The sequence below is a fragment of the Lactuca virosa genome, chromosome 1 (assembly GCF_052849685.1).
Source record: "Lactuca virosa cultivar CGN04683 chromosome 1, Lactuca_virosa_CGN04683_v6, whole genome shotgun sequence".
Lineage (NCBI taxonomy): Eukaryota > Viridiplantae > Streptophyta > Magnoliopsida > Asterales > Asteraceae > Lactuca > Lactuca virosa.
This window is the reverse complement of record NC_136426.1, coordinates 139365524-139437010: the sequence shown is the minus strand read 5'-3', so window position 1 is coordinate 139437010 and position 71487 is coordinate 139365524. Positions and strand designations below refer to the sequence as shown.

Below are 71487 nucleotides of genomic sequence, written 5' to 3'. Positions count from 1 at the left end.
GACTGGGTCCTTGTGCTTGGTGGCAGTGATACTTTGAGAGTAGATGGTTACAGTGATGCCAGCTTTCAGACGGATAGAGATAACTTCCGTTCTCAGTCAGGCTGGGTGTTTTTACTGAATGGAGGAGCAGTTACTTGGAAGAGTTCCAAGCAAAATACGGTGGCTGATTCTACTTGTGAATCAGAGTACATAGCAGCAAGTGAAGCGTCGAAAGAAGCAGCTTGGTTGAGGAACTTCATCGGGGATCTCGGAGTTGTTCCAACCATCCAGGAGCCTATGGAACTGTTCTGCGATAATGAAGGAGCGGTTGCCTTGACAAAGGAACCGAGAGATCATGGTAAGACCAGACATATCGACAGAAAGTACCATTTCATCAGACATAGAGTTGAAGAAGGCCATCTTATAGTAAAGAGGGTGTCATCTGAAGATAACCCAGCAGATCCCCTCACAAAGGGTCTGAGTAGGGCTAAGCATATTCAGCATGCTCGGAGCATAGGACTGAAAGATGATATTAGTTTTAGTAGTTAGATTAGTTTTTGAAACTTGTAACAAAGTAAATGTAATTGACTTTTGGTGATTAAATAATAAAGTATTATTTATAAGTTTGGCTACTACCTTTTGTCGATTGTTTATTATTGTGTTTCATTTTTGCATGTTTTACTTCCTGAATAATGAGATTATTCAAACTCCACAGTCGCTCGTACTCTTGGAAGTAAGTAGTGAATTAAGACTGTCATGAATTGGATTGCAGATTGTCTAAGGATAGACATGGCAATAGAATTGCTGCAATGTTCATGAGTACTCAGAAATTGAGATTTGAGTATTGGATAAACCCACGCTCAGAGTATTACTTCATGGAATTCATCACGAGTAATACTGAGACGATAATATCTTATAATCTTGAAACGAAGATATATGAGTTGTAATTTACAAGTCGGTTGTGCATTGGTGATACGAAAACGCATCAGTAACTTGGTGTTATAAAACGTATTGTCATGCATAATTTGATAAGTAAAAGATACAAGCATATGAGTCAACGTTTATTCGTTCCTTTTGCCCTAACAGGAAAAGCGATATCTGTGGGCCCCTCGATGATTTGGTGTTGACTTATGTGCTGGGCCCAGCCAAGACTAAATTGATGTGTTCGATTAGAAGTCCTACATCATCACAAATCAGGAATCGGGAAACATAGATTCTGGACAAATAGATTGATTACATTCCATGTCTTTTGTCTGGGGATATCAAGCAGAACGAAGGGTTATATGATCACTTATCTTAGGACACGTAACTGACTGGGTCAGAGTTCGGCAGCAGCTTTTTGGAAGCTACAATTTGCTGGTCAAATTTAGAAGGCATACTAGCAATTATAGTTACAAACTTATCCAAGTGGGAGACTGTTGGATTAGGTGTCTAAGCCCATAACTATAATTGGTATGTACTTGAATTGATAGCAGCACAGTCCTTTTGGGTTGCCCTCAACCTAGCAACTGGACAAGGAAATTATGAAAGGAGAGATATTAATTTATAAGATTAATAAATTAATATATATATAAATGATTTATTAATATGTTAATGGATTAATATATTAATAAGAAATCATTATGTTTAATTAATTGTTAGCCAAAAATTAATCAGAATTAATTTTGGGGTTAAAAGAATTAATTATAAAGTGCAGGGACTAGTTTGCAATTATCTAATAGTTGAGTGGAAGGCTCTAGAACCCCCTTGGAAGAGGGTGGACGAAATCTTTAGGGGAAACCCTAATAATTTCGTCCATAGGGGCTTGGATAAGGCCCTTGGGTTTGCTTAGGCCCTAAGCAAAGGATAACTAGGGTTTTCCCTAAACCCTAGTTCCCTCAACTATTTAAGGAGCCTCCTGGCTCACATTTTGTGTACTGATTCTTTGGAAGAATACCTTGGCCGAAATTGCATACTCCCTCTCCTCTCTCTTCTTCTACTTTCCTTCTTGCTAGTTTGGGTGTGATTCCATTAGAGGCATTACACTTGTGGTGCTAAAGCTTCCAAGAAGATCAAGATCAAGATCAAGGGAATATCAATTGTTTGCTATAACAATTGAAAGGTATGTAAACCCTAAACCCTAGTTTGTTAATTTCGAAATTAGCCTCTCTCCTCTAGGGTTCTTGTTTTGCAATTCAAAGTTGTATGTTCAATAGTTAAAACATAGATCCAAAGTAGGTTGCATGTGAACTTAGGAATTGTTTTCTAGTTTATTTGTTTACCTAAAACCCATCAATAATGACTGGAGAGGGTAATGTATTTTAGCTTTTGGTTACATTTGGTCACTAAATTATTTTTCGTGCATTATTAACCCTTGAACTTGTTGAAATGTATAGATTATACCAGTGTGACCGGTAATAGTAGGTTTTGCTGGTTTCCGGTCAAACATGAGTTTTCCGCTCATCTTCTCCGGTCAAACTCGATTTTCCTGCAAAATCATGGTTAGTCCCCTTTCTTGAGCAAAATCATATCCAAAATGCTCTACAGTTTCTTTCCCCTCTTTTTAACCATAAAGATTAACCCATAACCGATATATAAAGAGAAACCCCTTTATTACTTTTCAGAAGAAAAAAAACGAAGAAAATGGGGAGCAAATGGAGGAATTATACCGGAATTCATATTTTGGTCAATTTCTCACAAATATACTCTTTCTTTGGACTGTTGCTTCCAATTTTTCCCCTGTTTTGGGTGCATTTCTTTCAGATTCTTATTTGGGTCGATTTCTCACCATTGGTTTGGGTTCTTCCTTCTCCTTCCTGCAATCTTTCAATTTGTTTAAATCTGAGTTTTTAGTTAGAACATAAGAACAAAATCGAATCTTGCATTGATTAGTGAATCATACATTGTTTCTTTTAATGTTTTTTATCTTTGAACAATATTTCTGATCTTGTCTGGCATTTCTCCAGCGAGGTCATTGTTTCCTTCTTCTCTCAAAATCGATTGTAGACTTTATTTTCCCCCTTTGAGTTGCAGGTTTGATTGTCGACAGATAGAGAATGGTGTGTGGGTTTGACGGTGTAACAAGATTTAATACTTTTCTTATTTTCGATTTGCAGGTGTGGTTATATTGGCAGTGAACCAATGGTGGTTTTAGTGGGTTATGGTGGGGTAATTGAAGGTAAAGGTGGTGACTGGTGGGGGTAAGGGTGGTGACTGGTGGCTGATTTGGGAGCTGTTGGCGGTGGTCTTAGGTAGGAATCGAGTTTGACCAAATGTGTCATCGGAAGCAATGCCGGAAAATCGAGTTTGGCCGGAGAAGATGACTGGAAAACGTGTTTGGCCGGAAACAACGCCGGAAACCGGCAAAATCCACTATTACCGGTCATACTGGTATAATCTATACATTTCAACAAGTTCAAGGGTTAATAATGCACGAAAAATAATTTAGTGACCAAATGTAACCAAAAGCTAAAATACATTACCCTCTCAAGTCATTATCCCTTTATTATATCATTATAAACAAGTAATAAACACATAAATTCACATAATTCACGTATTACTAGAATAATTCATCTTTATTACTTCAAAAGAGGTTATAATGGTTGATCTGACTATTACATCACTATACTAATGCTTAGCCCAGAAACACGGGCGTTACACATAGCAACCATCCTAAAACCAGGATGAAATCTAACAGATCAATAACATAGCAACCATCCTAAACCAGGATGTGAACCATAAAAGGCTGACCTTGGTGCCGTAGACCCTGTTGATATAGTGAGGAAAACTCACCTGGCACTGCTGAAGTCCCGCGGATGAAACTCCAGCTGCTGGTTGACAGATTCCCGAACTGCCAATATCAAACAATACCCAATTAATAATTGGGTTCTAAGCCCAAGGTCCAAATCACACTCCAAAGGACCAATAGTCAAATAATGGGCCAAAGCCCAACATATGGCCTAATTTTCCAAATTGGGCCCAGACCTCTACATGGTCTTTCCTTAAGGCCCATCCAATTATTCTAGTCCAAACTCTTGGTATTCCCATGGACCAATATCACATAATCATCAAGGCCCAGTTATGGCCCACCTATGGCCCAGTTTTCCAAATTGGGCCCAAGTCTCTCACATGGGCCGTACCCTAAAGTCATCCAATAGTCCAATCACCAAAACCCAATAGGAAGGCCCAACTCAAGGCCCAAGTGAAATTAGGGTTTTCACATGAAATGACGATTAGGGTTAAGTATTCCTACTTAACCCATTAAGGACTTAATCCATTAAGTCCAATATTGCCTTATGTTAATTTGCAAATGATTATTAATTAACATTTTCAGTTTCGTAATTAATTCAAGTACGGGTCCCGATAATTCCCAAAATTAGGGTTTTATGCCATTAGGGTTTTCCAAACCCTAATTAGGGTTTCCAACCCAATACTAGCCCATTAGTCACATGGTTGGGCTGTTAGGTCAATTAGGGCTTCATTGGGCCTATTAGGGTTTCTTTGGGCCCACTAGGGTTTCATTAGGCCCATTCTGTCCAAGCATCCCAAACGAGTCAAAACCCAAACGAGGCACACCGCCACCCAACACGACGGCTGGTGGCGGCAGCCACCACCTCACGGTGGTGGTTTTGAGTTTTCTTTATTATCCTAATCTATAATTACACTTTACAGTGATTTAATCCCAAGTAACACATCAAAATAAAATACACACACAACCACCTTGTGGTGGTTGGCGGTGGCGCATGGCGGCAACCACCACCTCACGGTGGTGGTGGTGGCTTCCTTGGTTTTCTAGCCACACAAAACACACATACACACACTTCAGATTGTGATATACACTCCAACCACCCACCTGGTGGCTCACGACGGCGACAGCAGCGGTTTTGGGATGGCAGCCACTACCTCACGGTGGTGGCGGTGACTCCTTTTTGTTCCCAGCCAAGCAACATCGACCCACGCGAGCAAGCCCAGTCGCAAGTCACGCAACCACCTCGGTCGCTTTGGGGTGGCAGCATAAGGCAGTCAAATAAAAGCACTACAATGGACAACCCTATGAACGGCGACGACGAGGGAATTGGGTCAAGAAGGCGGCAACAGTAGTGTTTTGCGATGAAAGCCACCACCTCACGGTGGTGGCCGCGGTTTGTTTCTTGATTCACTACCCAGCAACACGTCACACACGCAAGAGACGACGTGAATCAACAGCCCTATGGCGACATCCGACGGTTGGCGACCTCAACGGAGGTGGTGGTGCGGCACCGGAGATTGAGGGAGTGAGAGCGACGACTGTTGTCCATTTAGGTTTAGGGTTCTCGAAGGGGTGATGGGTTATATACCCGATCCCTTAACTAGTTTCCATAATGGCAGATATAGTCCCTCCTTTCCCTTTTCTTTAAAAATTCAATCCACATTTTACCTTTTTAACCCCAGCTATCCAAAAGCTTTTCAACTTAGGTCCCGAAGTTACCCTTTAGCCCCTTGCTTCCATAATTCCTCTCATAATAAGTTCTACTAATTACCAAGCAGCCCCTATCTTCAAAAATCCTTTCAAATTAAACCCATAATTTACTAAACAGTCCTCAACCTTCAAAAGTCTTTACAAATTTAATCCGGAAGTTACATTTTAACCCCCAACTTCTATAATTGTGACTTTTAACTCCTTAAAACCAACACCTTGCTCAATATTATTGGTTTTAGGGCTTCTATTCGTTTATTAATTTGTCTATTTATTTATTTAATAAACGGGGTGTTACAAGGATACTGTATTTTTATTGGTAATAATCTCATCTCATGGTCTTCTAAACGACAAGGGGTTATCTCGCGGTCTTGTGCAGAGGCGAAATATTGTGGCATTGCCAACGTTGTTGCAGAGACATGTTGGGTTCGAAATTTGCTTTATGAGCTTAAGTGTCCGCCCACCAAAGCCACCATTTTCTATTGTGACAATATCAGTTATGTTTACATGACATCGAACCCGATTCAACACCAGTGCACGAAACACATAGAGATTGATATTCATTTTGTTCATGATCTGGTTGCTAGGGTCGCAATTTGTGTTTTTCGCGTGCCCTCTTCCGCTCAGTACGTTGACATTTATGTATATGTTTAACGAGTTCAAGTCTAGTTTAAACGTTCAAAATTCTCCTCCCGATAAAACAGCAAGGGGATGTTAGTGGGTACATTTATGTATATGTTTGTATTGTATTATTCTAGCCCATTGTAGTTAGGCTCCATTGTTTTGGCCCATGTGCCTTGTATGTATCGTGTATTATTTATACGTATCATCTAATGAGAATGAATTTCATAGGAAAATATAGATTATCAATAAAAACATGGAATTCTAAACGAATCTTCAATTTAAGCCACTAGTTTCCAATGAAATATAAATTTAGGAATTATATTACTACCTTATAATTACCGGTTGCATTTCAGTTTTGCTCGGATCTACCAACTTGGTATCGCGTCATTAAAAATGGATAATGTCACAAAATTACAACAAATATTTCTCAATTTTTCTTTAAGTCACTTATATTTTAGTTGCATTCAATAGATCAATAAACCTTTTTCTATGTCTCATTATACCATTAGAACATATTTTAACCGATGAAATGGTATTTAACAACTTATGTGACGTCCAATATGTCATTCAATATGATAGAATTTGTTCATTTATGTTCATGTAACCGTTTTATCCTAACTACGTCTTATCATGACTCAATAATAGCAACCCACGGTGAATGACACACAAGGCTGAAATCCACTCTAATGGTGTAAGTATACTTGATAATGTTCAAAATTTATAGACAAATTTAGTCTAGCATATAATAAACTTTGATGTATATATTGAGGTTGTTCTTAAACCTCATAAACTTAAATATGAGATAACATTGTTTAATTTTTAGATTTTTTTTATAGATTTAATAATTCCAATTTAGAAAAATTGTCAACTATAACTAACTAATTTGTAGGCAATATTATATAGCACGTGGTCAATGTATGGCTCAGCGAGGTAATAGGACAACGAGAATAACGTGCAAAAAACCCATCCTCGTAACCTATATAAACCATACTTTAAAAACTATTTTCCTAATGTCTCTATTTTCTCATTTTAAAAACACAAAATTTTCTTTTGTTTTTCCTTTTTTTTTAATCTCAGAAACATTTCTCATGGAGGTTCATCTTCCTTCAACGTTTTCACATGTCTACTTGGAGCCTAGAAGACAAGTTTCCGACAAGCTACATGTTTCTATTGATTCTCTTCATTGCACATAGGGTTTTTGATTTGATTGATTCTTGTTTTTTCAAAAACTCAAAACTTGTTCGTCGATCCAAGAACAAAATAATGTTGCCTGATGTGATTCTGCCACCAGAACAATGTTCGATGGTAAATACTGCATTATTCACTCGTTTATTTAAATGAATGTTCATGTCATTTAGGTGTAAAATTTTACAGAAAAACTACAAGAAAAGGCTCATTTAATCTTTCTTTCTTTCTTTTTTTTTTTTTTTTTTGTCAATGATCTATACCCAAAATGAGTAAATTGAGCTTGAATTAAAGATTTTTGAAATTTGATAAACTGATCTAAATTCATTACGTGAAAAGTAGATCATGAAACACCAACAATCAATAAAACATCCACGGTGAATTGTGATTATATACAATCATGATTACATTGTGTTTATGTTTTTTAGAAAGAAAAAAAAATTATAAAATGAGCATATAAATTTAGGGTAAAACTCTAAGGATATTTTTATTATTTTAATACTTTTAAAACTTTTTTTATCAATTTATTTCCAAAATTAGGAGAAATAGTTGGAATATAAAGGAGTTTTTAATCACTTTTTGTTCTGAAAAAAAAAAAAAAAAAAAAAAAAAAAAAAAAAAAAAAAAAAAAAAAAAAAAAAACTCACAGAACAATCTATGTTCTTTTTTTTTTTAATAATTATTTTATGCCCCAACGAAACTCAAAAACATCTACAATATTTAAGATTGATGCATATCTTTGTTTTTTTTTTCAAGTATGTATTTATTTCCATCTCAATTTTGTCAAATGTGCATGCACAATGTATATAAAATTCTCAAGCCAAAAATATAACATATACGTTATCCATTTCATTTTCAATTAGAAAAGTTTTACACCTTTTATTTTTGACAAAACGTAAACAACAACAATATGCATCAAGTTGTAAAGATGGAAAAAGATAAAAGGAACTTTGTCACATTCCATTCCAATTTCATTTTCATTCTTATCTTTGATTTGATTCTTGACGTCTAAAAGAAAAAAAGAAGGAGAAAGAAACTCATGCATGCTTTTGCTTATCTAACTTCACTACCTAATACGTCATTTTCTATGTGCCAAAATCACTATTTGGACTACTATTTCAATAATTTCAAGAATATAAACATAGCCGCGTAATGTTTAAGTAGTCTTGTAGTTCTTCGATTCTTTGAGATTGAGACTTGGAGCATTTCTTTTGAATGGCAATTAGTTTTATGCACGTCCTTTTAATGCAAAATTATGGTTCCAACTTCTCTTTCCAAATATGGGTATTTTCGTATTTTCGTACATATTCGAATGTTGTACAGTTTCACATTGACTATAGCTATATTTCATGTTTATTCACCGTTTTATTGATTTCAATCAGATTATAATTGAAGGATATGTCTACAGTGAGAGCTTAGCTGCTTAGGTTCACGTCTGAGCATCACCTCTGGTTTACCAGTTACCACCCATGTTGGTCATAGAACTAGTCGGTAGGAGATGCCCAAGGCGGTATACCTTTTGGTCATAAGCGTAGCATGGTTGGTTCAAGTATGTTTTGATAACATAAATGGTCAAGAATTCGAATCTCTAACAACTACTTAATTCCAATATAAAAATACTGGAAATTTTCCAATCCATCCAACATAAGTAAATGGTTTGAGATTTTAACCCAACTCGATTTATCAGATAAATTTGGTAACCTTCATGTTAGCTCATTTACTTTTCTCCAACATGATCAAAGTTACCTAGGTTAATCCATTTAAACTTTTTAGATTTTACACAAAATGACAAAAAAAAAAAAAAAAGTTCAAGTTAAAAAAAACATAACTAGTCATTAATAGTCCAAATTGAAATATTAAATAAATCTAAAATAAACATCATTATATATTTAATGAGTAGATGGGTTTATGGTACAACAAAAATTTCAGCACTAACTCAAGTTATTTAATTAAATTGGTTGAAAATTCTGATTTGATTTATTTTAGGTTGGATTCTAGTTGGGTTGAACCGTTGAGACTGTTGTATATTTGATTTACTTCTATAATATTTGTTCCATGGTGTGAATAGCTCCTAAAAGGTTGCAATAAAAACAACTTTTTTTTTATAGAAAGTAAACATTAGTTATAATAAACATTAATCTCGTTTAGATATTGTTGACCTTATTAAACATGAGAAACTTTGGATGCATAGCACGAATTCTTGTTCTGCTTCATGTCAAACAAAAAACACAGAATCTGAACCTGATAAGTACATATTACTGTTGAATAGGTTCATATCACTTAAAAAAAGGGGCCAAATTTATATTCTTTTTTTATCCCATCGAATTTGGTTTTAAGTTGGTCAACTTAGCTTTCATAAGGGGCACATGGTGCACATTTGACTAGAACATTTTTTCCCCTTTTTTATAGCATAGTACAAAAGGACGAAAGTTTGGTACAAAATGTGAATCGATCACGAATGAAAACCCATTGTACAAGATTTGAGAAAACATTTCATTTTGTTGAGGTTCATGTTGTTTGCATATGTTTTACAATTATATATCTTTTCCTTTTTTCATGATCTAAATGTCATTCTTTTGGTTCTTTTGTTTTCATAGGAACAACTATGGAGCCCGTTTAATGCTCAAATGTTAGAGTTTTGTGAATCGGATTTGTTTCAAGAAACCATGCAAAACTCTGAAGTTGCTTCGAGTTCAAATTGTTGCTATGAAGAACAATCCTCCAACCCACCGGATATTATCAATGCCGCCACCACCACCACCGCCAACTTCCCTTTGATGTTTGAAGAAGAAATCATGGAAAATGACATTTCTACCCCTATTGATCTCGCAAACGCTTCCCATTTCACTAACCATCAGTACCCTTTTAGTAATCAAGACCAATTTGACCTAGATTTGCTCCAAAACCAAATCCCTACTACAATCGATGAAAACAATGACACAAATGTCGCTCGTATTTTTTCATATAGTAATACGGTTTTGAATGATCAAGTGGGGCCCACAATTGGACAAACACAACCATTGCCGACCGTTTGTGAAGAGAGCAGTCTAAACTCTGTGTCACCTTTGAAGTTCATGCGGTTGAATGATTGTTTGTCTCGTAATTATTCGTTCATTGATCCATCTATAAATTCGTACGAAGGTTCCGGGATTTTCAAAGGGAATTTGTTTTTAGGAAATGACATGCCACGTCATGAACTTGAATTCCATGGAGACAACGGTGCAATCTTTGGTTGTGATCCTCCGCTACACGTTTACAGCTCTAATGAACTTCAGGTGTTTTTCGAAATGTTATTTGGATACACTTGGTTCTGAGGGGGTATATAGTTCGAAAACTGTGTAAGAGTTTCAATTCCAATGTGGATTAAATTCTTTTGGGACAGGACACTGCCCAACTTAGAGTTATTAGAAGAATAATTATTTATTTATTTATTTATTATAAATGTTATGTGGTAGTAAAATAGTAGTTATATTGTTTCTAACAATAGGTTTATGTTTGTTTTCATTTGTTGAAACTTAAAGGCACTTAGCAATGAAAGCCAGCATCTTGTAAAAGGAAGTGTGAGTTCTACAACGCCATTGGTGTCCGATATCACAAGCTTGGAGTCAGAAACCTTCAGAGTTGCCACCAAGCTCACAACTGAAGAAAGGAAAGAGAAGATCCATAGATACTTGAAGAAAAGAAAAGAAAGGAATTTCAAGAAGAAAATCAAGGTAAAAAAACCCAAGAATCATATGCTAATTCTAATTTCTATCACTCGGTATCTGATTCAGTACTTGATTCAGAGGAAGTATCAGACCTTTTCAACATTCGCAAATCGCAATCATCTCCTCTTATTTTCTGCAACAAAAATGAGATTGCAAAGAAAATTTATATTCTTAAGATGAAAATTGTAAAGAATATAAACAATTAGATTCGTGAATTGCTATCTGATACACTGATTACCTTGTTCGAAGAGATTATCAGACTAAATTCGGAGCTCTTTCTGCAGTACGCATGCCGGAAAACTCTGGCAGATAGCCGGCCACGAGTAAGGGGAAGATTTGCAAAGAACGATGAATTCGGGGAGAACAATAGAAGCAACAGCAACGATACCGATGAAAATGGAAGATCTTTCGATGTAATGTCCAATTGATTGATGATTGATCTGCATTATTCACTTTACCTGTTTACAAACCCGAAAATTTATTGAAATCGAATTTGTTCTTGTGAATCAGCAGGTTGTAGTGAAGGATGAAGAACAGAGTTTGGAATCATCGGACATCTTCCCCCATCTAAGTGGATTGAATTCATTCAAATGCAATTATCCGATCCAATCATGGATTTGAATCCATGGAGATGATGAGAGCTGGAACGCAACGAACTGTTGGTGAAACTGGATATATATCAAGGTTAATTTTTTTTTTTTTTAAAGTATTTTATAAAGTTACCATTTAAAATTAATTTAATATTAAAATCATTTTATTTAAGATATTGTTTATTTCTTATTCGCATAACTTGTGCCAAAATTACGAAGGAAAAAAAAACGTTATCTAATTTCTTTTAGCTGATCATGTAACTTTTAGTTAATCATGTAATATGTAAGGAAATTTTTGTCAATGCAACATACGTAATTATATAAGTACTCTCAACGTAAACTCTTTATTTTCATATTTAACAAAAGATCCCTAGTTTTTGCTTTGTGTGACCATGTTGTTGCGTTGTTGTAGATGATGAAAAAATATCGAGAGAAAATCAGATAAATCAAGACGAAGTTAAAAAAAAGAAAAGATAAAGCATTGTCAACAATGACGAATGGTTGCTCCATCATCAAATTTTTTGGTGCGCATTTGAATATGATGGAATTGTCAATGGAGGTTGGCTTTCTTGATTGAAGAAACAACCTTAGCCGTTATCAAAAGAGGAGTGACACAAAAACAATATATGAATAATCGACTTATAAGTAATGTAGAAATTATAAAATGAAGATGGATTTGTAATGGAAAAAAAAAAGGAAGAGGTCGTTTATGTAAAAACAGAGTTAAAATGAACTTGATAATAGTTTTTTTTTTTTCTGAAACAACAAATATATATAAAACAAACGCTGCATACTTAGCAATGAGCAGACAAGGTACATGCAATTTCAGTGCGCTTAAAAGGGGATAAATAACTCCACTCCGCTAGTTAAAATTTATATTATTACCCGTATGCTTACACCAAATTAAAGATAACGATAACATTGTTTGCAACCTCACTTATAGAAGAAATTTCCCTTCTTAGTTTTGCATTCTCATCAAAAAGCTATAATGATTCAAATGAGTTGCTTTTAACATATTTTGCATTTAACTAACAAATACAAGTAACATTAATGTATTCATCACTTTACCTATCAAGGGTTCTAGTATTCAAATTCATGTGTGTTAAAAAAAAATTGCTAGAAAACCCACGTTTGATATCAAGTGTATTCTTTGCACATAACACACAAATTAATTGGGTTAAAATGTATCAAATGCAAAGCTTACTTTCTGAAGTTTATCTTGACATATGGTTTGATTGAGTTTTTACGTGTTTGGTATTTCATATTATATATCCCTTCTAAATCGCAGGAAATGCTTAAATGAAAATTTGGTCTTGTAGTTTTTAGTTTGCAAGAATTATAATTTTGGTCCCAGTAGTGTTTTTTTACATAAATAATTCATATGTACAAACAAACTATATAATGGTCCTTAAATACGATACAATTATAAAAATGATCCATGTCTAATTATGTAATGGTTCTTGAGTATGAAAATTAGGGGTGAGCAAACCCAAACCAACAAACCGAGAAACCGACTAAAACCGACGAAACCGAAACCGAAAAAACCGAAACCGAAGAAAAACCGACGGTTAGGGTTTGAATTTTTTAAAAACCGAAAAGTCGGGTTCGGTTTCGGTTTTTACCCAGAAACTGACCCATCCAACCCGAGAAACCGACCCATACTTAAAACCGACAAACCGCCCCAAGAAACCGACCCATCCAACCCGAGAAACCGACTCATACTTGATTGTTTTTTTTGTTATAATAGACTATTTCGGGCTTTGGTTGTAACTTGTAGTAGACTATTTGGTTGTAAGACCCATGTTTTTTGAAGTATTTAACTTCAATTTGGTGTTTTTGAAGTATTTTACTTATTGCTTCGTTTTTGGAAAATGGGTTAAAACCCATGGGTTTAAACCCAGAACCCGTAAGTGTATGGGTTGAACCCAAGAAACCGACCAAACCGACCTCAGAACCCAAGAAACCGAACCGACCAGAAACCGATCCTATTGGGTTCTGAAAACCAGAAACCGAACATTTATGGGTTGGGTTGGGTTTGGGTCCAAAACCGACCCATGCACAGCCCTAATGAAAGTTACATAAATAATCCTTATGTAAAAAAAATATCCAAAATGACAAACGTATAGAAATGGTCCGTGTGTAAGATAAATTACAAAATGGTCTTTATCGAATAATGAAATTGCAGAAATACTCCATATGTAAAATAAAATTATAGTAACATCCCATCTATAAGACAAAGTTATAGAAATGGTCCTATATAATAGGAAAATTTCAAAAATTGTCCATATATAATAACGATATTACATTTCCTGATAGTTTTGGTCATTGTATTTTAATTTGCATGATTTATATTTTTGGTCCATGTAGTTTTTTTTTACATAAATGGATCCTATTTATAAATAAACTATATAACGGTCCATAAATATGACATCGTTATAACGGTCCATGTTTAATTATATAATGGTCCTTACGTATGAAAAGATTACTGAAACAATCCATGTATAATGATCTTCAAGTATAACAAAATTATAGTAACGAGATTTTAAGCCGCCCTTTGTAGTGGAAGTTTAAGCAATAGTTTTTGTAATTTTGGCGTATTAGGACTTTTAATTTTTTTTCTTATTAAGACATTACATTTTCAATGGAAAGTAAATTTTTGGCGTGTACTTATCATTAGGGCCAATGATACATCATTTGGAGATTGTTTTGGGTTATAAGAAGCGATATGTTCAAATTCGCTCCCATGTCTCAAAACCTACATGAAAGTTACAACCAATTCTCATGTTCTCATTATGAGTTTCATGAAAGTTTTTGTGCAAGCAACTTTACATTTATCGAAACATATATGGGATCAAGAAATTAATTAAAATGCTTCATTCCATAGGAATGAAAAATAAATGGAATGGAACTTTCAGTTTTGTTAATTTTCATTATCTTGTTAAAGGGGTGTTCTTTGCATTGCATTATGGAGTTGAGTTAAAAATTACAGTATAACTTATTTTTAGTTATGTAATCTTTAAGGGTAATTTTTAGTTTTATTATTTTAAATTTTAATTATATTATTTTTAAAAAAGGAATAACATATAGCTTATTGGAGGTTTAATGAACTTTAATTATGTCTAATTTTTAATTTATGTAGATAAAATATTGTTAATTATAATTATTATATATTGGATTTCTAAATATGATATAAAATATATATATTAAAATTCATTTCATTCATACAAATGAGACTATGGAATGTAAGTATTTATTCCATTATTATGTCCATTTCATTCCTTAGTTATATTGGAACAGGTTTACAATTTCATAACTAAATTTGTCAATACCATGATTAAATTGGTATAATTTTACGGAAAAAAAGTAAAGTTTTTTTTGAATTTCTCTCATTAACTAGAAATAGCTACAAATGACTTTAGAAAATAGATAAATGATTTGTTACTTTATTATATGATGAATAAATTAATTATAAATAGTTTGAATTATTTAATTAGTAATCAAAATTAATCTGGTAAAATTCCCCAGTTTAAGTTTAGAAACACCTGAGATTGTGCCTAAATCCCTCAAACCAAGGTTCTAATAGCAACTTCTAACTTCCCAAATATACTAGTAAAATTTCCATTTTTCAAAATACCCAAAAGTGATACAACCAATTGTTTTCAAAACCAAATTAACATTATAAAAAGGATTATCAAACATCATAATGACTCAAATAAAAACTGCGGAACAATCTTCAGGGGATGCTGTATGATCACGTCGTACCCTTCCTTTGGAACCAGAAGTACCTAAAACATTTAAACCACAAAACCGTAAGCATAAAACTTAGTAAGTTCTCTCAAAATACCACATACCATAGATAACGACTCTATTTCAACCCCAAGAAAGTGATATGGGCCAAATCATAGTCGTATCCCCTTGTTATGGGCTAAATCATGGTCTTTACTTATACAAGTGTCAGAGGCCAGATCCTAGTCTTTCATACAATTGCTAGGGGGAAAACCCTGGTCCTTCATGCAAATGTCAGGGTCCAAACCATGGTCTTTCATACAAATGTCAGGGGCCAAACCCAGATATTCCATGCAAGAGTCCCAAAGACAACTAACATCCTACATAGTATAGTGAGAAGACTTACCTCGCAACAATGCCGTAAACTAACAAGCTCATACAAATGGAAAACGGGTGCTACACACCTCATACAAAGTAATACAAGGTAAACCCTTAGTCTACCTTCCCAAACTATCATTTTGACTAAAAGTCAAACCCAATCAAATTTCAACGGTCAAAGTTAATGTCATTTGACCTCCACATCGTAGCCATCCTTTGGTCACGTCATGGGACCTTCTCAACAAAACAATCGCAGTTTCTATTTCGCCACGTCGTTGCACCCAATTCGTCACGTCATGACAATAAGCTGCAAACAACTTATTTACTCAAGCTCCTCTTATTCGGTTAAGTTATTAGCCCCAAACTTCCAAAAGGCTTCTAGAGGGGTCAAAAGGCTCATAAAAATCCAAAGTTTATGGACATGCATGCTCCATGCATGTCCTTTCTCAAACTAGGTAAAAAATGTGAGAAAACATACCTAAAGCTCATACATGATTACCAAAACTACACCAAATCCTAGACCCGGAAGATATAATTACCAAGGGACTAATGTAAGCCATAAAGTTGCAAACTTTATCACTTTCATCCATACACACTCAATTATGGACCAAACAAATCAAATAACCTAGATCTAACAGGAGGGTATCACCAAGAAAGGAACCTGAGAACTCACAAACGGTCCAAAAGATGCACACAAGGGTGGAGATGGATTTCTTGATGCATCTATGCATCAAACTTCTTTCTTCTACATCAAAGATCACTAAAACGTGCAAAATGATCTCCAAAAGCTTCAAGGAGGCTAGGGTTTGCTCAAGGGTGTATCTAGGAGGTGATGAAGGCTAAGGGTGGAGGAAACCTTAGCCACCACTTCTTTTAAATAAGCCTAAGCCTAAAAACTTAGGGTTTTGCCCAAACCTAGGTACCACATCGTGACCACTGTAGTGTCACGTTGTGGCGCCTTAAATGAGATACGCGTCTCATGCGACCATGCCACATCGTGGTGATGCTTCCACCACATCGTGGTGAGGGGCAGCGGGTGGTGGTTCGAACCCCAAGTGGGGGAGAACTGGTAGTATATGGCGAGGGCACCAGGTTGGGATCAAGGTTTTGTTCGGCAGCCAGGGCTCGACAGTATATACAACACGGGTGTGTCGGTTATTTGGCGTATGTAGTAGATACGCGGGTTAGGGAGCAGCTCTCAGTTTCAGAGGTTCCGGTGGTTAGAGAGTTTGCTGATGTGTTTCCGGAGGAGTTACCCGGAGTGCCTCCGGAGAGGCAGGTTGAGTTTAGGATTGATCTAGTGCCGGGTGCGGCCCCTATCGCTAAGGCGTCGTACCGACTGGCACCGCCAGAGATGCAGGAGTTGTCGTCTCAGTTGCAGGAGCTGCTGGGTAAGCAGTTTATTCGTCCAAGTAGTTCACCCTGGGAGCACCGATCCTATTCGTCAGGAAGAAGGACGGTTCGTACAAGATGTGCATTGACTATAGGGAGCTGAACAAGTTAACGGTGAAGAATCGTTATCCGCTTCCGAGGATAGACGATCTTTTTTATCAGTTGCAGGGTGCATCTTGGTTTTCCAAGATTGATTTGAGATCAGGATACCACCAGGTCAAGGTGAGGGAGGAGGACGTGGAGAAGACCGCGTTTCGGACTCGTTATGGTCATTACGAGTTCGTGGTGATGCCGTTTGGGCTCACCAACGCGCCAGCAGTGTTCATGGATCTGATGAACCGAGTCTGCAGACCGATGCTCGATCGCTCGGTCATTGTGTTCATAGATGACATCTTGGTATATTCCAAGACCCGAGAGCAGCATGAGGAGCATCTCAGGGAGCTACTGGAGGTACTGCGACGAGAACGGCTGTATGCCAAGTTCTTGAAGTGTGAGTTTTGGTTACGAGAGGTTCAGTTCCTCGGACATCTCGTTAACCAGGATGGGATTTTGGTCGATCCGGCCAAGGTGGAGGCGGTTATGCAGTGGGAGACTCCGAGATCTCCCTCAGACATCAGGAGTTTCTTGGGTTTAGCAGGGTATTATCGGAGATTCATTCGTGATTTCTCCAAGGTTGTCGTACCCCTCACTCGTCTAACGAGGAAGTGAATGGATTTCCGGTGGGGCCCTGAGCAGCAGAGGGAGTTTGAGACCCTCCAGCAGCGGTTATGCGAGGCGTCAGTGTTGACACTCCCCAAGGGAGTGGAGGATTTCGTGGTATTTTGTGATGCGTCCATCACAGGCTTAGGGGCAGTCCTCATGCAGAGGGGACGAGTGATAGCTTATGCATCGCGGCAGTTAAAGCCGCATGAGACGAGATACCCCACGCACGATCTTGAGTTGGGAGCGGTGGTCTTCGCTCTCAAGATTTGGAGGCACTATCTGTACGGGGTCCGTTGTACCATATACACGGATCACAAGAGTTTAAGGCACATTATGGATCAGCCAAACCTGAATATGAGGCAGCGCAGGTGGTTGGATGTAGTCAAAGACTAAGATTGTGAGATCCTTTACCATCCTGGTAAAGCGAACGTGGTTGCGGATGCTCTGAGCCGCAAGTCAGCTGGGTCCTCGACCCCAGTCAGGTGTATGAGGATAGCGGTGGATTCCCCGCTGGTGGGTCTGGTCAGGGATGCTCAGATTGAGGGTATGAGACCAGAGAACTGGAAGTTGGAGAAGATTAAGGGCGAAAGCGCCCGGTTTGTTCATGATAGCCGCGGATTGTTGACCCGTTACGGTCGGGTTTGGGTTCCAATGACCGGAGGGGTCCGGCAGACAGTGATGGAGGAGGCTCATAAGTCTCGCTTCTCTATTCATCCGGGAGCCACCAAGATGTACCGTGATCTGAGTTCGAGTTATTGGTGGTCAGGCATGAAGCGAGATATCGCTTGGTTTGTTGAGAGGTGCTTGACCTGTAGGATGGTCAAGGCCGAGCACCAGAGGCCGCATGGTAAGTTGCAGCCCCTGGAGATTCCCATGTGGAAATGGGAACGGATCACGATGGATTTCATCACGAAGTTGCCAAAGACGGCAAAGGGTTTCGATGCTATATGGGTCATCGTGGATCGATTGACCAAGAGTGTCCATTTCCTAGCTATACTGGAGAGTTCGTCGGCGGAGAAGTTGGCCGACCTGTACGTCCGCGAGATTGTCTCTCGCCATGGGGTTCCAGTTTCCATAGTTTCCGACCGGGATGTCCGATTCACTTCCCGTTTTTGGCAGAAGTTCCACGAGGAACTAGGTACGAGGTTGCATTTTAGTACAGCGTTCCATCCGCAGACTGATGGGCAGAGTGAGCGGACCATACAGACCTTCGAGGATATGTTGAGGGCGTGCGTCATTGATTTTGGTGGGAGTTGGGATTCCCACCTACCGCTGGTAGAGTTCGCCTACAACAACAGCTATCATTCCAGTATTGGCGCCCCGCCTTTCGAGCTGTTGTATGGGCGGAAGTGTAGGACCCCAGTCTGCTGGGGCGAGGTTGGGCACAGAGTGATGGGTCGGACATAGGTAGTTCTGCAAACTACCGAGATGATACAACAGATTAGACAGCGACTGCAGACCGCTCAGAGTCGGCAGAAAAGTTATGCCGACCGACGCCGATCTGAGCTGGAGTTTCAGGTGGGTGACATGGTTCTCCTGAAGGTTTCACCCTGGAAGGGAGTGATCCGCTTCAGGAAGAGAGGAAAATTGGGTCCCCGCTACATCGGGTCGTTCAGGATTGTTGCCAGGGTTGGCAGGGTGGCTTATAGGCTAGAGCTTCCGGAGGAGCTTAGCCGGATCCACAACACATTTCATGTTTCGCAATTGCGAAAGTGCATTATGGACCAGGAGGCAGTGGTATCGTTGGATGACATTCAGGTCGACGAACGCCTGAACTATGTGGAGAGGTCGGTGGCTATTTTGGAAAGGAAGAAGAAGATTCTGCGGAACAAGGAAATACCTTTGGTAAAGGTACAGTGGGAACATCGGAGGGGATCCGAGTGGACATGGGAGCCGGAAGCGGTGATGCGCGAGCATTACCCGACATTGTTTATTCCGACGGACTTCGAGGGCGAAGTCTAGTTCAAGTGGAGGAGAGTTGTAACGCCCCGATTCTCAGGTATTGTTTAAATAAGATTTATTTGGTGAAGCTCTACTCGACGAGTTGGTTGACCTACTCGTCGAGTAGCAGCGGGGTGGGATCGCGTGTTAAGTGACCTACTCGACGAGTCCATATTGGGACTCGGCGAGTAGGAGCTGGCAGATGAAACCCTAAATCCCGGGGTTTTGCACCCTATTTAAGGAAGCATAAGCCTCCTTTGGCCTTTTTGCAGTCCTTTGAGAGCTCAGAGAACCCTAATTCGTGTGGTGTTTCATTCTTGTGTGTGTAAAGCTTTGGAGAGGAGATCTTGTGAGGAAAGGAGCTTGGGGAAAACAAAAGGGCTAGGAGCAAGGAAGTGTGGGAGATCAGAAATCTACCTCAAATAGCATCATTTGGAGGTATCAAGTCGTCATCTTTTCTCCTTTTTCTTTCTAGACCTCTTTTGGTTGAGATCTAGGGTTTTTATGGTTTGGTTGAGATGGTAATGTGGGATATGAGCTAGATCTGAAGTTGTAACTTGTAACTTCAGATCTGTAACCTTCTTGGGTTCTAGAGTCATAAAGCTCTGGTTTTGGTCGAGAATGAGGCCCTCCTTGTGCATAAAGCCCCATTAAGAACCTAGTTTTGGCATTAAGAGCCTTATTAGTCATGCATGCACGTAAAGTTTGCAACTTTACGTGAAAAGCATGCCCTAGAAGCTTGGATCTGTGATTTGGAGCCGCTGCATGGCTCAAAACAAGTCTGTATGGAAAAAGAACTGAATGGACTCGGCGAGTCGCAAGGTTGACTCGGCGAGTCACATGAAGATGCCCGTGAACTCGACGAGTTGGATGAACAACTCGGCGAGTCCGACGAAGATCACCATAAGACTCGACGAGTTGAAGAACAACTCGGCGAGTCGGATGAGTTTTCCCTAGGATATGTATGCGTGTGCGCCCGTCGAGTGGCAAGGAGGAAACTCGACGGGTGGCCTTAGATTTTGAACGAGAATCGAAGGAACTCGACGAGTCACCCCGATGACTCGGCGAGTGGAATGTGCTTCGAGGAACTCGGCGAGTAGCCAAGGGTACTCGGCGAGTTGGGGGTCAACATGGACTGTTGACCTTGATTGAGGACTTTGACATTGACCAGGGGTTGACTGGTGGGTTATGGAGTACCTTATAGATTTAAGGACTTATGAGTATATTGTACTATGGTCATAGGTGGTGGAGCCTGTGTCAAGTGATCCGAGAATTGGAGTTTACCTTTCGAGTCGGCATCTGCGAGGTGAGTTACCCTCACTATATCGATAGGGTCTACGGCACCAAGGCCGACCCTTTTAGTTGTTATTGTTATGGTATGCTACATATGGTTTGGTCTGCTAGATCGGAATCAGGGTAGACAGTATGTTATGCTTTATGATCCGTAAGGATTGATATGTTAGTGACCTGTTAGGTCGGTACTCTAGTTATGAGAGGATTCTATGGTTGATGATCAATATGACAGATATGTTTGATGTTTGTATATGTCAATATATGATAGTTATGCGAACTTGGTTATTTGCTTATTGGTTGGGTTGAGGTGGTCCTGCTTTGTGCTGAAGGCCAACATACCCTATGAGCGGTCCGGGGAGACTGCAGGCCCACGAGGCGGACCAGTCATGCCGAAGGCTCGGGATAGATTCAGATAGACTGTAGGCCCGGTAGGGCGGTCCAGTCAGGCCGATGGCCCAGTATGCATGAATATATTCAGATAGACTGTAGGCCCGGTAGGGCGGACCAGTCAGGCCGATGGCCCAGTATGCATGATTGATTGATTGATTGTTACTGATATGGTATTGTCAGTGTGGTATTGGTATTTTGGGGGTAGCTCACTAAGCCCTCGGGCTTACAGTTTTCAGTTTATTGTTTCAGGTACTTCAGGAGATCGTGGCAAGGCGAAGGCGTGACCGTACCGCTCCTCATCCTTATGTTATGATTTTGGGACACTCTGATGGATATTGATTTGAAAACATTTTGTAAACAATACTATTTGACTTTTATTTGTGATTTAAAAAGTTTGAATTTGGCGTGAAATTTTTGGACGTTACATTGTATCCCCCAGAGTTTTATGCCACACTATCTTTTATGATTCACTTGATGTTTTGAGAATACTTTATATTCGATTATTTATTAATAGTAATGAATGAATGATTTTGTTAGATTAAAATTAAATTTTCTACTCGATATTTTTGAGACGTTGCAAAGTTTTTTTCTCTGATAATTAGACATGCATTTATCTTACGTGTTTGATATATTTCATAAAGTACCATTCTTTGATTATTCTTTTTTTTAATATTTGATGTGCTATATAAAAATTCTTATTTAATGACACTTTAATCCGCCTTAAAAATATGTTTTGATTTTTACTTTATGTATTTAATATATTAAATTATTAGTCACAAAATATGGTTGAAAAAATCTATATCTAAACTTATATATAATAAAATATACATTTTTCCTTTTGATCATATGTATTTGAAACTTTCATAATTTTTTTTTAATAATGATTATAAATTGGTTAATAATGTTAAATAAGTGCAAAACTTAAATTGTAATACTAAATTAACTAAAATTCAATATTAAAATAACTTTTTTTACTTTTTCTTATAAAATTATATCTTAAACTTTTAACATATTATACTTAACTTATTAGTTTGAGTATATAGCTCTATGCGAATCATTGTCATTTTAAAGTCTCAACTTTTGAATATTTTGTATAAAATAATTAAATCATTAATTTAAATATAACAGGAAAGGATTAATTTAAATCAAAGTTTCAGTTAAACTTAAAAGAAAATCCAAAGATTATTTTGTAAATAGTTAAACATTATAAGTTACAGTGCTAAATCCAAAATCTGAATTATAATCATAAATTAACTAATAAGATTTATAAAATTATTTTTATAACTGTTTATAAATAAATAACTTAAAATAACTTATAACAACAATAATTAAGAGTAATATTATAGAAAAATTATATTATTACATATAATATCAAAAACAATGTTTGAAGTTTCATGTAATTAATATTATTACGTTTAAAATTATATTATAATCAATGTTTTATATCAAATTAATATAAAAATTATTATATAAAAATTAACAACGTTATTATTATATTTAAATATATATATATATATATATATATATATATATATATATATTGTATTACACACAAAAATCTAACCGCTTAATTTACCTTATAAATTAACTTGAAATTGTCTTTTTATATCAACCTCAAGTTTTGTAATATCGAACCAAGCAAAGGGTTCAAATATTGACCAGCAATCGGCTACAAAACCTTTTAGGGTTTCCTCACTCGATTTACCGATACCTCCTAAATATCACAAGAAAATCCATTCAACCCGATCCATCTACTCCCTCATCTTCACTCCTCCACTGCGGCCACCGTCGACTGTTAAACCCTAGCTCTCATTCCACAATGATTTGTTCAAGTAACGTCTCTCTCTTCCTACCTCGTTTTCTATACATCATTCATTATTTAGTTTCTGTTGACCTGATCTGTTTTACCTTTTGCTGTTCTATGCTACTTTCACAGTTTCCGGCGAGGTGCCGGAAGAACCTGTTGTTTCTAAGTCATCCGGACTACTTTTCGAGAAGCGATTGATCGAAAGACACATACTGGTGAGTTCACTTTCTTTGCTAGGGTTTATCTTCTTAGTTATCGTGAATTTTCCTTTAGTTTTATTCCGGCGTTACCTAAAATTCAAGAAATTACAGAAGTTTGAGAGTAATTATAGCACAATAACATCACCATTCATACCAAAATATAACTACAAATCGACTTCGATGTCCAAGTTCGTCGACAGAGTGTGACTTTTATGGAACATAGTAGAATTTATGATAAACACTTCAAATAGGGTTAATTTGTCAAAGAAACCATACCAAGTTTAACTACCGTCATTCTACTGGTTCTAATATGTATTTGACTTTATTTGATTTTGATTAGGACTATGGAAAATGTCCAGTGACCGGGGAAACCCTAACTACGGATGATCTTGTTCCAATAAAAACTGGCAAGGTTTGCATTTCGTAAACTTTTGTTGCTTAATCTTATATTTCCACATTTTACATCTCAATCTTTACATGTTGAAGCTTATAACTTTTATGAAAAATGCATGCAGATAGTGAAACCTAGACCAGTGCAGGCTGCAAGTATTCCTGGAATGCTTGGAATGTTCCAGAATGTATGTGTTCTACCTTGTTCTATTAACAATCTTGTTCTTAATCATCTGAATTATGTTATAAACTTAGCTCTCATATGTTTGCTACTCCTTTTACTTCAGGAATGGGATGCTTTGGTGTTATCTGCTTTTGCATCAGAGCAACAATTACATACAACAAGGCAAGAGCTTAGTCATTGTTTATACCAGGTACCACAAACAACTTACTTGTTCCCAATTTCAAACCTTGTTTTATCTTTCAATGTTCAAATTGTTCATTTTCCAAGCTCATGTTTATATTATTTCTGTAATGTCAGCATGATTCAGCTTGTCGGGTGATTGCAAGATTAAAGAAAGAACTTGATGAAGCAAGGACAATGTTGTCAAGTTTAGAAAGACAAGCACCAATGCCAGCAACAACAGCAGTCTCATCAAATGCTTATGCTATAAGCAATGGGAAAAGAGGTTTTTGTTTTCTGTTCTTTATTCAGAGGTCTTTAATCTTTCTTGATTTTGTTCTTTTGTGACTTATATTTTTTTTCAAATTTTTGGTTTTAACAGCTGCTACTGAGGATGATGAGTTTGGTCCTGATGGTAAGAAATTCCGCCCTGGAATTTCTTCCAGTATCATTACCGAATTAACAGACTGCAATGCTGCACTTTCACAGCAAAGGAAGAAAAGACAGGTATCATGGATTCTGAAAGAACTGGAATTCAAGGTTCCATTCCATGGCTTGTTTGATTTTTGCATTCCGACCGAATTGGACTTCAAGATTCCATTGTATGGCATGTTTGTTTGCCAAATGGAATCCTATTATATATTTACAATAAACAAGTTAACATTTTTAAAAACTCAAATATCATTTTACATTTTTTTTTTCCTTCAGATTCCTCCCACATTGGTTCCATTGGATGCTATTGAGAGGTATACACAGCTCAATAGTTACCCTCTTCACAAAACAAACAAAGCTGGAATTTTATCTATTGACATCCATCAATCAAAGGTAGATATTTCATATTTGTAATTCCAACTGCATTTCCACATTTGTTCTTGATCTTTTTATTTTGGGTTTTTAAGAAAGATCTGTTTTGCACATCTCAGGATCTTATTGCTACTGGTGGAGTTGATATGAATGCTGTAGTCTTTAATCGATCTTCAGGGGAAATTGTATCTACACTCAGTGGCCACTCCAAGAAGGTGTTTTTCACTATTTGGTAAAACAAGTAATTTTGATTTCATGTTTTTATGTTTCTACCTTTTTTTAAAAAACTTTTATTATCCCTTTTTTAGGTCACAAGTGTCAAGTTTGTGTCCGATGGTGAGTTGGTTGTTACTGGTTCAGCTGATAAAGTAAGTTTTAATCTTTTTCTTCATTTTCCTTCTTGAGACCTTGTTTTTATAAACTTTTTTTTGTCTGTTTATATAACATAAACACATTATAATAAATAAAATTTGCATTGAAATTAAAGTTACTTGTTTTTTTTTTATTTGCAGACAGTAAGAGTGTGGCAAGGGTCTGAGAATGGAAACTATGATTGTAAGCATGTCTTAAAGGATCATACAGCTGAGGTAATAAATTATTTCATTTTACTTAAAATTTAGCATTATTTAAAATTTAGCATTTTGATTCTACTTTATGAAAAATAATAAAATTTATTTGTTTCTTAGGTGCAAGCTGTGACTGTACATGCTACAAATAACTATTTTGTAACAGCCTCTTTAGACAATTCCTGGTGCTTCTACGAGCTGTCATCCGGATTATGCCTTGCACAGGTTTTTATTTTTATTTTTTTATTTTTTATTATAAAAAATGTGATATTTATTGGCTTAGATGATAGGACTAGTAGTTTAGAATACATAGAGTGGGCTCTATGCATATAAAAGGACTCTAATGTTTTGGTTTTCAAATTCTCCAAATTTCAAAATAGACTTTAGAGTATATTACAAAAATGGTCCCTACACTTTCTGACTTTTACCATGTTTGCTTTAAATTTAAAACCTTTTTCAATTTTGGTTCTTATTTCAGTGTTTACATATCGATTTTGGTTACTTATTTAAAACCAAAATATGAAACCTTGAAATAAGGACTGAAACTGAAAAATGTTTTATATTTAAAGTTTAAACAACCATTTTATTATTTCCATCTTTTTTCTTGTTTTATAGTGTAGTGTAAAGGTGAATAAAATCTTTGAAGAGTGTAAGTGTAATTTGTGGTGGCTTGAGAGATTAGTCTATGTGATTGTAACAATTTATCATATAGTGAATTTCCTCTGTTTTTTTATAACATTTTTTTTTATGTATCTTCTGAAGCAAGATTTTTTGCAATTAATTTGAAGGTTGAAGATTCATCTGTATCCGAGGGCTACACATCTGCAGCTTTTCATCCTGATGGTCTCATTCTAGGAACTGGCACTTCTGGATCAATTGTTAAAATCTGGGATGTGAAGAGTCAGGTAAATTTCCAAAACTGCCCCTGGTTCATTGTTTTTTCTGTATCTTATATCATATTTTTGTTTTTTTGTAGGCAAATGTTGCGAGGTTTGATGGTCATGTTGGGGCAGTTACTGCAATATCCTTTTCAGAAAACGGTTACTTCCTTGCTGTAAGTGTTTTTCAAAAAAGAACCTCATGGATACACACACTGTTGTTTTAGCTTTAAATGATTTAGCAAATTTTATTTATTTATTTATTTATAAATTCAGACTGCTGCTCATGATGGTGTTAAGCTGTGGGATCTTCGTAAACTGAGAAACTTCAGGACTTTTACACCCTATGACGAGAACACTCCAACACAATCTGGTAATTAAAAATATTTGAAAGGGTAAATTGGTCATTTTACGACGCATATGGAATTTGTTTTGAGCTTTATAAAGTGTCTGATGACATTGTAATGTTTTTTTTTAACAGTGGAATTTGATCATAGTGGAAGTTATCTGGCAATAGGAGGTTCAGACATAAGGTACTTACTTACATGTTGGATGATTATAGAGGAAAGGGTATTTTGGTCATTTACAATAGTAATTAACATTACTGTATCTGTGTATGTGGTGTTGTACTTACTACAGGGTTTATCAAGTTGCGAATGTGAAGTCAGAATGGAATTGTATTAAAACATTCCCTGATTTGTCCGGCACAGGTTTCATTCATTCTTTTTTTTTTTTTTTTTTTAAATATTAATTTGGTGGGTTTATTTTTTTAATGTAAAATTAAATTATAAAATGTAAATGGCAGGTAAGATAAACAGTGTAAAGTTTGGTCCTGATGCAAAATACATAGCGGTTGGGTCAATGGATAGAAACCTTCGGTTGTTTGGTTTGCCTGGAGAAGAAAATGATGCTGCAATGGAAGCCGAATCTTGAAAAAGTGATATGATTGTTGTTTGTTTATCTAAGTGGGTCATTTTGTATTTTATTCAGGTGTAGCATTTTAAAAATGTCTCTGGATTTTTTTATTTAATGAGACAGATTATTTGTGTTTAGAATTTTGAAGTCATGTAAGAATTGAGTTTTATATGCAAAACGGAGGCTTTTTTTTTAACAAAATTTAACTTGTGGAATGTTTTTGGCCCTTTAACCTCCGACTTATTTATTTTTAGTTAATTGTTTGTATAATTATAGCTTATACTTTAATATTGTTGCTTGTGTTATTATGTTATAACAACTTAAAAAGCAATACATATTTAAATCACATAGTTGATGTGTATTATTAATCCAATAAGAATAAAATAGTTCAAATATAAGATTACAGCCCTAGTATTTCCCTTCATGATCAAGAAGCATCTCAAAAGGAAGTGGAAGATACTTTGGAGTTTTTCACTCACGTTTTCCAATTGTCAAGGTACTCTCGTTTAATTGAGATAACGATTAGGTGTATTATTTTAAATAATATGATAATTGATATTGAACATGATTTTGACAGACCAATTGAAGTTGTGAGACAAGTGTTATCCACAAATGTGAAAACAATGATTTATAATAGTAATCGGTTTCAACAATTTCTTTTCAATATAAGACGCATCAAAAGAAAAAAGTTCATTTCCATCTATGAGATCGTTTAATTGACCATTTAAAGAAAAACCATTTCAATGCGAAAATGTCTGGTATTTGTTTGAATATAATTAATATTTTTCAAATGTATGTGTAATCTATATTTAAATGTGTAATTTTCTTTTATTTAATAAAATGGTTGTTTTAATAATGCATAATTAGTTATATACAAATAACTTACTTTGGTTATAAATCTCTTATCATACAACTTATAAAACTGTTGTAATAAAAAAAATGTGGGTCTAAGTTTATAAAAATTTAATAAATATAAGGGTTGTTTTGTAAAAATTATAAAATTTAGATAAAAAGTAATATACCTAAAAATTCTTTTGGTGCTAAATAAGTAAATATAATGTTATGGGTTGGACTCTATCTTTTACACTTTCTATGAGTTTAGTGTAAGAGGCTTAAAGCTAAGGTTAGGATTGAAAATGGTTTTAGCAATAAGACAATGAAATTCTATCATGTGTTGAATTTGAAGGATTTTGACCGAGTTTTAAGTTATTTATTTGGTGGCAAGTAATTAAATGGATTTTCACATTCCAATTTCTTTAGATTTCGTGAACCTCACATGTAGTGGTATGTTTGTTTGTTTGAATCGAATGACCATGTAATATAACAGATAAGATAATAGAATAAATAAAATAACTAAATAGGCATTATATTTTACAATTAATTATATCCGACTGATATTCAGAAACATAATTTATACATAGTTTTTAGCTCTATAGTCTATACTATACATATATTTTTTAAATTATAATAAATAAACTTGTGTACACAAATAAAAATAAAAAGATATATGGTAAAAACTTATTAAAACCCTAATAAAGTGATAAGACTTTTTAATATCTTTCAGTAAAAGAAATATTATAGCTCAACTAAAATCATGAAAAGTTTTTGAAAATGTCATTAAGAGTTTGCATAAACAAAACCTGCCATACTGTAATTTTTATATAATGAATAGAAATTAACAAAATAAAAAAAATCATATTCTCCACTGATTTCATTATATATATAAAACCTTACATAAACATTCTTTTCCTCTGATTCCTCGGTGTATAAATAAATAATTAAAATAAATGAAACTCAAAACACATTACAAAACAACTATAATACTAATAAAAAAAAATGTAGATAATTACATCCCGTCTATAATTTAATTTTCAGGACACAAATTCATGACTTTTTAACGAGTCAAATCATTTTAATTCAAGGATACCGAGAAGAATGCGCAAATCCCCACAACTACACAAAAACAACAAAACAGTTAATGTCATAAACAAGTAACAAACTTTTTTTTTTTTTTTTTAACATAACACAATTGTTCTAAAAAAAACGAGAAAATGAAATCAAAATTAATTACCTCAACATTTTTTAAAGCAAATGCTTCATCATGAGCCAAACATTGATTTCCAAATGTATCACTACTTCCACTTGTTCCATGTAACCTTTTTACATAATCAGGACAAAAAAATAATAATTAATCATCATAAAGGAAAATTGTAGAAAAGACATTATTAGTATAATTTAAAAAAAAAAAAAAAAAAAAAAGAAAGAAAGAACTTACAAATCTTCATCCAAGCATAATGCAAAATTTCCACCTCCTCCAATTGCTAGCATGTCGTTTAGACACATGTAAAAGTACCGGTTTGCCCCTTTTCAAAATAAAAAATATACAAGGGCAAAATGGTCACTTTAATTAAACTTCTAGAAATAAACAGGATAAAATAAAATGCTTACCAGTTGGTCTAAACAGCCTTGGTGCACCATATAATGTTGTGAAAACAAAAGTTTCATATGTCCCCTGTCACCACAATTACCATTCAATGTTTTAAAAAAATGAAATAAATTATAACAAAAAAATTAAATAATAAATATATGAAGCTGCTTTAACTTACTTGATATTTCGTCTTGGAAGTAGGTGTCAAAGGACAATTTAGCAGCCCACCAAATATGGCACCTTTAGGATCTCCAGTTATCTGGATACATAAAAACATACTGTGTTTGACATGCATTGGACAGAGAGACTCATATAACTGATACAAAAGTCACACTTTTTTGGTGGGACAGGGACAAGGACAGTGACAGATGTCATTAGGACAAAAGTTACTTTTTTGCCCTGGACATGAAAAGACGTGAATGCCCTCCTAATCCTCATCATTGAAAATTACCCTTAAAAGTTACAATTTTTTGTTAGATCCAAAAAGGTGGGATATGGATTCGGTCTTGATCTCTCATATGTGGAAAAAGACGTTAATGCCCTTAAGCTTACCAGCAAACAAGGGCCAGAAAGATCAGAGCTTTTCCGAATAAGTGTGCGAAGTGATATGCCATGTCTCACAGTACTGCCCTTGATTGGAAACAAAAAGTAAATACAAATTTAAAAAGAATTAAAAAAAAGGAAAATTTTGTAAAGATTAAGAGGATATTATTACCTATACAGCATGACCCATCTGCAGCCTTTGACTAAATTAGGAAGGGAAGACTGAAAGAATTGGTATAAATCTTGATTAATAAAAAATGAATCAAGGGAAAAGTCAATGATAGCTTTCATTGGAGTATTTGGTTCAGTTGCATCTTCAAATTCAGAGCTGCTACTGCTGCTCCTTGAAGATCCTTGGTCTCCATTTTCTTCAACTCTACCATTTGATATTATTACTTCCCTGCTTTCGGTTTTTTTGCTTTGACTTTGTTGACCACTTTGTTCGTGAGGATTGAATTCATCTTCATCTTCTTCATCATCCTCATCGTAGGGATCTAAGGGTATGTGTTGCCATGAAATATCTTTGCTTTTCCATCTTGTTGGAAGTGATTGAATTGGCCTAAGGTTATTTCCATGGTTGTTTGAAGGAGAATCACTTGAGGGACGCATGAATGTAAGAACAGATGAGAAGTAATTTCCATCTTTTGAGTGTGATCTGGCCTACATATTAATAATCACATGTTACAAATCAACTATGGCAGATGGATTGTATTGAAACAAGAGCTAAGAAAATGTAAAAGAACTATCATCAATAGGTAGTCAAGTCACCATTTGGAACTTAACTGTTTGAGACTCTAATCAAGGAATATGAATGTTTAAACAGAATCTGTAATGGTTCGTTTAGATGATTAAAAATATAATTATAGTAGATTATGCATGTTAAGTTAAAATTCGATTGATAAGCAGATGTTGAAAAAAGTTCACTGATCACAATTATCCTTGAAAATCTAAAGGTGTATCAATGTACACTTCATCACAGATCTCCCCTCAATTTCAATCGCGTGAAACACAAAACCTCAAAATGACAATCTGTTCTTCTTGTCTGTATAAAGTGATTCAAGATCTCAAATCGACAATCTCTGTTATTGGACATCCACTTTCCCAAATAACAATAACAATGGCATCATTAGCTAACAACAGTTGAACAAACTCACCAATTTCTAAACCAAATCGATCTACTTTATAAACCTAACACCAGGTTCACAGAATTTAAAAAACGAATAGGAAGATCATCCATCTCCTATTCCATAAAATCAATTAAATAAAAAAAGTCGATACGGATTACAGCTTTCTAGTACCAAAATCGGAATCCAAACAATGCACACATTTATGTAGCGTGAGGATATGATACAAATAAGAAACAAGGTACCGTATGAGGTTGAGGAGAATCAATGGAAGGTGATGAAGGTGAAGATGGAGAATCAGAGAAAAGATTTGTCAGCTTGTCTGTAACTCTGTCTTTCCATGAATGCATTGCGGAAGAGAGGGGAAAGAGAGAGAGAAAGAGATAGATGTGATTATGATTATGATTGTTAATGGAGATTTTGAAACCCTAGAAACGGAGAGAATGTAGGTGGCGATGATTCAGGGTGAAAAGGGAAGAATTGTGTTTCGTCGGTGAACAGCAAAAGGAGACCAGAGGCATGCCAGCTGTCAATTAAAAAAATAAAAAGAAAATGGAAAAGCGATATTTTGGTCATTCTTTTTTCTCAAGCTGAATTTACATGTACGCCAAGGTACTTATTGCAATGCACTCCATGTTTACGGTGGTGGAGTGGTCACCGACTCACCGGGCATCCCTCCATTCTTCTTAGATTGGTCCATTTGTTATATTTTTTTTTATGGTTGGTCCTTTCAAACATTAAATCTGATTTTTAAGATAGATTTTAACAAAGCTTTTGATATTTTTCATTGGGGTTTTTTGAATTCAGTTATGGAACAAATGAATTTTAGCTCTAAATAGAGAGGGTTGATTAAAGGTTGTCTTTCATCTGGAAGAGCTTCTATTTTGGTGAATCGTTCCGCTTCGAGAGAATTTGCGATCCAAAGAGGTGTGAGGCAAGGAGATTCAATCTCCACTTTCCTCTCATTCTTGCCATGGAGGGCTTTAATATTGCTATGAGTGAAGCTTGTCGTCAACATTTGTTCCATGGTATTGCTCTTCCTAAAGATGGTCCTATTCTATCTCATCTTATGTATGCGGATGACGCTCTTTTTATTGGTGATTGTTGCGACATGAGCTCAGGCCGTCGGGTCTTCTGTGTTGGATCCGGATCGGAGATCTGAAGGTGGTGCCGTCAGCGAGTTTTCCAACGAGATACCTAAGCTGCCATCACAGCAAAGTCGTTAGCGTTGCCCCAGAGACAGTGCCCCGGGAGCAAGCTTCGACAATCAAGTTAGATCGGTTGGTAGAGATGAGATGGTTCTCCCTAGCTAGAGAGAACCATCTTGGTGTGTAGGGTATGTGTGTTTGGCCATGGAGGTTGGTCTCCCAAGGTGGGAGATGTCTGAGGGTGAAAGAGGTCCTAGGGAAAGGTCCCAAAGGAAGCTCCCTCTCTATGGAGGAGATTATGTTTTATTTATGGGGGACAATTAAGTCAAGGGAGAGTTAGGTCAGGCCTTGGGCCATCCCAACTTAGGCCCATCTAGTAAGGAGTTGGGCAAGAGCGCCCGACGAGCACCAGGCGCGGGTGCCAGATAATGTTGGAAGGTGAGCGCTCCCGTAAGTTGATCAATCGGTATAACGACATGGAATTACTGATAAATCGTATTTATAGGTTCATAATAACGACTTATGACCATAAATATAAGTTACACTGAAAGCGATAAATGTAGCTTAACTTACAAAGGTTTTAGCGAAACTCGAGAAAAATACGCCGACAGGACTCTGAAATCGAAAGCTTCTATTCATTGGAATTTTAAATCTAGTAGAGCCTCGCTAAAATAAGAAACTCCAAAAAAAAAAAGTCGGTCCTATAGCCGAAAAACGATCTAGAGAGAAATAAGAGTGAAGTTGGTGTGGGATAAGTGAATTTCAGAAGGCTATATATAGGCAACAGCAAGACGCGCCACACACCAGGGCTGTGCTGGCTCCTACGCTTGCCTGCCACATGTTGCGATTAGAATGGGCCACCCAAGGCCCTTCTAGAACATGCCATGTGTCGTCTTTGTGTGGTGTCACGTTTCGCAACCGTGTGGTGCCATGTCACCGCGTCTCTTCGAGGAGGGGAGCGGCCGACTTGCCATGTGTCGCCTCTGGAGAGTGCGTCATCAATACGCGCGGATTTCCAAATTTTCAAAATGTCGTAGCTTCTTCATACGAGCTTCGTTTTTGACGTTTTTTATATCCCCGAAAAACTCTCGACGAGATCTACAACTTTCATTTAGACTCCATCGGCTAATTTTGAATTTAGTTATAAAGCTATATTTTTAACAGACTTAGACTGTTAAAGTCCGTTAAAAATTCATAACTTTATCATATGATATTCGTTCTCCACTGTCTTTATAACGATGGAACCATATAAACGGGATCTTCAACTCTTGTTTAGATTGTGTGACATCCCATAATTTAGGTCATAGACCGCGAACGGTTAAAATACATTAAATCTCTTTGTAATTTAACTCATTGAGTTTTAGCGCATCTAATGTAAAATAAATGAGTTCATTTCAAATATTATAAGATAGCAGATGATACTTTACTTTCAAATGTGTAAACCGTCAAACGAATCAAACAGCTCAAACTACAATACTGGTTAATGCATCTGAAAAAAAAAACTGAAAATTCATATTAAGTAGTTATGTGCAAAGCAAACATTCAAATCTTATAGTACATGTTCCCCTATTTCTGAAAATATAAAGAACGTCCAAAACGGAGTTCGTATGGAAAATCTTATAGTACATGATTAGGAGCCCCTATGCCCATGTTATTTTTCTCACTTCTTCCTTCCTCCACCCATACTTCATTGTGTACACTATTTGCTAAGATTACAAAGTGTGGAGTAGGGTATGGCCTCAAGTGCTTGGGTGCATACATCCCTAGCTATAAATAGAAGGAATTGGAGACTCCAATCCTCACTCAATTCACAACTTCCATATCCCAAAACCTCTCCATTCTTTTTCTTTCTTGGTTAAACCACCACCAACCACCATAGAGTCACCCTAAAACTGTTTGTTTCGAATTATTCCCATGTTGGGGATGGTGATAAGGGATTTGGTATTAGCAAGCTTCGGGATCCTTGAGGAATTGAGTTTTGGACCCAGTTGGAGTTGGATAATGTAATTCAAATATTTTGGGTATTCGGTTTGTATTTTGGAATCAAAGGGCATTTCGGTAATTTGTCAGCTCGCGCTTTTATGGAAAGTGAATGTTCGTTCAGGATATCTTATGGCTGGTATGAGTTGATAATAGTGTAGAGCGTCTCGATACCTTTTAATAGATATAAGGATGGTCGAAATCGGGGTTGTATCGAGAAACTTATGATCTTCGGATGATTTAGGGTTTGGGGAAAACCCTAGTACATGGGGCGTACCAAGGTGGTACGCAGGGTGTATCGAGGCGAGGGAGGTTACGCAAGGCGTAGCTGGAAGGACGTTTAGCGTAAGTGCGAAATTGGGTCGGGGTGCGAGACCTCGTACGCTGGGCGTACCAGCGTACAAGGGCCAGGTTGAAAACCCTACTTTTCATGGTTGTACCCTATATAAGCATAATTTTAGCCTCTTTCCTTCATTTCTAAGTCAGCCCCCACCCTCTCAAAACCCTAAATCGATCTTGTAACCTCTTGATGGTGTTATTGAGCTCTTATAAGGTTTTGGTGCACATGTTGCCCTTGGGAAGGAAATAAGAGAAACTTGAAGTTGTTTGGCTTGGTGGAAAGACCCTGGATCCAGAATCATCACCTTGTGGGGAAGCTTTTTGAGCAACAAGTTTGCATCTTGACCTATGTGTGATTATGTGACAACCCGGAACTTCTATCTTGTACAATTAGTCAATTATATCAATGTTAAATTCGATTATGTTACCTTTTAGCATTGTTTAAGGGTTCGTTTAAGTGTTCTAAGCTTGAGTACAACCAAGGTTGAGATTAGGGATGAGTTATCAAGTCGTAAAAGTAGCAAATCGGGCCATACACTCCTTTAGGAGGAGTGTATGGTCGTACACATGTACACCCCCTTATGGCCGCACACTCACCCCTATATATAAGAATAGATCCCCTTCCTTCATTCCTTTCTCATCTTGGCTGCACACTACTCCCTTCTCTCTCAAGTTTCTTCAACCGTGAACTCTTCAAGGCTTCAAAAACGTGAGTATTCCATCCTTTAGCTTGCTATACTTGAAAGACTTCTTGATTCAAGCCTTGGTTCATCAAATTCCATCATGTTCTCCACCCTTTGAAGGAGTACGGCCGCACACCTTCGTAAGGTTGGTCGTACACCCCCTTAAAGGCTCTCCAAAGTGAGAGTTTGGCCCCTATCTTCTAGTTGGACATGATCTTAGCCTTGATGCACCTTAAAGTCGACAACTTGGACATGAACATGAAAAGTGTACGGTCGCACACCCCTTTGTACGGCCACACACATACCTTAGGGTCATACACCCACTTTGATGAACATTTTAGGCTTCAAACTTGCATTCAACCAAGCATGGCACCTAAAACACTCCTTGGATGCTAGTTAGAACCTTGGAAACGCCTCAAAAGCGCATCTCATCATGAGTGTACGACCGTACACTCATGGGCCGCACACTCATGGCCGTACACACCCCTAGGGTGGCCGTACACCTCCCTCACTCAATCGTATTTGATTCTAGCACTTAGTCCAAGTGTTTCCAAGTCCTTAGGGTGGTTTCCTATCATGTCTAAGTCGTGAAATACCCTAAATTGAATCATATATGTGTTATTACATGATAATTAGGATCCAATTGTGTTCGAGGCTTCATTTGACACTCAACATCTCTTATCGATCCTTCATACAAACCACTCACTCGAGGTGAGTTCATACCCCTACGCTTTTACGATTTTTAAACGTTTTTAGGGGGAATATGTAACGCCCTGTTCTAAATTACTCAGTTATAGAATTTCAGAGGCCAAGGCTAGGGGCGTTCTAGTCTTTTAAGAGTCCTAGAGGTATTATTCGAGAAGGTTTTGGGCCGGGGAGTGTTGTTAGACGCGTAGAGCTTCTCGCCACCTTTCCGTGGATATAAAGTTCATCGGAAACGGATATAGAATGAAAGAGTTATGACACTTTGAAGATATTGACATTTATGGCCCTTAATGGAAAAGTTGACAAGGCAGTCCCTAGCATGCATAAAGTGCACGCGTGTTTAGCTGGGTACGCCCAGTGTAAGGCTGGTGTACGCCCAACGTAGCGGGGCAAAAGATCGTGGGTTTTTAAGGCGTACGCCCAGCGTACGCTAACAGCCTCTAAACCCTATTTTTGGGAGTGCCATTATATAAAGAACACAATGGCTTCAACCCTAGCCCCCATATCAGCCTCCCCAACCTCAGAAGAAACCCTAGAACATCCCAACCTTCATTTTGTGAGATCTTGACCTTGAAAAGCTTATTTTGGTGGTTTAAAGCCTGGAAGAGAAAATAAGAAGATTGGCAAGGAGGAACCTTGGAAGCTAGAGCTTATAGATCTGGGATAAGTGCTTCATTTCGGACCTCTACAAGGTAAAAAGTTTTGAGCTTGATGATTATTCTCTTAGATCTCTCTTAGTACAAGTTTATAGACTTTTTGGTCCCAAGAATGGGTCTTTGAGACTTAAGCATGTTTCTAAGACCAGTGTTGCCTCCCTTAGAGTCATATGTGTCCCATAAGCAGTAAAGTTTCAACCTTTAGGACTTATATGAGTTCATGCTTGGGTTAAGACCTTCATCCATGGAAATAGATTATGGTTTTTGGAGTTGGGGCTTATGTGAGTCAAGGAAGCCATAAAGTAAGCAACTTTATGGTTTAAGACGTGAAATAAGACTTGGATCTGAGTTAGTAGCTTCTGAATCAAGGTATTCAGCTCTTAATAGAGAAAGGACTTAACAAAGCATTACGCCGAGCGTACGTGCAGGTACGCCCAGCGTACACGTCATCAAGCCTGTACGCCCAGCGTACATTGAATTACGCCCCGCGTAACGCTGCCAGTTTGGGCCTTGAGTATTTGGGCCTCGGTGTGGGCTGTGCTTTGGACTTTGGGTCTTTGGGCCTTAGTGGGCCATCAGGAGTCAAGGAATATGGGCCAAGTATGGGTGTTAGGCTTAGGGTAAGGCCCAATAAATAGATTGGGCCCAATGTAGCAAATTGGGCCATTAATGGGCTTGGGAAGCCTACCTAGGGTTTGGGCCTTTATATATTATGCTTGGGCCTTAGTTATGGACTATATTGCGGTAGGGGTAAAATAGTAATCTTACCCTGAGAAAAGACTATGATATTGAGCTAAGTAATATTATGATCTTGGTAGCTCGGGGAGCCGAAGAAGCAGCAGTCAGGGAATTTCCAGTCAGCAGTAGAGGGTTATCAGCAAGTTCAGCAGTGCAGGTGAGTTTCCCTTTGTGTGGATGGGTCTACGGCCACAATGTCGGCCCATGTAGTTATGAGTAGGAAGACCCGGGGGTTAGCTTTAGGCACCGTATGCTAGTATGATATTCAGGACCAAGGTCCGATATCGGGCGGGTGCCCAAGGAATGGTTTGCATGATAGAGTATACTTGTTGTCTGTGTGATACATGTATGTTAAATTGAAGACCCATTACTTATCCAAACATTTAAACTAATTGTTACTTGTTAAATTGAAGACCCATTACTTATCCAAGAATTTAACCAACAAAAATAACATTCACATATCAATATTCATGACTAGAGATATATAAACATGAAGGAAGTTTTCATAGAAAATATAATCATAGATATTCAACACAAGTTCATGGAGTTCTTTAAAATAACCAAAACATTCAAGCAATTACATCCAAGTCAACCAAATATGAGTCTAGCCAAGCATGGCCAAAATGAAAGAAATGCAAAGTAGATTAGTGATACCAAACATTGTTCAAGATGCAAGTTGGAAGAAAAATTGCTCCAAGCTTCTAAATCTTCCAATCTTCTAGAGAGAAAAGGTGTTTGTGCCTCCAAGTGTTCCCCTTCCTTCTTGCTTCGAAACTCCAGTAAAAGTGGTCAAAAATCGGATCCAAAAGTCCCCCAAAAGCATTCCACCAACCTTCCCAAAATAGAGTCAAAAAGTCAAAAATCCGGATTCTTCACAGTGTGATCCACGCGGACCATTTGTAAATCCACGCGGACCGCGTGGATTCTGGGCCATTTGGCCCATTTGATTGGACTTCTAGTTTTGATCCTCTATTTATTGGTCCAGCCCACATGTAAAGGTTCTTGATAGCCCAATTGTGTCTTCTTGACTCTCCCAAGATGGGTCATTGCTTCCTTGATCTTCTATAGCTCAAAATTCTCTTCACATCATCATCATTCTTCATCTAAAATTAAGCCCAACTTACTCCTTTGATTATGTTGACAACATGCCCAATCACACCACTTCAAGTCCACAAGCAAACCGCAAGCCTCCAAAAGTCCCGCACTCCTTCCATACCTCTAATGACAAATAGTCTTCGATAAATCCTGCAAATAAGCTCAAAAGACTGGAAAGCACCTGGTAAAGGAGAAAAATAACAAAAAGAGAAAATATGCATGAAGATTAACTAAAATGAGATGGAATGTGCTAAAATAAACTATAAAAAGAAGTAAATAAATAAGCAGAACCAACAAAATTAAATAACCCTAAATCTTTCACACTAAAATAGTGTATAGTGGTAAATGGATCGTATCCACGGAGATTGGTTCAATTTAAATCTCTATGCAAATCACTTGTTCAGGTACTTTTAAAATAAAAGTAAAAGTAAAAAAAGGGGGGTTTAATTCTTTTTGATTGTTTGACAAAATTAAAACAAGCTAAATAGCAAATATGACAAGTAAACAAGTAAAAGTTTTGATTGAATTCAATGAAGTAAAATTGGTTGATTTTGGGATATACCACATGGATGACATGGTTGACTTATCATTATACTAAATATAATAACACTTGTGAATTGGTTTAATTTGGCTATAGCAATTCATAAGCACAAATTACCTCAACTCTTCTTAGATATTAAAATGGTTAGATAAGCTCTAACACATTCCCTTAATTAAAGTCACAAAATCAATGAAACATATAATCTTGTGAAAATCAATTAGCTTTGAGTTCTAAGAGTCACCAAATCCATAAGATAATAAAATGCTTACATTATCATTATGGAGGAAACATTACCGTGGTCTAAATGAAATGAAAACAAACATATAAATCATTTGTTGCTTACTAATTTGAGGGTCCATTACTTAACCAAGAAATTAGTCAACAAAGATAAGCATTCATTCATCTAAGCTCATGATCAAAGATAAATAAACATAACAAGATGTTTAACTAGAAAACATTTCCATAAACTTCAAACACAAGATAATAATAAGTCTTCAAAGCAACTAATCATCCATGGGTTAAACCATAATCAACCAAATGAAAGTTTAGCCAAGCATGGGCAAAATAAAAGAAATGCAATATAGTTTAGAGATACCAAACATGATTCAAAGTGTAAGATGAAATGAAATGACAACAATCTTCAAAATCTTCCTAAGCCTTCTAGAGAGCAAAATAGAGTTGTTCTTCAAGGTGTTTATCTTCCTTCTTGCTTCAAAACTTCAGTAAAAGTGGCCAAAAATAGGATCCAAAAGTCCCCCAAAAGCATTCCACCAATCTTCCCAAAATATAGTCAAAAAGTCAAAAATTCGGATTCTTCACAGTGCGATCCACGCGGACCATTTGTAAATCCACGCGGACCGTGTGGATTCTAGGCCATTTGGCCCATTTGATTGGCCTTCTATTTTTGCTCCTTTATTTCTTGGTCCAGCCTACATGTAAAGGTTATTGATAGCCCAATTGTGTCTTGTTGACTCTCCCAAGATGGGTCATTGCTTCCTTGATCTTCTATAGCTCAAAATTCTCTTCACATCATCATCATTCTTCATCTAAAATTAAGCCCAACTTGCTCCTTTGATTATGTTGACAACATGCCCGATCACACCAGTTCAAGTCCACAAGCAAACTGCAAGCCTCCAAAAGTCTCGCACTCCTTCCATACCTCCAATGACAAATAGTCTTCGATAAATCCTGCAAATAAGCTCAAAAGACTGGAAATCACCTGGTAAAAGGAGAAAAATAACAAAAAGATAAAATATGCATGAAGATTAACTAAAATGAGATGAAATGTGCTAAAATAAACTATAAAAAGAAGTAAATAAAATGAAACTATCACAACCCCCACCACCACCCTTGGCCACCTTGTGTTGTTGCTGCTATTGCTCCGTAAGTCTACTCCACCATTATTAATTCGTTTGTGTCGATCCAAATTGCCAAACTTCATTTTAAAATATCTATAATACCCTTTCGATCCAAATTGCCAAAAAAATGTATATATATTTTTTCCTTCGTTTACTCTGTGTGTGCATGAACGACGAACAGGAATAACCCCTCCTGTTACCAAACTTCATTTTAAAATATCTATAATACCCCTCCCTTCGGAAAATTTTGCAAACAGGTCCCAACTATTCCAAACTTCCATTTAATATCTCTAAAATCCACTCTTTCTTTCGAAATTGATTACAAATCAGATCCCAAACTTTCAAACTTCATATTTAAATATTCAGAATTTACCCCCACTCGAAAATTCTTTCAAAATAAGTCTAAATCAATTAAACTTTTATTTTTTTTAAATAATTTAAACCCCATATTGAGATTTATTTGCAAAATAAGTCCAATATTTAAATTTAGAATTTAAATAAATCACTTGCTCCCTCATATGGAAAATTTTAACTAATTTAGTCCCATGTAAATTATTTTAATTAATAAATAGACTCTATGCCTTGGTTAAATTACAAAATAACCCTCCAAATATTAATTTATATTAAAATTTACTAGGAAACTAAATTAATCTCGAAGGTTCGTGTTCACAACAACACATCCCGGTTTCTCGCATCCAATACTCGAAGCAACTCGACAACCGCACCTTAAGGCGAGTGTTACGGCCCCTCTTTTATATTTTTACATGTTTTAGGGGAGAATACATGTGCAATACGATATTAATTCATACAAAATACATATAAAATATTATTTTATGCAAATACTATACCAATTTATAAAACAATGGCTTGATATTTATATGTTGTAAGTACATAAACTAGGTCCAATATTAATATGTCCATGTGTTATATTAATAACATATGCCTTGTTATTACAAGATACATACTTAGTTATAAAAGTTAGTGCCTTATACTATGCATGCATACCATTTATGCTTGGCTTTTATAGACTCTATACAAATTCATTATGCCTAATAACTTATCCACTTATAAGTTAGGGCTGAGAGCTTTTCACCTACCTTAGTTAATGGCTTTTTAGTGAGACTATATTCATTAGCTAAGTCTAAACACTTAGCATACCCACATTAATATAACCCTTACTCTTCGGAACGAGATACATATGTATAGATCTATACGGGGTTGACATCCTCACCTGCGGTTGCTAGCTACAACCTCGACCGATCAATCGAAGCAGGTGATAAGTGTCTACAATCGTCACCACGACTTATAATGAAGCGACGTAGGGGTACATACAACAACATAACTCGGTTATAGGACTTACTATAAACATTAACTAAAAACTCTCTCTATTACCACAAACCATGAGCTTGGTTGTTTTCAAAACTACTTTAAGTATGGTTTACCTATGCAAAGATACATTTTGGTATTCAAAGTTTATTTACAAACATTGTTTTGAGTATGTTATACTTATAAAGAAAATAATTTTTAAACTTTTTAAAAGTATTATACTGTTGTTGGCAGAAAACTTGTGACCCTCACCAGCCTTGTGTTGACTTTCAAACTACATTTATTCTCAGGAAATCAGTGATTTCAACCATTCAGACATTGGAAAAAATCATGGATTGCAGAAAATTTAAATTACTAGTTTTTGTTTTGAGTATGGTTATACTTACTAGTTTTTGTTATGTTAAGCCTATTTGTTATGGCAATTCATGTATTACTATTATCTGTAAGAACCCTGTATTCAAACTTAAATATGGAATACACATGTTGTTTTGTTTATTGTTGTATCTGTGTTATATATTCAGTTTATCTGTGATCTATGAACTTAATCGCATATCCCGACATGTTCCACCGCCTCAGCCGGGGGTGTGATAGATTGTTTTTCCTAATAATCAACCGATATCTACTTCGGTTTCTGAGTCGTATACATTTGCGCTGAAACCTTGAAAAATCATAACCTCCTCTTACGAAGTTAGGTTTGGACGTTCTCTATATGCACACTCTCGGTTTAACAACCACTACGACTTTCGTTTAGATCACTTATGTTAAAAAAGTAATCTATCGAAAATTCACTTTTTACGATACGCAGAGACGTGCCGATTTAATCGCGAAACTTCGAAGAAACATAACATCTTTATACGAAGTCAGATTGCAGCGCTCTTTATATATACATAATCCTTGTCACATATACTATAAATTTTTGTTAAGATTAGTTGTCCTGAATAATCTTCTATCAAAAAGTCATCTTTATAGCTTATTCTATTTAATTGACTAGCCCGAATCTGCGGGCGTTACAACCAATAACCTAAGAAAATTACATCATCTGCATACTGAAGATGCGAAATGATTGGGCCTCGGCGATGAAGTTGGATGCCTTCGAATAGACCTTTTTCTTTTGCCACCTCCATCTCAACATGTAACTCCTCAGTTGCAATGATAAATAAGAACATATATAATGGGTCTCCCAGTTTAACCCCACGTTCCATACATAATTCCAAGGTTGCTTACCCGTTTACAAGAACTGAGATCATTGTTGATGATAAGCATCCACGCACCCACTGATGCCATTTTACCCCAAAATCCATTTGTTGAAGGATCGAGTCTAATACTCCCAGCTGAGACAGTCAAAGGTTTTCTCAAAGTTGACTTTGAAAGTGAATGCCTTCCGTTTGCATTTCTTTACCCACACAATTACTTCATTAAGGATAAGAAGGTCATCCAGAATAGAATGATTTTTTATGAAAGTAGTCTGAATAGGGCTCACCACCAAATGAATTATCTTCTTTAGCCTCTTTGCTAAAACTTTGGATATAGTTTTATACAAGTAGTCGATTAGACTGATGGGCCGAAAATCACCGATTGTAATTGGATCTTGAATCGATGGAATGACGGATTGCCATGGATACCAGTAGATGGCTCATGGTTATGAGTCGAGTTTTTTGCCTTAAGTACACAAGCATCAACATTTTCCTTTTTTACCTACAATCCGAAAGAGGTATTGATCAAATTAGATTCAATATTCTTATTCATTTTATCTCTAATACACGATCTATTTATATAAGAACCACCTAAGTCATATTTCAACATGATATGTTTGTCTTCAATCTCGAACAAATACCCATTTCCATTAGCGTGATAAAAATCTCATTCACTTTTTAGTAATTCATCATATGATTCATATTTGAAGTTAGCTAAGTGGGTGTTTGGGATAACTTTTCAAAAAAGCTTATTAAATTTTTAGTTTTTCAAAAAGCTAATAAGTTAAAAAAGTGTTTGTGTATTTAAAAAACGCTTTTTAAAACAACTTTTTGGATAGGAAAAAGTAAAGCTTTCAAAAAGCTGAAAAATCCTAGCTTTTTAGCTTTTCAAAAATTTTACTCCTGAAAAAACAATTTTTCTTATACAAACACTTTTTAAAATCAGCTTTTTCCTAAAAGCCATAAGCTAATAAATACTTTTCTTAAAAATCACCTTTGAGATAAAAAAGCTAACCCAAACATACCCTAAATAAAACTCTTCATTTTGTATCACAAAACTTGATGAATCCATTCCTATCTATTGAATAAATTTTAATACAGTGAGACATCATATTTAAGAATCTAACGTATAAGCCATTTGTTCATTCAAGAATTATATTTAACACAATCAAACATTTTGAATCAATAGGTTAACATTCAACTTTAACATTTTAACAAAATGGTTTTAAAAGAATCAAAACCAATATACATCACACATAATTTTAACAAAAATCAGAATCAAACATCGTATTTTTATTACAATCTTTAACTACTCTTAATTTAGCTACTCTTAATGATACAGTTAGATGACATTTAATAAAAATACGATGAAAAATATATATATTGTTGTATGAGTAAAAAGATTGTAAACTTTTCTAAATTTCACCAACAACCCAAATGTTTTGGTTAAGGAATCCCAATGGTGCACGTGCGCTCCATATATGGTGAATGACGCGCCATTTCCACAGTATGTGTGACGGCGAAAAAAAGCCAAAAACACGCACACACACACTCTACTCCAAAAACCCTTTTGCTTCATTGCCTTGCCTCAACGAAGATTTATCAGGTTTGATTCTCTGCACTAAAACCACCTGTTTCATCGATATTATCTTGCTTGTTAATGGTGGAACCTTAATTATAGCTATTCGGAATTTTGTTTTCAGGTATTCAGCCGCATTGCAGATCTAGGGTTTTATTAGGGTTTCTGTTTCGATGGCAACGCCGTTTCACTTTCCTGTCACCGCTGCTCAGGTTTGCATCTTTGCTCAGCTCTTCCTGCATCGTTATGTGCATATGGATAGTTGTTTACTGGGGTTTTGGTGTTTTTAGGTTGGGCATTTCTTCGTCGGACATTACTACCAGGTGCTTCAGACGCAACCTGATGTTGTTCATCAGTTTTATAGCGAAAGGAGCACGTTGCTTCGCGTTGATGGTGACGCCAGAGTTACCGGGACTTCAATGCTGGTGAAATTTCGACCCCCATATCTACTTGAGCTCCTATTTTGTGTATACTCTATTTTCACTACAGAAGTCAGACCTACTACAATAATCAGTAGATTCTGGATTTTATATGAATAGAGAGTTTGGACATTCATATACAGCAACGTTTGAGTTTAATAGTTAGTTTTGCCTCTTTCGCTTCTTATTATCTTCTTTACTGATATGCAAATGTAGTAGGATTTTAAGCGTTATTTGATGTTGAGTATCAGTTACAGAACAAACCATTGGAAGATGGTGTAATGGCTTGAAGTAAGAGTTTCTTCCTTGGTTGAATATACTAGGCAACATATATTGGTCATTGGTATAGATTAGCTAATTTCACTTGTTGGTAGATTGAGATTCCATTGTTTATCTCTTGTTTTATTATCGAGTACTAGGTTTGAGGAATCATACATTCCTTGATGAATTGCCTTGCATCTAGATGGCAAGTGCCATTTTGTTTCCATAATTAGACATGGCGTTTTGTTTTCATAATTGTCTTTGCACCATTTAGCTTTCATTTTCACACTAATTACTTTTATGTGATCAATATCATGTTTGTGGCTCTTATGTTTCTTTCTCATTTATTGCAGGAAATCCATTCTATTGTCATGTCCCTCAACTACACAGGAGTTGAAATCAAAACATTACACTCCCTTGAATCTTGGGACAAGGGTGTCCTTGTATTGGCATCAGGTTCAGTGCATCAAAAAGATTTCAATAGCAGGACATTTGTTCAGACATTTTTCCTTGCACCTCAAGAGAAAGGCTTTTTTGTACTCAACGATATCTTTCACTACATTGATGATCATCAACCAATTCATCATCATCACCCTGTTGCCTATTTGTCTCAAAACAATCTTCTTTCCAAATTGAATGCCTCAACTGCTCTTCAAGAACAAGGTACTGTATGTCTGTATCTTATTTTCTTGCATTACCCATGAATCATTAACAACTTACAAATAAAAAATTCATGTTTTGAATGTGCTTCTTCAGCATCAAGCTACATGGGAGTTGGTGATATCCAGGGTAGGGATTTTGTAACACCTACTACCACAGTTGTAGAAAATGGTTCTGTGAACAATTACAGTTTCCAAAAGCAACAATTGCAAGCTCCTGAAGTTGAAAACAGTCTTGAAGACAACTATCCTGTGAAGTCAAATGGTTCAGTGAATGCACTACAAGACCGTTTGACTTCAGTTGAGGAACCTGTAGGAGAGCCTCAAAAGCATACTTATGCTTCCATTGTATGCAATTCATCTTTAGCTGCTTTAACTAAATACAATTTACCAAATTGCCCTTGTACTGACGTTATGTCACTTTTGTTCCTTGAAGTTGCAAGTAGCAAAAGGGCAATCTGCACCACCATCAGCACCAAGAGAGCAACCTGTCACAAAAAGTCCAACGCCTTTTGAGTTGAACCATGTGGAGCCCACTTCACAAAGATCTGGGGTTGAAGGTGTGGAGGATTCATCTGGTGTAGAAGATGAAGGTACTTTTCTAGATTCTTATTTTCTGCTCTTTTAGTCAGTTTTGATTCATTTCAGGCTATATTGTATGAATAAATTGCTGGATTGATAAATGATGTGTGTCTGTGTACATAAAGTTTCTCTTTTGGACTGAATGAAGTGTCTGAGTGTGAGTAAATGACTGTTTTGCCCTTGTGCTTAGAAATATATGTATTAAGTCAAAAAGAAACACCTCTATATATTGTGTCTCCATTAATTAACTTTAATTGATGCAATTGGCTTGTTTCTTTGGTGTTTTTTTTGATGTAGATTCTTTCTTTATTAATTATACTTTTACATTGATTTTTTCTTAGTAGTTGAGTTGAAGTCTGTTTATGTGAAAAACGTGCCAATCAATGCAATTGCTTCTGATATTGAAGAGGAGTTTAAGAAATTTGGTAAGATCAGGCAAGATGGTGTTGCCATAAGAACAAGAAAGGTTAGTTAGGTCATTTTCATATTTTAAATAATATCTCCTGCTTTTTGTGCCTTAAAAAGACACTGAATTTGAGTAAAAACTTATATGGATTCAGGATATTGATGTGTGCTATGCATTTGTTGAGTTTGAAGACATGTCTGGTGTTCACAATGCGATCAAGGTAAAGTATAACTGAAAAGTGAAAAATAACATTTTATTTAATATTTTAATATTTTATATTTATCAAGTGATTGCTTACAGAATGATGCCAATTAATTGTTTAGGCATCTACTGTTGAGATTTCTGGACAGCAGGTTTTCATTGAAGGAAGACGAGCAAATCGAAGCAACAATGCATATCGAGGTGGAAGTATGTGTTTTCTATACCTTCTAAACGGAATTGGAATTCGAGATTCCATTCCATGAACGGAATTCAGTTCCTTCCAATCCCATGTATCGGGTGGAAGGAATTCGTTTTCATTATCTTTTTGTTTTTTTTTTTTATAATAAATTATCAATACTCAATACATCATTTGCATATATCTTGGGTTGTGGATTCCGATGGAATTGGAATTGGAGATTCCATTCCATCCATGGCTTGTTTGGTAGCCAAAGGAAGGAATTCAATTCCATTAGATTTCTATAAACTTGATGCTTGACGGATTTCATTATTCTTGAGGGGAAGGAACTCAGTAATGCTAAAAGACCAAAATACTCTTTTGACAGATTCAATTCAATTCCATTCCTTCCAAAAACATTCTAACCAAACTATGGAATCATAACGTGTAGGAGGAAGAGGAAGAGGCAGGACTGGATACCAAATGGACGGTAGAGGACATTTTGGAGGCCGAAACTATGCGAGAATGAACGGTCAAGATCCAAGAAGCAATGGCTACTACCGCCACACTTATTCAAGAAACGGTCACAGCCCTTCCGATTGAAGGACTGAAAAGACCATTATACCCTTTGGAATTCTTTTGGGTTTATGTTTCTTTTTTCTTCTCTGAGTTCAGTTATAGCATATTATAGTTATGGAAGTAAGCAAAAGCCCAAAAAAAAAACATTATTTAAAAAATGAGGTCTTTTTGGTTAGTCTGTGCTGGGGTGTATATGCATCGTGTTGGGGTGCCCCTAGTTACATTTTTGACCTTCTACAGAAATAGTCTTCTAAAAATCAAATCATCATATGCTTTTTATGTAGCTTTGGGTCTTTTACAACTTTGCATGTTATATCTGTTCATCAATAGAAAGAGACAATAGTACAAAAACATATAGTCACATCATTCAAGATTTCAACTTTTCATCTTATGACATCTTATTTGTGTGTTATTTGATTGTTACTCTTCAATCTTCGATATTTGCTTCCCAAAGAAACTTGGCATATGCAGCAAGAACATCACTGAAACACAAAATAATAAAAAAAATATATTACTTGAAAATAGTCGTATAGAATACGCAAAAAAAAAAAAAAAAAAAAAAAAGGCGAAATGATACCTATTTGATGGAGTTAATTTGACTGATTGTTCAAAGTAAGCATTAGCTTTGTCTTGATCACGATGAAGCTCCCACACCAATTGTGCGTATTGTGAAGCTGCTTCGCTGTCATCTGGATTGGCTTGTATTGCACGCGAGTAGTACTTTTCGGCTCCTTCAAGGTCTCCTTTTGTCTGTACATCAAGGCACGGTTGTTTGTTACATAGGACATAAAATAATAGAACAAAAGATTGTGTTTGCATATAAAGATTGCAATTTTTTATCCATCTTACATTTTTTTTGGTCAAAACGAGTAAAAGATAATTAGTTAATAGCTACAGTTATCTTGGTTTGAAAACTTTTGACATAGGACAAAAATTGCAACTAAGTGGAACAAGGTGGACATTAATGTATACATTGAAATTTTATAAACCTGTTGAAGAAAACGGGCGTAGTTTGTAAGTAACAAAGGGTCACAACAACTTTCGTTGACCATTGTCTTGTAATATCTCTCAAGATCATTGACCCCAACCCCAAATGTAGTTGCTTCATCGTTCTCTTCATTTTCATCTATTTCCCATAAGAACCTTGCATATGCTGCAAGAACATCGCTACAAACAAAAATTTTGTATCAAATGTTTGCCATTTTCAAGTCTTTTAAGGTGCAAAAGATGACATGTTAGAGTGTCCATTGTTTACAGAACACATGACATGTTGTACCGAATTAATACCTAACATGGCAACTAGAAAATGACATGACATGTTGTACTGAACTAGAATAACAATAATTTATCTTGTTTTTAGTATATAATTTAGGTGACAACCTATTTTCTTTGCAATTAGGTAACTAAACTAACATTTTTTATATTAAATATGTCACACTATAATTTCGATTTTATATATAAAAACTCACGAGTTCTCAGGTGCAGCATGAACAGCGCTCTGAAAATAACCAGAGGCTCTATCTTGATCACGATGAAGCTCCCATATCAACTTAGCGTACTGCATCAGAATCTCACCATCTTTAGGATCCGCCATTGTTGCACGGAAATAGTATTCCTCAGCTCCATTAACATCTCCATTCATCTGTCATGCCAATCTCAAGTTTAAATTCATCAAATTCAATCGCTTTCTCCCTAATTCAACCATTAGAAGATAAAATCAGAATGATAGTCGGTTTTTTTCACCTGCAAAAGATGAGCATAGTTCTTCAATAGAAGAGGGTTTGAAGGATCTTCGTCTAACATCCTCTTATAATTCTCCACAACGTCGCAACTTTCGTCAAATCTTTCGGCGCCATTAATACTCACTGGTTCAATCTGTTCTTCGTTTTGCAAAATACCCAATTTCTTAAATCCATTCAATGGATCGTCTTCATGATTCTCAACGTTTAATCCCATATTTTCTGCGAAACTGAACTCATCACTGCCGATTTTAACCTTTAATTCCCCTTTCCTATTGTCAAGCAACATATCTTCATCGGCGTACACAGAGAGAGAGGGCTCTGTATGCAACATTATAAGATCCAATTTATATGGACAAAAGGCAAATCTATCAAATTGAGATTAAAGGGTTCGAAATTGAGTGTTGTTGGGGTTACTTCGATTGATGAATTCAGAACTATCAGGAATTTGGATTTCAGGGGCGGCGGAGGCGGTGGCGGTGGAAGGTGATCAGTGAATGCTTGTAGTATTTATTATTGAATTGCGGCGGTGTGAATGAAATCTGTGGTGGAGAAAAGGGTGTGGTGAACAATTGGTGTTCATAGTAATTTTATAAAATTTATTATATTTCCAAGAAATAAAGAAGTTATGAAGATCCACAAAAAAAGCTACAAACACCATTTTCTATCTTTAATTTTGGTTTACTTCAAAAAAAAAAAAAAATGCAAAATGTTATTTTTAATAGATAAAATTTTAAATTCAATTGAATGCATAATATACTTATGATATGATTTTTATTTACAAGCGCTGTTAATTTTGTTTTATCATAAAAATTTAAAATTCTAATTATGGCGAATAATTGTGCATTAAATGAGAGAAAACATCAACAAATTGATTCACGTAATCCATGCATTAGTCAGACTTTGACTTCTTTATTTTGACAAGTATGAAGATGCCGCCATGGCCACCGGTCTTGGAGATCAAAGACTAGTCCGTTTTTGCATTTTGTTTGGTTGGTATTTTTTTTTTTTAATTTTTTTTTAATATTAATTTTATGGATTTAGTTAGTGAGGAATATGGTACATTGGTATGTTATTTAAGATTTTGTTAAAACATTGTAGATGTCAATTATCATGGGCGTATGAATTTTAAATTTAACTATTAATACTTTACTAAATATATTTGGACTAATATTATAAAAGCCTTAAATTTTTAACGCGTAATTGGAAAAACCCTAATATTTTTTTATTATTGTTATGGCCACAACATTCTTGCCGAATTATCACTCTAGCCCACTTAACGAGTTTCATGGTTAACTTTTTTGCAAAATCAGTCATAAAAAGTTTAAATTTGGTCTCTGAGGTTTGCAAAAAATTACACCACATGGTTTTTAACTTTATTTTTCGTTTTTTGTATACTTTATTTATTTTTGGTTTTTTTATAAATATATATACATTTTTTATTTTCTTTTTTTATATACTTTATTTATTTTCATTTTTTAACTTTATTTTTCAACAATTTTTTTATACCTTTTTACCTTTTGTTGTCTATTTTTTCTATTTTAGTTATTTATTGTTTTTCTAATGTTTAATTATTTATTTTGATTCAAGTAAACGAACTTTAATTCAATTTAAATTACTATAACAAGTTTTTTTTATAGAGACCGACTATTATTATAATTTTTGTTCTTTCTTTTAGTCTATTATAAAATTTAAAAATATTATCTTGAATTTTAACTATTGATATCACATATAGAAATATGATTTAATTTGAAAGTTATATAACACATTGAAACACTAATTCTCAATAAACAAGCTAATTTTATTTTAATTTTTATTTTTTCGTAACATAAATATAATAACACTAAGTTGGACAAGAAAAAAAAGAATAAACAGAAAAAATAAGTTGGACCGAAATTACAAATATAAACATAACTATTTTATTTACTTGAATAAAAATAAAAAAATTGCAAAAACTATAAATTATCAAAATTTTAATATACTCTAATATATTAATACATTTTATATTTTTTGAAAAAGGTCAATAAAAAGTTAAAAATACAAAAAAAAAAACAAATAATTGGAAAACAAAAAAAATTAAAAAAAATATAATACGAAAAGAAAAATGAAAAAAAAACTCTAATATACTCTATATATACACTAAAAAATGTATATATAAAAAAAGAAAATAAAAAAAAAATGTATATATAAAAAAAATCAAATTGTTGAAAAAGTTAAAAAAAAAAAAAATGTATATATATTTATAAAAAAACCCGAAAATAAATAAAGTATACAAAAAACGAAAAATAAAGTTAACAAAATCATGTGGTGTAATTTTTTTCAAACTTCAGGGACCAAATTTGAACTTTTTAGGACTGATTTTGCAAAGAAGTTAACCAAGTTAACCATGAAACTCGTTAAGTTGGCTAGAACAATAATTCTGCGAGAAAGTTGTGACCATAGCAATAATAAAAAAAAATAATAGGGTTTTTTCCAATTACGCATTAAAAATTTAAGACTTTTATAATATTAGTCCAATAGATTTGATACTAATTTGTTTGGCTATCAACAAATGTGATTGGTACAAATTAATAATACTATATACAAAAAACACAAACTAATATATATATATATATATATATATATATATATATATATATATGCTTAGGTTATTGTATTCTAACTAATTATTGTGTGGATGTAGGAATGATTGTAGGCCAACCATTTTACTTATTTTAAGAAATTGATTAATAAATATTATTGAATTAAATATAATTGAAAAATACATCTAATTTAATTACAAGGGTATTTTAGTCAATTAATATAGATTTAATAAAGGAAAATTGCATATTTTAAAGGATCATAGATTCTATTAATTTTAAAATTTTGATTTTACGAATTATAATTATTTTAATTCGGACATTCTGACAGAATATATTTATGAGTTTATTCAAAAATAAAAATATTCTTGAACTATAAAATAATAAAAATATTATTGAACCTATTTCTTGATCATGAATTTAAAAACTTCTTATAGAATAACAAATTCTTGAACCATCAATTGAAGAATATGTCACACCCCCGAACCAGACGGCGGAAATGTCCGAGGGCTCGTGTGACTATAAATTGAAATATCATCACAATGAATATACATGAAACATAACACATTCATCACCAACCATTACATATTACAACTGATATTGTTCACATCAAGTACATTGTCATAGGTTACATAAATCCAAAGTATTAATAGTACGATGAGTGATGTTACACAAAATAAATCCATACACACTTGAAAATTCTCCTGCTTAACGATTACCTGAGAATACAAGTTATTTTGAAAACGGTCAACATATATAATGTTGATGAGTTCATAAGCATGTTTGAATAAAAGTCTTTGTATCTTTTGTAAAACCCAGAAAATCCGATATTTTCTGTAAAAAGTCTGAAAAATGATGTGAAAATCGAGTATAAATGCATGTATGAATTTCATAGTAGTAACATATAGGAATGCAGTTTAAATTTCTTTGTATTCTTTCTGTTGTAAGTAAGTGGTAATTGAATAATAGTATTTCACCAGAAAATCCGATATTTTCTGATTTATAAAAATGTCACGATCTTTGCACTATAGAAATGTTTTGTATCATTATGACTTACGAGTTTTTAATTTTCCGTAATGTCTTAATGGGAATGGATCTCTATATGAGTCGTTATAACCATACATGATAGTGACTGATTTGCCTGTCTTGGCATTTTTCCAAATGCCGGATTTTCGTTCAAGGTTTTGTCACCCTAGACTGGCCTAGTCTAACTGTAGCGAACAGCTCAGGTGTGGGGGAGTCACCCCCGTATAGATCTATACACAAACTCTCGCTCTCCCTCCAGGAGACTCTAATTATAACTACAAGCTACAGCCATACACTCAGTGGTGTCAACCGACACGTCTCACTAGACCCCATTTGTCTCCACATGAATTTGTATAATGTTATATGTATTTAGAAGTTCGAACACTAGATAATTGATGAAATGACAAGATAAGGCCCAACAAACATGAAGAAAAGGCAACCATGGCCCATTAGACGTGTAAGTTATTTCCCGACTAAATTAGCATGTAAATGGGCCACTAAGGCCCAATAACATGTAAATGCTAAATTAGGTCAATTTAGCATGTAATTGGGTCACTGAGGCCCAACAGACATGTGATGAATACATTGGGCCCAATAAACATGTAACTGGATCACGAAGGCCCAATAAACATGTATAGCAAATACTAGGCCCAATAATCGCACCATTGTTGTATTTCGTTTAATCGAATTAGTTATCCGTAACGTTATAAAAAGTCCAATGTTTTGTTATAATTATATTTTTAGTTTGATACATCAAAATTCTATAATTTGAACCCGTATTTATTAAAAATTACACTTTAGGTCCCTTGAGAACTAATTTGAACATTTAAGGGCTTATTTTACATAAAATGTCATTTTGGTCTATTTTAAATTAAAAATAACATTTTAGTCCATAAATTTATAAAAATCTATATTTTCGCCCCAAATGTTTAGTGATCGACGGGTTTGGCCCAAAAATGCATATAATGACATTTTTAGTCCATTTTTGTAGAAAATTACGATTTCAGCCCTTATTTGCATAAAATGACATTTTCGGCCTAATTTTTATAAAATTAACATTTTTGGTCCAAATCTTGAGATAGTGTTATTTTCAGCCCCTAATCTCGTTTATTCTCATTTTTGGCTCAAGTTTTGATTAAATAACATTTTAACCCCCAAAGATTGATGTTTTTCGCAATTTGGGCCCAATAGGCTGTGAGGCCCACATCAAGGCCCAAATGCCAAATTTTACACTTTTGACCCTTAGAAAAATATGGTTGTTATAAAAAATCATTTTTAAGCTAATAATACCCTTTTAGTCCCTATAAAACCGTAGGTGTCACTCTTTACCCCAAACTTTTGTTTATTTGCCAAAAATGATCCCTACACAAGATTTTGTTTGGTTTTTCACAATTTAGGCATTTCTAACACTTTTAACTTTGTAGTATAGTGTCTAGAGTGTTTTTGTTTGTGATTTACACTTATTTTTGTTATAGTTTTATAGATCCATCGAGTTTTTCACCCAAACACAAACAAAAGCCAAGAAAATCACACATAACATGCATAAACACATAGATCTACACATAAATACTTGTATTCTCCCCCAAAAACAAGTGACAAACGAAAACAAGGGGGTATGAACTCACCTTTGCTTGTTGTTCTCGGTTTTGAAGAAGAAATGGAAGAGGTTTCGGCTCTAGCAAGCCTTCCTTGGATAGATCTCGAGCTTATGGGGGTTTTCTAAGAGTATGATCACAAAAATGCTTAGAAAGAGTGATCTTAACATAAGAATGAAGTTATACAACTTGGATATGTAAGGACTTACCAAGGAAAGATGATTTTTGGTGAAGATCTTCTTGAAACACTTAGAAATCTTGAAAATTTGGATGGAAGGAAGGAGGATGTTCTTGAGTGTTTGAGAGAATTTGCTTGAAAGATTTTTGAGAGAGTGAGGGTGGTGTGAGGTGTTTCGGCCGAGAAGAAGAAGAGAGAGGAGAGAGGGTGTGAGGTGATGTGCATGGAGATCCACCATGCAATAAGGAGGTGGCTAACTCTCATTAATCCTCTAATTTCCCTTTTTTTTGTTTTACTCCTTGGGTCGAGAATGGGCTTGTGGGATGAAGAAAATGGTGTTGAGCCCAAACTCTTGGCTTGATCGACTTTTATAGGCCCAATATAATTTTTCGGCCCACTGGGCTCATTAGATGGTTCACGGCCCAATATGATACAAAGGAATGAGTCTATGGTCCATTAGGGCTAATTAATTCTCTTATGTACCAATAAGGCCCATTAGGGTTAGAATGAATCATTCTCGGCCCAAATGGTCCAAAATGTTATAGATTTATGAATTGGGTCCATTTAGAATCCAAATAGGGTTTCTAAGCCTAATGTAGTTGAATTGAATGCTTATTGGTCCATTAGGCCCAATAAAGAAATCCTAGTCCATAATGAACTTGAACCAGAGTATCTAGGGTTTTCAATTCCCCAATTCACCTTTTGGATACTTTGTGTAGAGTTTTAAACTTCACTTGTAAATCTTGATTAAGTTTGTGGCCATAGAATGAACATAGTGTATGATATCAAGTTAAAGTTACAAATATTATCATAGATGACATTTACATGATCACATAATTTCCTGGCAAAAATGCCAGGTGTGACAGAATAAAAACAAAAATCACATTAATTCTCATAGAATACGGGTAACAATTGCTAAAAATTACATTTATTGTTAAAAAATAAAACTAAAAAAACTTTCAAATCAGGAAAAAAAATCCAAATCTAACAAAGACACTAATACATTCTAAAAGAATAATCTTGCTAAGAATCACTTTCAATTTTGTGGTCCGTTCTTCAAGCATCAACTTCTGTGAAAACAAATCCAATTGTAGTTTAGAATCCAATAATGCATTAGCAAATGAAAAATAAAAAACTAAATTCATTTGAAAAAATATACAGACTTGTGAATTGCACCAAAACCAATAACCAAGAAGTGTAGAACATGCATAAAACAGTGAGAAAATATCCATATTCCATTCCAACAGAAATGGAATTAATGATTCCATTCCGATAGAATTGGAATTCAAGATTCAATTACCTTATGCATTTTGTTGGAAAAATATCCAAGTAAAAAAATGCATAAATCAGTAAATCGATAGAACATGCATAAATCAGTCAGAAAATATCCAAGTAAACTTTCGGGATACCCGATATCATATGAATAATATTTGTAATTTGTCCAACATCAGAAGCTTTCTTTACTCAAGAATAAGGTGTTATCCTAATTTAAACACACAATGGTCTTATCATAATTCCATTTATTTAATTTGAATTAATCAATCCTAACAAAAATATTTAAATTGAGCCTAACAAACATATTTCAATGAAAATCCCATGAGAACCAACGTAAATTGTACCTTTCCTAAAGAAAGATCAATCTTTCCATGAGAACCACTATCATATCCAAGTTTTGAATCCCCACCTCCCCTGTTCCATTCAGTATGCAACCTAATACTGTAATTTTCCATATGAAAACTCATATTTATTTTCTAAATACAACAAATATTTACACCAAATCAATCCTTAAAAATATAAATCGAACAAACAGATTGATAAAACACCCAATCATTAGCATCGACGTCCAATAGAGAGAACGATAAAAACATTATGTAACAATCGTATTGGGTTGAAGCATTGCCCTAATTAATCCGATCGTGACAAAATTTAAAGCAAGTGAGAAGTATGATACCTTTGTGAAGACTTCTGGTTGGTTCTTCATTAGGAAAATAAGTGGCGTCGTGAACGTTTGATGGTTGATGGGCGGCGTCTGAGTTCTCCAATCATCAACATTAATGTCCAAACGGAAGAATTCAGGAGCGAAACTGGTAACCGGTGGCGATGTGGATGCGATGGTGGAAACAACGAAACCAACCAACCTCAAGACTTTTAGTGGGTTCTTCATCGGGCAAAGGATAGTCATCGCGCAGCCACACCACATCCGAACACCACCATCATCAGCCAATCCCATGTTTTCTATTCAAACAAAATCGCACAACCATACCTCCACACTTCAGCCACTGTCTTCTAATCACCACAAGACCACCAACATCGACTCTCATACCCAACACCACCACCAAATCAGAATCGAGAAATAAAAAAAGGTAGGAATTGTAGGGTTTTAAACAAAATCAGAAAAGGTGTAGTAGAACTCGTGATCGATTTTTGTAGTCGACCGCCAAGATATAGTTTTCAGAGAAAGAGGAGGAACAGAGAGATAGATCAGGAACGGCTGTAGATATAAACGAGAATAAATTAGGTCAAAAGTCAATCTAACTATAGCATAATTATAGGGAGTATTTGTGGAAGTTATTAATCAAATTACTAAATTACCCTTAATTAATTATTTATTTAATTTTGATTGGCCCACAATCATTCCTACATCCACACAATAATTAGTTAGAATACTTGAACCTCTCTCTCTCTCTCTCTCTCTATATATATATATATATATATATATATATATATATATATATATATATATAGAGAGAGAGAGAGAGAGAGAGAGGTAGGTTCAAGAATAATATTGTACTGTACCATATTATACTTGAACCTATCTCTCTCTCTATATAATATGGTATAGTACAATCATAATATTCAATATTTTATATAATTATCGTACCAAGACAATGCAATCGGTACAATATTACCAACCAAATATATTGGCTACCAAATATATTACCTACCAATTTTTTTGGTTTAATGGTAACTGATGTATAAAATCCAATCTTAAATTTAACCAATGAGTGAATTAGACTTAACTCGTGTTGATCAGGCACATGTCCTGTTATCTTTTAAGCTATCTCTTGTTGATCGGTATTAGCTTCAATCATGCTCTTAGTGAAGCGTCGTCCCACACTTGATCAGTAAAATCATGGTATTCAAAATTTTGTACGATTATTGTACCAAGACAATGCAATCGGTATGATATTACCAACCAAGTATGTTGGCAACCAAATATATTACCTACCAAATTTTATGGTTTGATTGGTAACTGATATGTAAAATACAGTCTTAAATTTATAACCGACGAGTGAATTAAACTCAACTCGTGTTGATCAGGCACGCATCCCATTATCGTTTAAGCTCTCTCTTGTTGATCGATATCAGCTTCAATCCTGCTCCTTGTGAAGCGTCGCCCCATACATATACGATTGTAAGCTTAAAAATCCTACAAGAATCTAAACAACCAAAAGAAGCATCATATTAAAAAAACAAAATAAAATTTTTTAACACACCAAACAATAAATACAAATTCTTTAATGAAACCACTAACCAGTTTATTCCAACAACGGCGCCAAAAACTTAATGTATAAAATCCAGTCTTAAATTTATAACCGGTTTCACCAAAATTAGGGACTATTACAAAAATACGCAAGCACACCTAATCAAACAATAATTAGATTTGGTAAGAACGAATTGTCGAACTCTAGGGGAGCAGGTATGATTTAGTTCATAAAATTGGATTATCAGTTAAACTAAAGACAACAAAATAAAAAGGGAATTTAAATAACTAAGAAATAACTTGAAAGATAACTGTAGCACCTGATTCCTGGTACGTATTTAAATTCAAGAAATATGGCAATTTACTCTGGGACTCGGCGAGTTGGGGGCCCAACTTGTCGAGTAGACTCGACTGTTGGATCGAGGGTTTAAGTGACCTACTCGACGAGTCGGAAGACCGACTCGACGAGTAGGAGCTGTCTGGACAAAACCCTAATATTTAGGGTTTGCACCCTATTTAAACACTTTATCTCGTCCCAAACCAGTCTCCATCACCCTCCCAACACAGAGAAACCCTAGATTGAAACCCTAAACTATTATTGAGTGTTCTTGAAGCTAATAGATCCAGAGGTTTTGCTTCATTCTCAGTTCATTCAAGGTAAAAAGCTTGAACCTTGACCATTTATCTCCTAGATCTTGTTTTGGGGCTATTTTCTACCTTTTCTAAGCTTTTGAGAGGCTATGCTCAGATTTGCTTGTATATGTGGGTTTGTGCTTCAGATCTGGAACCATTGAGGGTTCCCATGGCATAAATGTGCCAACTTTATGGCCATGGGAAGCCCATGCACCATATAAACCCCATTTTATAGCCTTTTGAGCCAAAAACCCCATGCATGGACATCAAGTTTAAAGCTTTACGTATAAAATGGACCCTAGGAGGCCAGATCTATGGATTTGACGCGTTAAGACCCATTATAATCGACAGTAGAGTGTTGGAAAAAGAGGGACTCGGCGAGTCACTTGGGTGACTCGGAGAGTCGGGACGCTTTTTCCCCAAAAACGACTTCTGGAAATGGTTTAGATTGAGTGGAAGGAACACTCAGCCTGCTAGGGGTTTGTCTTGGACCTGGAAATCATAGGACTCGGCGAGTGTATGAACAGACTCGGTGAGTCCAAGGCAATCTCCCAACCCTTGAAGACGGACTCGACTAGTTGTTCATACAACTCGGCGAGTCATAGACTGAACATGTTCGTATGCGGGAGATGAACTCGACGAGTTCAAATGGAACTTGGCGAGTCGGTTGAAGATGGTCCCGATGCTATGGATGAAGGCGAACTCGTCGAGTTCTTGCTAGACTCGACGAGTAGAGTCGGGGGTTGTATCACTTGAAAGGATAGGGACTCGTCGAGTTGGTGGACCAACTCGGCTAGTCAAGTCAACTGGATGTTGACTTTGACCAGGGTTTGACCTTGACTTTGACTTGGATTTGGATTGACCCTTGTAAGGGTTATGAGTATGCAATAGTAATCGGAAAAGGGTTGTTGTGTAGGGATTGGGGAGTAGAGACGAGTCGATTCCCGTGCCGAGGACCGTGCAGATACTACACGACATCGAGGCGAGTTACCTTCTAGTAGGAGTGGGTCTACGGCCACAATGCCGACCCACTAGTAGGAGTTGTTTGTTAGATGATTGTCTTTGTGATAATTATCTGGTGTGTTGTTATCTGATATGCTTTATGTGCTAGGATGCTATGACATATGTGTTAGTAGTGGTAGGGGTGATATAGCCCCTAGTAACCAGTTGAAAAATACCGAAGGGGTAGATAGTACCCATGCATGCCTAGCAATATGATTATGATATGTTATTATGTGATAGTGGTAGGGGTGAAATAGTCCCCGGTTACCGGTTGGAAGATACCGAAGGGGAGGTTGACTCCTGGTTACCAGTTGAAAGATACCGAAGGGGAGGTTAGCTCCCGGTTACCGGTTGAAAGATACCGAAGGGGAGGTTAGCTCCCGGTTACCGGTTGAAAGATACCGAAGGGGAGCCCAACTCCCAGTTATGCCATACAGATACCGGTTGAAAGATACCGAGGAATAGGCATTATGTGGTATGTGGTATGATGGGGGAACCCACTAAGCTTTGTGCTTACAGTTTTCAGTTTTGTTTCAGGTACCTCTTCAGCGAAGGGGAAGGAGTCGGCGCGGTAGCGGCACATCACACTCACACATGATTTCCGCATTGAGTTTTCTGGGATTGTACTATGATTAATATTATTATCCGATGATATGTTTTTGAGACACGACGTAATGGTTTATGAATTAATATAATATTAGCATTGTTTGATAAATGATTTTACATGTTACTTAATTAAAAATGAAATTTTTAGCCTTGAAAATTGGGATGTTACAAAAATAAAGATGGAAAATTGATTCGGAATTCATAAAAGTGCTCTCACCTAGACTCAATTACCTCCTTCCATTGTGATATATTTCTATCAATTGCAATGGACACTCTCATGTTGTTCACTGATTCCTAAGTTGATTTGTTCCCATGGCCCATTCACAAATCCGAATGATCATAGGGACATTTAACACAATGCTCATGTATATAACTATCCTTATTATCATTCTTTAGTTCATATCAAGAAGATTTAATCGGGTAATTGATCTCAATGGTCACGAAAATCAATTCGTGCACATAATGGTTATCTAGTGTAATACCCGCGTTTTTTTCGCTAGGCGTTAAGAAGATGGTATATTGTAATGGTCAATAATTGTGACATTTATATGATGTAAATAAAGAGAATTATTGAGTATTATGTGTTCGATGTTTTGTTATGTGTAGTATACGTGCTTAAAACGATATAATAAAATAAGAAAGAAAATACGTGCTTAAATAGAATAATAGTTAGGATGAATAACCTTGATGAAATTCGAAGTAGTCGTGATGAGGATTCCGGGGATATAAGGAACGCTCAAATCGGGCGTAGAACGAAGAAATTATGACCGTTGAAGTTTCGATTTCGACCCGATACGACATCGAGTGTCGTAAATAGTGAATCGAAGATAGATCGCTTATTAGAATAAGTAGTCTAAATGAAAGTCGTAGTAATTGTAAAACCGAGAACATGCATATAGACAACTCCAAATCTGACTTCATGAGAGGAAGTTATGATTTTTCGAAGTTTCAGCGAAACAGTGCGAACACATAAATCGAATTTGATATCAGTTGCTTTTTAGCCAAAACAATCTAAATGAAAATCGAAGATCTCGTTAATAGGAGTCCGTTGATATAAAGACAGTCAAGAACAGACATCAGACGAGAGAGTTATGAATTTTTAACGGACTTTAACAGTCGAAGCCTGTTAAAAATATAACTTCAAAAATAAAGTCAAATTTAGCCGACAGAGTCTAAATGAAACTTGTATATCTCGTCGATAGCTACTGATGGATTTAAAATCCGTCGAAAACGGAGCTCGTATGAAGAAGATATGAATTTTTGAAGAAAATACAAATTTTCGCGCGCAGCCGTGTGCACGGACAAGGGTCACGACGTGCAACTGACAAACCATCCAAATCACGACAGTGGCACCATAAGAAAGTGACATGTCGCACCTTTCGACCAGATGCACGACGCGCACTTGATCTATGCCCGACACACATTTCAAAAAGTCCTATAAATAGCTCCATTCCGTATATGCTCCTCAGATATCGTCCCTACAACCTTTATCTCTTAGTTCTACTTCATGTATCCCATTTTCCTTAAGTTTTCTAGCATCTCGACGAAGCCCTGCGATACCCTAAGTAGACGACTAGTATTAGCTATCTAGTAGAAGCTTCCAGGTCAGAGTTCTGCCCGCATAGTTCCTGCACTACAAGAAAAAGACCCTTTTACGACGCGCAAATCACGACACTGATGAATCAAAGAATCGAGTATAAAACGAATCAAAGTATAAAATCAATTAAGAATGCGAGATTGAACACCAGATGTAAATATGATCTTGTTTCAGCTCTATTACACTTTCGAATGTTTACAGAGTACAAAGACAGGTCTGTAAAAACTCTTATCTAACTCTAGTAAATATCCCTATTTATAGGGAACTGAAAGCGTACAAAAAATATACTAAGGCATAGACACTTAAGCTTCGAATAAAAGCGCCTCAGTAAAATAGATTACAAAACATTCGAAGAGTTCAAAATACATTTCGACTAATTACAACAATTCGACCCTTACAATCCCCCCCTTTGTAATCATAGTCGAACTCTTTAATTTGTAAGAAGCTCGATGGAATACAACATCACTCTTCGAATCTCCATGTACCAGGAGATTATCTTCTTCAGCTATTTCTTATCCCCTTCATTATTCTTCCTACAATGATTGATACGAACAATTAAGTTCGTATATTGAGACGTTGAATATCTCTCCACTTCGCATGCTTGGAATAAGAAACGTTTAGCTTTTCCAGCTTTGTCTTTTCCTGCGAAGACCATTCCAAAAGGCTTCAAACAGATTTCACCATCATCATACTTTTTCAATTCTGCTTGAGTCTTCGTAGGAGCCATTGGTGCTTTTATTTCCATTCCTTTAACTGTAGCTAACTCCACATCTGTTAGTGCCAAGCACTCATAATAATTTTCGATGAAAATCTTGATGTGAGCAACCCCAAGCTTGAATTCATCCGGTTCAGTGTTTTGAAGATACGAAAATGATTTATCTTTCAAAATCAATGCAATTTGTATAAGATCATACAAGTTCATTAATGGAAAATCTGCAATTGTAAATTCGCAAATATTTCCATTTGCCCTGGCAACCACATACTTGATGTTCTGGACTGTGTTTTCGAATACCACATCCTTTTTCATACTGATCACTTTCTTGATCTTTATCAATGACCATACTTCCTCAGGGGCTTTTGCAAGAACAGCATGAAATCGAATTTTCATGTATGTTCCATCATCCTTATTTTTGAAATTACTTTCTGCTTTAAATTGAGGCATGATGAACATCATTTCATTTATAGGAAAATCCAGCTGACTTGAATCTGTATTCGTTACCAAATAACTTTGTTTTGGTTTCTTCTCAAACGAAAACATGTGATTAAACGCTACCTTGGCCTCAATTGTTTCGTAATTGTAGTGTTTGGCCGGATCACCCTTATCCATTCCCTTCGGATCACTTGCACGCTGAGTCATTATGCTTTAAATCAATCTTAGCTTTTCGATTTCAGCTTCTGCTTCAGTCTTCTTTTCTTCTTTCGAATTTTCGACAACAATCGATTTCCCTTTATCTTTCAAGGCTGAATTATCAATTATCTCTTTTGGTTTTGAACCACTCTCACCAGTCTCCGTAGTTTTACCAATTACAATTCCTTTCGAAATAGGTCTTGTAATAGGTATCGTTGTAACAACTGTTGAAGTAACCAGCCCAGCAGAAACTATAACTGGCTTTGTTGTTGGGATCTTTGAAGAAAATACCTTTCCTACAACTTTCGGATCTTCATCAGTCACCTTCGACTCACCAATTTTTCTTTCTCCCCCTTGCACCCCTGTGAAAACAGGTGGGGCATATGTTGTTGGAAGAAGGCTTGAGATGCGAGTGAGAGGAGCAAGTTGCTTGTTAAGAATGGCTTCGAATTGTATGAACTTTTGAGATAAAAATTTTGGAGTAATCAGGGAAGAAGAAATCGGCTTGACAAAGAGTTCCTTTAATTCCTTAAGCAAAGCAATCACTTCCAAAAAGTTGGCACTTTCATATGATGAAATTTGAGTAAGTTGAGGACTCAAACTTTCATATAATTTGAGAAAATCTTGTGACTGCATCACAAATGATATCAACCTTCTGATGCAGAGATGCATAATCTTGTTGAACACTTGCAATCTTTTTTTGCATATCTTCGCGGAGTTCACGAATTTGCAAATTGACATCTTCCCTGACTTTCTTCACTTCTTGAACAAAGAGAACATGCCTTTCCTTTGTTACATTCTTTAAATCTTTCAAATCCCCGGCAAACTTCGAATTTTGAGAATTAATTCGTAGTTCATTGTTTTGATCACTGTGATCAACTTTCTCCAAAATTCGAGATTCAGAGTCTGTAATCATTCCAGATACTTTACTTACAACTCTGGCTTCGAACAGTTTCAACAATGAATCAACCTCTAAACTGGAAACAGACGAACCACCCCCCAGATCAGCTTGAGATTGAATTATAGAGTTCAACTTCTGATTCAAAATCTTAAATTGCTTCATTGTCATCAGCATATGATCTGGAAAATCCTCTTCTTCGTCATGAAACTCTAATTCTTCAAACATGCCCCCAAAACCCTCATTATCAGTTTCTGTCTCCATAAAAAACAGTTTCTTGAGCAGTTGAATTAGGTGTGGGTGTATCAGTGGATTGAGAAGAAAAAAATCGAAGTAAAGGGTTGATTGATAATATGTTCGAATGTAGGAGAATCAGTGGTTGAAGTAATGGGTATAATTGGTGGTGGTAAAGAAACAATACATTCGAGGTGAGCAGAAGTAGATTGACCTTGAGCTACATTCTTCGCATCTCCTTCACCCATATTGACATTTGCATCCGTATCAGATACGTTTGCAGGGATGCCTGAAGTTCGTACCTCCTCAGAAACTGATTTGGCAACCGAATCTTCGGGTGGTATGACTATTGTCTGCTCAGGAGTTCTTTCATCATCATCTTCTGTAGACTCAGTAGAAAGCATAAGCTTTCGTGTCTTCTTCTTCTTCTTCTTTGACAAATGTTTTGCCATATCCTCAGCCCTTCGTTTCTTGGACACCGGAGAAACAGGTGCTGACACTTCTCTAATTAAAACACCTTGATGAGTGATTTGAGGTTTTCGAACCGCTTTATGTTTTGGAGACTTGCTTTTATGGGTTGAATTCATTTTGATTCTTCGAAACATACCGTTGTTCAAAGGAATGATTACATGCTCTTGTGTTTCTTCAATAATAGGCTCAATCAATTGAAGTAGGTTCATTCTTCTTTGGAGATTTCGAAGATTTCAACTCTGTGTTTTTGGTTTCAAAAGAAGTAGGTTCATTCTTCTTTGACTTCTTGGATTTCTTATCATCTCTTTCCAATAGTATCCCAGTTGAAACAGTAGAATCAATAGTTTGCAGATATGCCACTAAGACTGAATTCGAAGGATCAACTCTTTTGAGCATAGCATCTGGAATACGAGCAACATATGGAAAATCCTCAGCATTATCTGTGACTTCCTTCGGATAGTGATACGATTGAAAAACAACTTTTTCTTCATCATTGGGTACCAGAATCCCTTCCTTGTTGTAAAAGTATTGCAAAATCAAGCTCCAGTATCTTGCACACGAAATACCATGAATAGCATTCGTGTGTTCTACACTCTTTTGGAATTCCTTCCACAATTGTGTAGAATAGTCCACTTGAAGATCATAATATATACCTGTTGGGTTTTGAGCATTCTAACACTCCTATGATGTACATGCAACCCTATAAACCTTGGATCTATGTTTTCTCTATTATACATGCAAATATTAACTATTCCAAGGTTTCATCCTAACTAGCATATTATGAAGCACCTATACTACAAAGTTCTAGTTAGATGACATACCTTTTGATGTAGCTTGATGTCTTCAAGCTTTAAGAGCTTAGCCCCAATAGTGTGGAAGCCTCAAATGGAATCAAAAATCACCAAAACACCTTGGAAGAACTTGAGAGAATATGTATGCACACTAAAATCGGCCCACTCTTATTTTCACACACTTGTGCCAATTTTGTGAGCCAAGGACCCCTTTATATATTATGGAGGATTAGGGTTACATCCATGTAAACCCTAATACCCATGACCTTTCATTTACATAGGATCCATGGGTTAAAAGCTCCATGGACCATCCATGAAAGCTTAGCCCAACCTAAATGAACTTGGCCCATTCCATATATATAAGAGTCCATATTTAATTAGTTCTTTTTGATCACTTAATTAATTCTAAATTAATTCTTGATCAATACTAATTAAATAATATGATTCCATATTAATATATTTGAACTTATAATATATTAATATAAATCATAAATATACTATTCTCAAAAGACTATCCATATAAATTGTGCCGGTGAAGTGCAACCCAAATGGACCATGTCGGGTCGGGTCAAGTACATACCAAATATAGTTATGGACTTAGACATTAATCCAACAGTCTCCCACTTGGATAAGTCTAAAACTATTATTGAGTATGACTTCAAAACCTAACTGGCAATCGTAGCTCTTAAAGCCGCTGTCGAACTCTGACCTTGTCAATGACTTGTCCATTAGATAAGGGATCATATATTCCTCCATTCTAGATATCATATGGACTGAGACATGGATTATAATCATTCTCTCTGTCCATTTGTTGTTTCCCGATTTTCGATTTATGATGACTGACTGATTGAACAAATCAAATCAGTCCTGGCTTGGCCAAGCACTCACATGTGTCATTGCTAAATCATCGAGGGGCCCACAGATATCGCTTTTATCCCGAAGGTAAAAGGAATGGATAAACTTCGACTCATATGGATTGTTCTACTAGTTGTTGAATCATACACAAAGGCACGTTTTATAACATCGAGTTACCAAATGCGTTTTCGTGCAATCAATGTATAACCAACTCATAGTAACAACTCATATCTCTAGGTTTGAAGAATATATAAGATATTATCGTCTCATGATCACTCGTGATAAAATCCATGAAGTGATTCAAATGAGCGCATGTGAGTGGACATGACCAGTGCACAAGAATGTGTACTCTATCCCTTTAGTCCTTCACTTGACTCACACATCCATGTGAACAAGAAATTAGTCTTGATTTTCCAATGCTTGAAAGTTCTCATTCATCATACTATTCAACTTGCATGATTCCAAGTTTCGGTCCAATTGAAACTTGGGCGATGAGGAACTTTCCTGATTTGGTAAATTTAGACACTACCACAAATGAAAGAATCAAATCCATTTTCCAATATTGCTGTCAGTGGAATCATATAAGCAACAATTTTCCACAAATGCCATTTTAAGGATACTTCAAATAAATAAAATTAAACAAATTTCTTTTATTTTAAAACTTTGCGGAAAAACTTATCTTTACAATCCACATGGAAAATTGTTGTTATCTATTCCTTAGCAATATATCATAACTTCTTAAGCAACTGCTCAAAATTCTGATGCGATCGAAATCCACCTTCGCGATCAGAATCAGCATATACTTCCTTTAAGATTTCTCTCTATTCTTTGATTCTTAAAACATCAACATGTGACCCAGTCACATCATGTAATGAGGATCTCAGAATAGAACTTAACAGAGTTAGATAATGGGCTCTACCTGATGTAGAGTCAAACTTATTGACTTTAACATCCTTAGGTAAATTTGGCAGCTTTGCAATCAACGCCCCTTCCTTTGGCAAAATAAACATATGGACCCTTTGGTAATGAGACTATCTCAGACTTAGCCTTTCTCTTTACCATTTGGTCAACCGGGTTGACTATGGCCAATCCCTTTCCATTGGGAAGAGAATGCTTTTTCTGGATTTCCAGTGTCACCATTGTCACTGTCCATAAAGTTTTTGGGAAGTTGATCTTCTAATCAAATTTGCTTTACTATCGTTCCAAATCATTGCGGATTCAGCAGCACCAAGCAAATAGATATGATCATTAAGGTTCATGTCATAGTCTGTTTCATAGTAGTCCCAAAAGAACTCACTATGTGACTTAGAAAGTGATTGAACATCCAACTTTCTCAAGAATTTGACACCCAACTCTCCCGGCTTGTCAATATGTGACTTCATCTCTAAGATGTGATCACACATAGACCTTGCTTGCCATTAGGGCTTGAGTGACCTTGAACTTGTGGGTTAGGGAGAATAATTGGAGGAGGTGGAGGAAGAGAAGTATGACTTCCATGAGCCAAACTCGGGAAGTCGTATTCATTAGGAAAGCTTGGTTTGGGAAGATCATTGTTGTCTAAACCAGACATCAACAATGGGAGAAATTTACGTAAAGTTGATTTAAGTCCTTAATATAACACCCAATATGATATATTAAGGCTAGGACCCAACAAACTATTTTATAACTTGGAAGAGGGATGCCGTAATCCAAGCTATAAAATATTTGAAGGTAGGTGAATGACGATTCACCAATTTCCACCAAGATAAACGAAATGTATTATTAGGTTTTAATTGGTTTTGAAACTCCTAGATTCTTTTGAGATTCATTGAACTTTTCAATGGCATGTTTCAATCTCGAGTGTGCCCTTCAGGTTTTGTGATTGGGATGCCGAGGATCACAAACAAGGTGTGAAGTAACCATGCAAATATACTTGGTACCCTTAATATTTACCCCTCAATCGATGTGCCGGTTAACCACACACGCTACAACGATACAATGATAAACATTAAGTTACCCTTTGCCTACCTTGTTAAGTCCAGGTTAGTGTGTCGGTTAACCACACACGCTCCACTAACAGCTTAAACAAAGTGCAAAATGTAATTTCATGGATCAGCACCTTATTCACATTTTCCTAAGTAACTAAGATTGGGAATTTATAAGTGTTTAGTTACTTAGTATTTATCATTATACTGATAATTAAGGGAGAATTATAGTCCTTGTCCTACCTGTTCGGCTAACGACCCTCCACCGGTCAAGGAAGCAGTGAGTGAGAGTGGACACCCATTAAACTGCCATTTTATAGGCAGTAACCTTATACCCCCCTTATAGACCGGCTTCGTGAATGAGGCCTACTAATGGTAAGACGACTTGCTCTTATACATATAATATATTAAACTTTGAATATTATAATAGTATAAGGGTGTATTTTAGACATTTAAAATACTTAGTGGTTTAATCTATGAATTAAACTAGACTTTTAATTTAATTAAACTCAAACCGTATATTTATGGATTTAATAATACTCTTTTAATTAAACGCTTTAATTAACTATTAATAAAGTCCATAAGAGTTAATTTGAACTATTCAACAAAACATCATAATTCCAATTATTAAACTCAAAATTAAAACCATTTAATTAATTGTTTAAGTTATGAACCCAAGAGTTTTAGAATTCAATTCCTTTTTTTCATAAAAAACTTTTCTCAAATTCCAAAACTTGAGGGCAAGTTTTGTAATTCTTGAAAACCTTTGGATTCCATAACTTATGGAATTAATGGTGTTTTATGATGAAACTTTCCATGTTCCATAACTTAAGAACAAGTTATGGAATTCTTTAAAACATTAATACCAAATTTTGTAACTCCATACAAACTTTGAATCAATTTTTTTTATAAAAAAAAAAAGCTTTCATATCCATAACTTATGGAAGTTTCAAAAACCCTTAAGATCACAACTTTAAAAACTTTTGAGCTCCAAAATTTTATGACAAAATATGTAACTCCTTAAAACATTTAGATCAAACTTTTAAAACTAATAAAATAATCATATCATTTTATCTTTTACTAAATTTGACCTAATTCAACTCATATAACAAATGATTCAAATTTTACAAATAATTCGTTTTTCACAAAACAAGTAATTATCTTAAAATTTGACAAACGTCATGTTTTTTTTTCCTTTTTTTTCAACTTGAAAATAAAACATTTGCATCAATATAACAGAAAACAGCCCATGGCTCTGATACCACTGTTGGGTTTTGAGCATTCTAACACTCCTATGGTGTACATGCAACCCTATAAACCTTGGATCTATGTTTTCTCTATTATACATGCAAATATTAACTATTCCAAGGTTTCATCCTAACTAGCATATTATGAAGCACCTATACTACAAAGTTCTAGTTAGATGACATACCTTTTGATGTAGCTTGATGTCTTCAAGCTTTAAGAGCTTAGCCCCAATAGTGTGGAAGCCTCAAATGGAATCACAAATCACCAAAACACCTTGAAAGAACTTGAGAGAATATGTATGCACACTAAAATCGGCCCACTCTTATTTTCACACACTTGTTCCAATTTTGTGAGCCAAGGACCCCTTTATATATTATGGAGGATTAGGGTTACATCCATGTAAACCCTAATACCCATGACCTTTCATTTACATAGGATCCATGGGTTAAAAGCTCCATGGACCATCCATGAGAGCTTAGCCCAACCTAAATGAACTTGGCCCATTCCATATATATAAGAGTCCATATTTAATTAGTTCTTTTTGATCACTTAATTAATTCTAAATTAATTCTTGATCAATACTAATTAAATAATATGATTCCATATTAATATATTTGAACTTATAATATATTAATATAAATCATAAATATACTATTCTCAAAAGACTATCCATATAAATTGTGCCGGTGAAGTGCAACCCAAATGGACCATGCCGGGATGGGTCAAGTACATACCAAATATAGTTATGGACTTAGACATTAATCCAACAATACCAGCAACCATTGCATAAACCTCCATTCTTCCTTTATCAAGACCAACTGTTCTCCCAGTTAAACATCTTAGAAAAATACCAAATAAGAAATTCCATAGTCGTGGAAGACCAGATTTCTTAAAATCACTGATCTTTGATAGTGGAGGCTGATATCCCATCTCATTAAACATATTAACGATTTGAGGAAATGTGAAAGCAACATATGGAGGTGAATTCGGAATTTCAACAATTTGGCAAAAGAGTTTCTTGGATAGCCTGACCTTTTTGTCATTCACCAGATGGAAAGTAATTGTATCAGAAGCTTTGTTGTAAGTAGCAGTTGATCCTGCTTGAGAAAGCCATGACATTGGAACAGAGAATGAACTGAACATTGCCTTAGACAAAACAGAGTTCTTCAAGGCAACGATTAGCATCTTCAATTCTTCCGGGTATTGAGAAACATCACTCTCCAAGTAATAGTTTGTTGCTTGAATCTTCATTATTGGTAATGAAGAGACATCTTCAG

The 71487-nt window shown here is 35.6% G+C and overlaps 5 protein-coding genes across 8 annotated transcripts; 3 read left to right on the top strand and 2 right to left on the bottom strand.

The window, feature by feature from the left end:
* Positions 1-7071: 7071 nt before the first annotated feature.
* LOC145106867 (uncharacterized) lies at positions 7072-12252 on the top strand. Of its 3 annotated transcripts, none has more exons than XM_079043799.1 (6): positions 7072-7342; positions 9820-10497; positions 10744-10935; positions 11214-11342; positions 11443-11613; positions 11932-12252. In XM_079043799.1, exons 1-5 carry the CDS (start codon positions 7157-7159, stop codon positions 11548-11550), a joined length of 1293 nt encoding a protein of 430 aa, XP_078899925.1. In that variant the 5' UTR covers positions 7072-7156; the 3' UTR covers positions 11551-11613; positions 11932-12252. The 3 variants fall into 3 exon arrangements, with proteins under 3 accessions (XP_078899925.1, XP_078899920.1, XP_078899928.1); XM_079043794.1 differs by having other exon boundaries at positions 11440-11613; XM_079043802.1 differs by lacking the exon at positions 7072-7342 and adding an exon at positions 9674-9728 and having other exon boundaries at positions 11440-11613.
* A 10718-nt stretch (positions 12253-22970) lies between these two features.
* On the top strand, positions 22971-27445 carry LOC145158873 (pre-mRNA-processing factor 19-like). Its single transcript, XM_079077737.1, has 18 exons — positions 22971-23173; positions 23278-23363; positions 23689-23760; positions 23864-23926; positions 24026-24112; positions 24220-24367; positions 24464-24588; positions 24790-24906; positions 25005-25100; positions 25194-25253; positions 25398-25472; positions 25572-25676; positions 26240-26356; positions 26428-26505; positions 26606-26702; positions 26811-26862; positions 26969-27039; positions 27135-27445. The coding sequence occupies exons 1-18, from the start codon at positions 23161-23163 to the stop codon at positions 27260-27262; spliced, it is 1590 nt and encodes a 529-aa protein (XP_078933863.1). The 5' UTR covers positions 22971-23160; the 3' UTR covers positions 27263-27445.
* Positions 27446-28928: 1483 nt separating this feature from the next.
* On the bottom strand, positions 28929-31847 carry LOC145158863 (uncharacterized). Its single transcript, XM_079077727.1, has 8 exons — positions 31585-31847; positions 30388-30875; positions 30225-30297; positions 29851-29931; positions 29693-29756; positions 29520-29607; positions 29316-29400; positions 28929-29197 (listed from the first exon to the last, which is right to left on the bottom strand). The coding sequence occupies exons 1-8, from the start codon at positions 31687-31689 to the stop codon at positions 29162-29164; spliced, it is 1020 nt and encodes a 339-aa protein (XP_078933853.1). The 5' UTR covers positions 31690-31847; the 3' UTR covers positions 28929-29161.
* A 12717-nt stretch (positions 31848-44564) lies between these two features.
* On the top strand, positions 44565-48245 carry LOC145158847 (nuclear transport factor 2-like). 2 transcript variants are annotated; one of them, XM_079077712.1, is made up of 10 exons: positions 44565-44707; positions 44805-44892; positions 44971-45105; positions 45714-46023; positions 46117-46367; positions 46456-46612; positions 46946-47067; positions 47162-47227; positions 47331-47415; positions 47835-48245. In XM_079077712.1, the coding sequence occupies exons 2-10, from the start codon at positions 44854-44856 to the stop codon at positions 47984-47986; spliced, it is 1317 nt and encodes a 438-aa protein (XP_078933838.1). In that variant the 5' UTR covers positions 44565-44707; positions 44805-44853; the 3' UTR covers positions 47987-48245. The 2 variants fall into 2 exon arrangements, with proteins under 2 accessions (XP_078933838.1, XP_078933831.1); XM_079077705.1 differs by having other exon boundaries at positions 46943-47067.
* Positions 48211-50306, bottom strand: TPR4 (Tetratricopeptide repeat (TPR)-like superfamily protein). Its single transcript, XM_079077719.1, has 5 exons — positions 49706-50306; positions 49432-49604; positions 48952-49129; positions 48540-48712; positions 48211-48444 (listed from the first exon to the last, which is right to left on the bottom strand). The coding sequence occupies exons 1-5, from the start codon at positions 50033-50035 to the stop codon at positions 48390-48392; spliced, it is 909 nt and encodes a 302-aa protein (XP_078933845.1). The 5' UTR covers positions 50036-50306; the 3' UTR covers positions 48211-48389.
* Between the last annotated feature and the right edge of the window lie 21181 nt (positions 50307-71487).

What these genes read in the sequence shown, in the direction of transcription:
- LOC145106867 (XM_079043794.1), top strand. Translation starts at nt 7,157, where the DNA reads ATGTCTACTTGGAGCCTAGAAGACAAGTTTCCGACAAGCTACATGTTT. An exon ending in ACAGCTCTAATGAACTTCAG is followed by an intron (nt 10,498 to 10,743) that starts GTGTTTTTCGAA and finishes TGAAACTTAAAG; the next exon opens with GCACTTAGCAATGAAAGCCA. An exon ending in ATTTCAAGAAGAAAATCAAG is followed by an intron (nt 10,936 to 11,213) that starts GTAAAAAAACCC and finishes CTCTTTCTGCAG; the next exon opens with TACGCATGCCGGAAAACTCT.
- TPR4 (XM_079077719.1), bottom strand. Translation starts at nt 50,035, where the DNA reads ATGTTGCATACAGAGCCCTCTCTCTCTGTGTACGCCGATGAAGATATG. An exon ending in ACTATGCTCATCTTTTGCAG is followed by an intron (nt 49,605 to 49,705) that starts GTGAAAAAAACC and finishes TTGGCATGACAG; the next exon opens with ATGAATGGAGATGTTAATGG. An exon ending in ACGCCCGTTTTCTTCAACAG is followed by an intron (nt 48,713 to 48,951) that starts GTTTATAAAATT and finishes CTTGATGTACAG; the next exon opens with ACAAAAGGAGACCTTGAAGG.
- LOC145158873 (XM_079077737.1), top strand. An exon ending in TTCCAATAAAAACTGGCAAG is followed by an intron (nt 23,761 to 23,863) that starts GTTTGCATTTCG and finishes AAATGCATGCAG; the next exon opens with ATAGTGAAACCTAGACCAGT. An exon ending in TTACTGGTTCAGCTGATAAA is followed by an intron (nt 25,254 to 25,397) that starts GTAAGTTTTAAT and finishes TTTTATTTGCAG; the next exon opens with ACAGTAAGAGTGTGGCAAGG.
- LOC145158863 (XM_079077727.1), bottom strand. Translation starts at nt 31,689, where the DNA reads ATGCATTCATGGAAAGACAGAGTTACAGACAAGCTGACAAATCTTTTC. An exon ending in AGATGGGTCATGCTGTATAG is followed by an intron (nt 30,298 to 30,387) that starts GTAATAATATCC and finishes AATCAAGGGCAG; the next exon opens with TACTGTGAGACATGGCATAT. An exon ending in TTGCTTTAAAAAATGTTGAG is followed by an intron (nt 29,198 to 29,315) that starts GTAATTAATTTT and finishes GTTTTTGTGTAG; the next exon opens with TTGTGGGGATTTGCGCATTC.
- LOC145158847 (XM_079077705.1), top strand. Translation starts at nt 44,854, where the DNA reads ATGGCAACGCCGTTTCACTTTCCTGTCACCGCTGCTCAG. An exon ending in TTCCTGTCACCGCTGCTCAG is followed by an intron (nt 44,893 to 44,970) that starts GTTTGCATCTTT and finishes TGGTGTTTTTAG; the next exon opens with GTTGGGCATTTCTTCGTCGG. An exon ending in CAATGCATATCGAGGTGGAA is followed by an intron (nt 47,416 to 47,834) that starts GTATGTGTTTTC and finishes CATAACGTGTAG; the next exon opens with GAGGAAGAGGAAGAGGCAGG.